This window comes from Meriones unguiculatus, chromosome 6 (genome assembly GCF_030254825.1).
Source record: "Meriones unguiculatus strain TT.TT164.6M chromosome 6, Bangor_MerUng_6.1, whole genome shotgun sequence".
In the NCBI taxonomy this organism is placed as follows: Eukaryota; Metazoa; Chordata; class Mammalia; order Rodentia; family Muridae; genus Meriones; species Meriones unguiculatus.
Window position 1 is genome coordinate 65,420,746 of NC_083354.1, and position 72,089 is coordinate 65,492,834.

The 72,089-nt window shown below is 39.9% G+C and overlaps 1 pseudogene; it reads left to right on the top strand.

The window, feature by feature from the left end:
* Positions 1 to 16,345: 16,345 nt before the first annotated feature.
* On the top strand, positions 16,346 to 48,170 carry LOC110555523 (zinc finger protein ZFP2-like; annotated as a pseudogene).
* Positions 48,171 to 72,089: the final 23,919 nt, after the last annotated feature.

Genomic DNA, 72,089 nt, shown 5'->3' on the forward strand with positions numbered 1-72,089 from the left:
TGAGGAAATCCAAAAAATCATTAGATCTTACTTCAAAAGCCAAAATTGGAAAATAAAAAGAGATGATTTTCTCAATAGATATAACCTATCAAAGCTAAGATCAAGATCAAGGAAACAATTGAAACAGTCCTATAGCTGCTAAGAAAATAGAAAGAGTCATCAAAATTCTCCCAACCAAAACAGCCCAAATCCAGATCGTTTTAGCACAGAATTCTACCAATTGTTCAAACAAGAGCTAATACTGATACTCTTCAAACTACTTCACATTGTCAAATTCATTCTAAGAAGCCACAGTCACACTGATACTGACATCACACAAAGACTCAACAAAAAGAATTTCAGACCAATTTCACACATGAACATCAATGCAAAGATACTCAATAAAATATCACAAACTGAATCTAAGAACATATCATATACATCATCCAACATGAGCAAGTAGGCTTCACCCAAGGGATACAGGGATGGTTCAATATACAAAAAAAAAAAATCATCAATGTAATCTACCATATAAACAAATTCAAAGAAAGAAACCACAAGATCATCTCATTGACTGCAGAAAATGCCTTTGACAAAATCCAAAATCCCTTCATGATGAAAGTCTTAGAGAGTTCAGGGATACAAGGTCCGTATTTAAACATAATAAAGGCTATATACAGCAAGCTGATATCAAACATCAAACTAAATGAAGAAAAACGTAAAGCTATTCCACTAAAATCAGGAACAAGAGCAGGATGTCCACTCACTTCGTACTTATTCAATATAGTACTTGAAGTTCTAGCTAAAACAGTAACACAACTAAGGAAGATCACAGTCTTAAAAATCAGCAAGGAAGAGGTCAAAATATCACTATTCACAGTTGGTATGAGAGTATATGTGAGTAACCCCAAAAATTCCACAGGAGAACTCCTACAGCTGATACACAGCTTCAGCAAAGTAGCTGGATACAGAATTAATTAAAAAAAAGAAATCACTAGCCCTCCTGTACACAAGCAACAAAGGGGCTGAGAAAGAAATTCGGGAATCTACAGCATTCACATTAGCCACAATACTATAGAGTATCTTTGTGTGACCATAACCAAACAAGTGAAAGACCTATATGAAAAGAACTTCATGTGTCTGAAGAAAGAAACTGAAGAAAATAATCAGAAAATGGAATTTTCCCCCATGCTCTTGGATCCATAGGATTAACATAGTAAAAATGGTCATTTAACCAAATGCAATCTATAGATTCAATGCAATCACCATCAAATTACCAACACAATTCTTTACAGACCTTGAAAGAACAATTCTAAATTTCATATGGAAGAACAAAAAATCCAGAACAGCTTAAACAATCCTATACAATAAGAGAATTTCTGCAGTTATCTCCATCCCTGACTTCAAGCTATACTACAGAACCATAGTAATAAAAACTGTGCTGTTCTGGCAAAGGGACATACTGGTTGATCAATGGAATTGAATCAAAGACCTGGAAATAAACCCACATGCCTTCGTCAATTGATGTTTTACAAAACCATACATATAGCATATTCAGCAAATGCTGCTGAATATGTTCATGTAGAAAAATTCAAGTGGATCCATATTTACTTCCCTGCAAAAAAAAAAAAAAAGCAAATCCGAATCCAAGTCGATCAAAGACCTCAGTATAAGAGCAAATACTCTAAATCTGTTAGAAAGGAAAGTGGGAAAGAACCTTGAACTCATTGGCACAGGAGACAACTTCCTGAACAGAACACCAACTGCTCAGGCTCCAAGATCAACAATTAATAAATAGGACCTCTTAAAATTGAAAATTTCTATAAGGAATGACATTGTCAATAGAACTAAATGTCAGTCTAAACATTAGGAAAAGATCTCACCAGTCCCACATACGACAAAGTACTAATAACCAAAATATACAATGAACTCATGAAATCAAACACCAATAAGCAAAATGATCCAAATACAAATGGGGCACAGAACTAAACAAAGAATTTTTAACAGAAGAATCTTGAATGGCTGAGAGGGGAACAGGAACTGTCTCTGACACGAACGCAATGGCTAGCTCTTTGACTGCCAACCTTTGATGGAGGAGCAGCCTTGCCAGGCCACAGAGGAGAAAAATGGAACCAGTTCTGATGAGACCGGTTAAGCTAGGGTCAGATGGAAGGGGAGGAGGACCTCCCTTATCTGTGGACTTGGAGAGGGGCATAGGAGGAGATGAGGAAGGGAGGGTGGGGTTGGGAGGGGAGGAGGGAGGGGGCTACAGCTGGGATACAAAGTGAATAAACTGTAATTAAAAAAAACAAAAATTTAAATAAAAAAAGAAATGCTCCTCTTCCCTAGTGATCAGGGAAATGCAAATCAAAACAACTCTGAGATTCTATCTTACTCCTGTCAGAATGGCTAAGATAAAAAACTCAAATTGCAGCACATGCTGGCAAGGATGAGGACAAAGAAGAACACACCTTCATTGCTGGTGTGAGTGAAAACTTTTCAACCACTTTAGAAATCAATCTGATGCTTTCTCAGACCATACTTCAAGACGCAGCTATATGACTACTGGGTATATACCCCAAAGAGACTCGAATATACAAGAACATCTACTCAACTATGTTCATAGCAGCTTTATTTGTAATAGCCAGAATCTGGAAATAACCTAGATGTCCCTCAAGTGAAGAGTGGATAAAGAAATTGTGGCACATTTACACAATGGAGTGCTACTCAGCTCTTAAAAAGAAAGCAATCATGAAATTTGCAGGCAAATGGATGGAACTAGAGAAGATTATCCTGAGTGAGGTAACCAAGACCCAGAAAGACACATGGTATGTACTCACTTATATGTGGATTTTAGCTATATCATACAGGATAAGCCTACTATGACCCAAAGGAGATAAGCAACATAGAGGATCCAAGGGACTATGCCTAAATCTCACTTGGGTGGGTAGTCAGCATAGACAGGATCAGCGTTTGAAGAGAGGGAAAAAGGCAGAAGATGGGATGTAGAGAGTTAAGAGAGTGGAAATCAGATGGGGAGAGAGGGGCTGAGAAGACAGAAGACTGTTAGTGAAAAGGGTGGGGTATCTCTGTGACAAGCTGCATATCTAACTCAGGGTAAGCTCTTAGAAGGATATGAGTGAAATTCAAGCAGAGACTCCTAATAGCAGAGGCCATAGAGACTGAAGAGGACACCCTCTTACTAGAGTAGTCTCCTAGTACAGGGAGGGGAACACCAATGCTCTCCCAAAAACTTCAACCCCAAATTTATCCTGCCTTAAAGATGTGCAGGGAAAAGTATAGAGCAGTTAGAGCAGAGATTGAAGGAATATCCAACCAATGCCTGACCTAACCAAATACCCATACTATGGGAGAGTGGCAACCTCTGTCACTATAAATTATACTCTGCTGAGCTTCCAGAAAGGAGCCTGTTGGGGATGTCCTCTGAGAGAATCTACCTAATAGTTTCTCAAAATAGATATTGAAACTCACACTCAAACATTTGGCGATGTGTAAGGAGTATTGTGGAAAAGGGTTGGGGGAAATTACCTGGAGGTGAGAGGAACTCCACAAGAAGACCAATAGAGCCAATCAACCAGGCCCCAGAATTGCTTGCTGAGATTGACGCATCAACCAAGGTCTATGCAAAAACAGCATCTAGGCCCCATACGAAGATATAGCAGATGGGAAGTTTAGGAATCATGTGAGTCCTCTAGTAAGGTAAGTGAGGTCTGGATTGGACATTGACTCACTTTCCAGCTTTTTGATCATTTTCCTCAGGTGGGATGTCCTTGCCAGACTACAGGTGAAGAGGACATGCTATTTCCTAATGCAACCTGATGATCTGGGGTGTATGGGAAAGGGTGCTTCCCTTTGCTGAGAAACAGGCAAGAGTAGAATGTTGAGGGAGAGAAGGAAGGAGGGTAAGACTGGGAGGGGAGGAAGGATGGGGCTACAATCATGATGTAAAGTGAATAAAAAATAAACTTAAAAACAGAAGGAATATAGGAACAATAGGAAAAATGGTAGATTATTGAATCTACTTTTATAGATGTTTGGATATTGACACAAAAATTAAGGTTATAATTGGTTACATTGGTATAAATCATTTGTATATTGATACAAATTTAAGGTTATGTTATAGTTACAGCATACTATGTATCAACCAGTTTTAAAAATGTTGTGCTGAGATGCATAGCCAAACTTTGGGCAGAGTGCAGGGAATCTTATGAAAGAAGGGGGAAATAGAAAGACCTGGAAGGAACAGGAACTCCACAAGGAGAGCTACAGAACCAAAAAATCTGGGCACAGGGTCTTTTCTGAAACTGATACTCCAAGGACCATGCATGGAGATAACCTAGAACCCCTACACAGAAGTAGCCCAAGGCACCTCAGTATCCAAGAGTGTTCCCCAATAATAGGACCAGGGACCACCTCTGACATGAACTCACGAGCTGGCTCTTTAATCAACTCCACCTGAGGGGGGAGCAGCCTTACCAGTTCACAGAGGAAGACAAAGAAGCCAGTCCTGATGAGACCTGATAGACTATGGTCAGATGGAAGAGGAGGAGGACCTCCCCTATTATTGGACTGGTGGAGGGGCATAGGAGAAAAAGAGGGAGGGTGGGGTTGGGAGGGGGTGGCGGAGGGAACTACAGCTGGGATACAAAGTAAATAAACTGTAATTAATTAAAAAAATTAAAAATTAAAAAAAATGTTGTGTCTATGTAATCCTTTAAAACGCAATGTGAAGTTCTAGTCCTTTTGAAAGCTACTATCATAAACTGTTTAGGATAACTAATAAATGCAAACTAATTATGAATCAAATCATAATTTGATTTGTAACAAATCATAATTTGTTACATACTAGTTTACTTAAACACATATATTTTCTAAGTTAATCGGTCAGTTCATAGCTAGAAACAAGTAATTCAAATGTACTAGAGTTGAAATGATGGTCTTCAGAAACTTGAGAGACCTATAGAATATGGCACTTAAAGATATTTTATTAATTTGAAAAATTTTGGCAATGAGACATATCAGCTACTGGCAGCACCCCTTTTGACTTTAAAGAAGATGATGGGTATTTAAAAAATTCTCCTTTAGGAGATGGCTCCATATATGGCAAGCTAGCCACTGGGTAAGGGATGCTCCTGCTTCTACTGAAAACAGAATACTGGACAAAGTGAATGCAGGAATATAGATGGCCAAGATTTGCAAAGACAGGTAGGAAAGTCCTTCTAATACCTGATTCACAGAAAAGTCCATCAGATATTCTGAGTCAAAAGGTGAAAGATGATGCTCTATGTTTTAGAGATATCCTGGTTGACTATCCATGCAGCTAGAAGTTTGTCATTTCTATAGCTTTGGAAGCTCCTTGCTTTGCACTACCTGTTTATTCAGATAGTATTGATCCTTCTCATGTTTCTGGGGTGGAATGCCAAATAGTTATAGTCTTACAGTTAAGATTAAGTTCTTTAAGAAATAAGATATTTTATGTCTAGAAAGATGTTTTTATTGATTAGTATTGCCAATGTTGATACAAAGTCAGTTTAGAACAGAACTTTGGACTCACCAAGATAAAATAGAGAGTACAATACTTTCTTTAAAGTTGCTAATTACATATGGGCTAAACATGTGAATGTAATTTATATTTGATAGTATATAGTTTATTGATATTAGAGGAAGAAGTCTTTCATTTAGCCAAAAAGGAGAAATGTTGCAGGATATCTGATCCCATTGTGAACCATAAAACATGATTTTTTGTTCAGTGTGTGTTGTAGGAAGTTATTAATATTTACTATTGTTTTATCTTCTTGAAATGCTGCTGTTAATCCTCAGCAGCTGTATAACCAGATCACCACACAGAGACTGGGTTTTTAGTTAACCTATAACACGATGCTGGCCAATATTTACTCCCTCCTAAACCTCCAAGCCCTCAGTTTCCTAACATTTAGATTTCCCACATTATACTTGCTTTTTGTGAAACCTCAGGTCTAGCTCATGGTCCACGTCCTCCAAGATCGCTCATCCAGCTCTGCTCTCCTCCTCCTCGCTCTTCTCTCACCCCTTCTCCTCCCACTCCTCTCCTGCCTTCTGGCTCCTCCCCTTTTTCCTGTCCTCTGGCTCCTCCCTGTTCAACATTGTGTCTAATTGCTTTATTTTCTCCTGTTTACACAAGAGTAGAGACAGGATGCTTAGAATGAGTATCACAATGCAATATCTGGATTGAAACCAGAGAGTTGGGGCTGGGGTGGGGGAGAAATCAATATTTGAATGAACAAGAGTAAGGTGTATACATTTAAAAAAACACACACACAAAAAAAACATTATACCAACTAGTGTGGTTGAACCTTATTACACACCTTCAATCCAAGAAATTTCTGTTTATAGTAAACAGATGACTATGGTGTGGTTCAACCAGCCCCAGCACACTCCTTTAGTTTAAGAGCTTCCTGTACACAGGATTTAATAAAGTTAACCTTAAGTGAAGCGGTGGAGTCAGAAACGGAAAGGGTTAGGCTAACTTTGTAACCTATATGTCTTCTAAAGCCTATAGTTTTGAGTTTTAGGTTCAGGTTAAGCTAAAGCCTCTTAGTACATTTCCAGAGAATGGAAAAATGTGACCCTACATATGAGGACAGATATAAAAAAAGGCAAGCAAGCAATGACCTTCAGTCAGCAAAAGAAGGACCAGACCCTTGTCTTTGAGGTAGCGTTTCTTAGCAACCAACCTAGACTTCTTCTGAGTAGCTTTTGACCTCCAGCCAAAAGTCTGTAGCCCCTAATCTTCAAGGATGAGCTAACCACCCCCACCTTCAATTGCAGCTGCATCCACACTTGGCAGGACTGGCCAAGCTTGAGCACCTAAGACTAACCAATTATCTTACTTTATAGCTTCATCATCCAATCCTAAATTGCCAAGACTGCAACTTCAAATCTCCCACAATTTTTCTTTTAAAAACATAAAGGCCTTTGTCTCCCGGTGCCACTCTTTGCTGACTGGCAGGGGTGACCTGCAATGGTTAATAAACCTCTTGCTTTTGCAACAAGTCTTGGTCTGGGGGAGTTTCTGGGAAGGGCGCGATTTTGAACTCCTGAGCTGTAAGACCCCAGGTCTTACAAAACAAGCTGACAGAGATTAAATAGTAGGACAGACTTTGAATTGAGGGGTATTTAAGACAGTGTGGAGAATAAGAAAATTATTAACTCAAACTCTGGCTTTACAGGCAAGTCTACTTAGAAACACTGATTGGCCAGGTCCTCTTAAGTGACATGAACATCTCTTTAGGGTTAGAATGTGATGAAGGTACAAAGCATATTGGTTCCTGGTTCAGGCTTCTGATATAGGGCCAAAACTTTTCCAGGCTTACAGAGATTCGCAGTTCAGCAGCACTTGTGTCTCTCCTCCAATAGTCTTCCTGTCTGTCTTTCCTCCAGCCCAGGGAGGAACCACCACTTGAGCTTTATCTGCTCAGCTCTCTGTTCCTCCCTTTTGTAGGCAGTGATTCTGAACTCAGCAAGTCACAGCAGGCCTAGACACTTCCCCTTCTTCTTTGAATCAAGGTGGATAACTTATGTACCCAACTTGCAGTGGAGTTATCCCAGAGAGAGTTTAGGAAACAAGATTTTTGGTGTTTGGCTTCATTTTGGCTTCAGGTAAACTGCAGCTACTTTTTAACTGGTAGGTATGAGACAAGCCTGACAGAAGAGCAAGAAAGTGATGAGAAACACTGAAGAGCACTATTGTTAGCCTGCACATCTTCCTCAGTGAGAAAGGGAAAAAAGAAACAAACAGGGGCAGTAGTTAAGGTTCCCTAGATGAATAAAACTCATAGAATGACTCTCTCCATGTATGGAGAAAGCTGATTTATTCGACTGTCTCACAGGCTGTGGTCCAAGCAGTCCAAACAATGGCTGACTAACAATAAAAAGTTGAACTAGCTAGTAGTTGTTCAGTCCAGGTGGCTGGATGTCTCAGATGATCTCAGTATATAACAGAATTCCAAACAAGTAGGCTTTAACAACAGAAAGAAAAAAATAGAATTTATTGGCCAGAGGTAGTGCAAGCAGAAAAACAAAAAGGAATACCATCAATGCCCTTTATATCTGTAGGATACAACCAGAAGCTGTAGAATAGACTAAAGGTGAATCTTATCACCTCAAAACATTCAGATTAAATAAGGGTTTTTCCATTTCAAAAGAAAAATTCCCCACGTTACTGAACTCTTTGTGTTTTAGTTAAATCCCGATAGAGTCAAAATAACTACCAAGAACAGCCATCACACCAGCCAAGACACAAGACCTGAGAAAGATATTTTCCTGGGACATGTAAGAAGAACATGAGAGTCCTTTTGAAAGCAATGGTTTTCTGCAACAAAGCAAGCACTGGGATTTCACTTAGGAAATATGGATAAATTAAAATGTGGATTCACCTATTTGGAGCCATGCTACATTAAATCCTATTCTGAATGTGATAACAACGTAAAATCAGAGATATAAGGGCATTCTTGGGTCAAAGTCATGCAGAAGTATGTGTAAAATTTTTTAAATGATGGATGAAATGCCTCTGGAATTTTTATCTTGTGCCACAATTTCATAGCTGAAAATGCAGTAAATGGTGCTGAAGAGTTTACGTTAGCCTGGGCATAACTCCATTTTGAAACAGAGAGCTGTCTTGACTAGGAGCTGAACTCACGTACCAGGAAATATCACAGGATGTGCACTTGGCAGACAACAAAGTTAACTCTCCTAGCAACAGCCTCCAGGAAATATCATAGACTAAATACTTCATAGAAAATAGAGACAATCTCCCTGACAATAATCAATGAGAACTGGTTGGGAATCGGCTGGGAAAATTCTCCCCAATGTTTTAGATATAGTTTAGAAGAATAGCAATTTTAATCATATGCCTCAGGCAAGTGTGATCATGTGCCTCAGAGAAGGTCATCTTGCTCCTCTAACTTTTACCTAATTCTGTAACGTCAAGGCATGTGCCCTCCCCCTCGCTTGCTGTCATGGAAACCCCCTGCTCACAAACTTTCCCTTTAAAAACTCTGCTCACTCAGGGCTCGAGGTCCCACTTCCTACTGCTGCATCAGTGAGACTTGGATCCCTCTTTTGATCACTCTTGTAATAAAGCTCTCTTGGTATTGCATCGAGTCGTCTCCTGGTGGTCTCTGAGGGTCCCATGATCCTGGCATTACAACGCCATGAAAGTAGATTGCTTAGGAGGCAGTGTCATCTGGTAATCATGATGATAATCTGTCAGGGGGATGTTTCAATGCTACAGTTCTCACTTACACAAAGGACAGAGAGCACAAATTCAGAAAACTTCAAGGAAAATACATCTATCATCCTTGTGTACACTATCCCCAAGGAAAAACCATCTATAATTCGAAATATAGTCTACATTTTGAAATCATTTTGATACATGATATTTATACATAGCCATTGGCTGTTTTAGAAATCATTCTGTGGAGCTGGGCATGGTGGCACACATACATCCGTGATCCCAGCACTCAGGGAGGAAGAAACAGGCAGATCTATGTGAAACTTTTGGCCAGTAATATTTACAAAATAAGTCAAGGACAGCCAAGGCTACACAAGGAAATTGTGTCTCAAAAACAAACAAACGAAGAGAACTCACTCTGTGGAACAAGCTGTCCTCAATCTCAGAGAGATTAGCCTGCCATTGACTTCCAGGTTTAGGACAACAGGGATGTACCTCTGAGCCAAGTTAAGATATGTTTTTAAAATGACCTATCCCTGAATCAAGGAATGAAAGGATAAAATAAGATGTACAAAGGAACCATTTTTCTTTTAATTAACAGTAATACGTCTTTAAATTCTATAATTATTTACACCTGCAAATCCTTGACAAGTATGATCACACACTGCCTGATATAAATAAGCAATGGACAACATAGATGATGGGGATCCCATTGTGTACATTGTGGCAGAAAAATACCTATCACCAAGTGGAAATGCATTAAAAGATGAACAGCAGCCACAGAAAGAATATCAGAATGAACTAATAAACATCTGTGAGTGGATTTGCTATACACAGAGTACCTAATCCAATGTTTCAAAATACAGAACACAACCACAGTCTGTGATCTCCTCCATTACATTTAAGCGAACATGGTAAAATAATTTACTTATTACAGGTTATGATAAAAACATTTTTAAAAGTTTCTTTTCTTGAAAATGAATACATTTATTATGTCCTAAGTCATTGAATCTTTTCCATAGAGTTGCTCTCTTCTATGAATTCTTTTCTACTTCTTGACATCAAGATGATATATAATAGATTTAAGATATTTATAGTACTAGAGACATTGCTGTACAGTTAAGCAAAGTTCATTCCCAGGACCTAGGTCAGATTTTTTTTACAACTTCCTGAAATTCCTGGTATAAGACTATCAAAGGGTCTGTTTTTAATGGAAAAAAGAATGGACAGGTACATAAACACACAAAGACACACTGATACCACATAATGGAAATTAAAACAAATTCTTTTTTTTATTAATTACACTTTATTCATTTTGTATCCCCCCCATAAGCCCCTCCCTCCTCACCTCCCGGTCCCACCCTCCCTCTCCTTTCTGCATGCATGCCACTCCCCAAGTCCACTGATCCTTTCTGATCTTAGTCTATCAGTTCACATCAAAAGTGGCTGCATTGTCCTCTACTGTGGCCTGGTAAGGCTGCTCCCCCCTCAGGGGGAGGTGATCAAAGAGCAGGTCAAACAGATTATGTCAGAGGCAGTCCCTCTTCCCATTACTATGTAACCCACTTGGACACTGAACTGCCATGGGCTACATCTGTGCAGGGGTTCTAGGTTATCTCCATGAATAGTCCTTGGTTGGAGTATGAGTCTCTGGGAAGTTCCCTGTGTTCAAATTTTCTTGTTCTTTTGCTCTCCTTTTGGAGTTCCTGTCCTCTCCAGCTCTTGCTATTTCCCACTTCTTACATAAAATTCCATTCACTCTGCCTGACAGTTGGCCATCAGGCTCAGCATCTGCTTTGATAGTCCGCACGGCAGAGGCTTTCAGAGGCCCTCTGTGACAGGTTCCTAGGTTGTTTCCTGTTTTCTTCTTCTGGCTTTCAGAGGCCCTCTGAAGTAGGTTCCTAGGTTGTTTCCTGTTTTCTTCTTCTTCTGATGTCCATCCTCTTTGCCTTTCAGGATGGGGATTGAGCATTTTAGTTAGAGTCCTCTCTTTTGCTTAGTTAGTTTAGATGTACCGATTTTAGTGGGTTTATCATATGTTGTATGTTTACATGAGTGATTATATACCGTGTGTGTCCTTTTGCTTCTGGGACAACTGAATCAGGATGATCCTTTCCAGGTCCCACCATTTACCTGCAAATTTCATGATTTCCTTATTTTTCATTGCTGAGTAATACTCCATTGTATAGATATACCACAATTTCTGCATCCATTCTTCAGTTGAGGGTCATCTGGGCTGTTTCCAGCTTCTGGCTATTACAAATAAAGCTGCTACAAACATGGTTGAGCAAATGTCCTTATTGTGTACTTGAGCCTCTTATTTGGATATATGCCTAAGAGTGGTATGGCTGGATTTTGAGGAAGTGCTATTCCTAGTTGTCGTAGAAAGTGCCAGATTGATTCCCAGAATGGTTGTACAAGTTTGCATTCCCACCAGCAGTGGAGAAGTGTTCCCCATTGTTTTGATGACAGTGTCCTTTGCTTTACAGAGGCTTTTCAGTTTCATGAGGTCCCATTTATTGATTGTTGCTCTTAGAGCCTGTGCTGTTGGTGCTCTTTTCAGGAAGTTTTCTCCTGTACCAATGAGTTCTAGGATATTCCCCACTTTTTTTTTCTCGCCGATTTAATGTGTATGGTTTTATGTTGAGATCTTTGATCCACTTGGACTTCAGTTTTGTGCAGGGTGATAAGTATGGATCTATTTTCACTTTTCTACATGTACACATCCAGTTAGACCAGCAGCATTTGTTGAAGATGCTATCTTTTTTCCATTGAATGGTTTTGGCATCTTTGTCAAAGATCAGGTGTCCATAAGTGTGTGGGTTTATTTCTGGGTCTTCTATTTTATTCCATTGATCCACTATTCTGTTTCTATGCCAGTACCATGCAGGTTTAGTATTGTTGCTCTATAGTACAGCTTGAGATCAGGGATGGAGATACGTCCAGAAGATCTTTTATTGTAGAGGATTGTTTTAGCAATTCTGGGTTTCTTGTTGTTCCATATGAAGTTGAGAATTTTTCTTTCCAGGTCTATAAAGAATTGTGTTGGCAATTCGATGGGAATTGCATTGAATCTGTAGATTGCTTTTGGTAAGATGGCCATTTTTACTATGTTAATCCTGCCAAGCCATGAGCATGGAAGATCTTTCCATCTTCTCATATCTTCTTCTAATTCTTTCTTCAGAGACTTGAAATTTTTTTCCATACAAGTCTTTGACTTCCTTGGTTAGGGTTAGTCCGAGGTACCTTATGTCATTTGTGGCTATTGTGAAGGGTGTTGTTTCTCTAATTTCTTTCTCAGCCCTTTTGTCTTTTGTATACAGGAGGGCTACTGATGTTTTTGAGTTAATTTTGTATCCAGCCACTTTGCTGAAGGTGTTTATCAGCTGTAGGAGTTCCCTGGTAGAGTTTTTGGGGTCACTCATGTATACTATCATATCATCTGCAAATAGTGATAATTTGACTTCTTCCTTTCCAATCTGTATCCCCTTGATCTCCTTCAGCTGTCTTATTGTTCTAGCAAGGACTTTTAGCACTATGTTGAAGAGATATGGAAAGAGTGGGCAGCCTTGTCTTGTCCCTGATTTCAGTGGGATTGCTTTAAGTTTCTCTCCGTTCAGTTTGATGTTGGCTATAGGCCTGCTGTATATCGCCTTTACTATGTTTAGATATGGGCCTTGTATCCCTGATCTCTCCAAGACTTTAAACATGAATGGATGTTGGATTTTATCAAATGCTTTTTCAGCATCTAGGGAGATTATCATGTGGTTTTTTTTTCTTTCAGTTTGTTAATATGGTGGATCACATTGATGGATTTCCTTATATTGAACCACCCCTGCATAACTGGGATGAAGCCTACTTGGTCATAGTGGATAATATCTTTGATGTGTTCTTGGATTCGGTTTGCAAGTATTTTGTTAAGTATTTTTGCATCAATCTTCGTAAGAGAGATTGCCTGAAATTCTCTTTCTTTGTTGAGTCTTTGTGAGGTTTAGGTACCAAGGTGACTGTGGCTTCATAGAATGAGTTTGGTAATGTTCCTTCTGTTTCTATTTTGTGGAATAGTTTGAAGAGAATTGGTGTTAGCTCTTCTTTGAAGGTCTGGTAGAATTCTGCACTGAAGTCATCTGGCCCTGGGCTTTTTTGGATGGGAGATTTTTGATGACCGCTTCTATTTGTTTAGATATAGGACTATTTAAGTGATTTACCTGGTGTGATTCAGCTTTGTTAAGTCGAATCGATCAAGAAAATTGTCCATTTCATTCAGATTTTCAAATTTTGTGGCATATAGACTTTTGAAGTAAGTCCTCATGATTGTTTGGATTTCCTCAGTGTCTATAGTTATGTCCCCCTTTTCATTTCTGATTTTGTTGATTTGGGTGGTGTCTCTCTGCCTTTAGTTAGCTTGGCTAAGGCTTTGTAGCTCTTGTTGATTTTCGCAAAGAACCAGCTCTTGGTTTCATTGATTCTTTGAATTGTTTTATTTGTTTCTAATTGATTGATTTCAGCCCTGAGTTTGATTATTTGCAGCCGTCTACTCCTTCTTGGTGTGTCTCCTTCTTCTTTTTCTAGGGTTTTTAAGTGAGCCATTAAGTTGCTTGAATGAGCTGTCTCGAATTTCTTCTTGAAGGCACTTAGTGCTATGAACTTTCCTCTTAGCACTGCTTTCATTGTGTCCCACAAGTTTGGGTATGTTGTGTCTTCATTTTTATTGATTTCTAGGAACACTTTAATTTCTTTCTTTATTTCTTCCCTGACCCAGCTGTCATTTAGTAACAAGTTGTTCAGTTTCATGTGTGTGTAGGCTTTTTGCTATTTCTGTTATTGTTGAGGTCCACCTTTATTCCATGGTGATCAGACAAGATACAAGGGATTATTTCAATCTTCTTATATCTGTTGAGGCTTGCTTTGTGATCAACTATATGGTCTATTTTGGAGAAGGTTCCATGAGATGCTGAGAAGAAGGTAAATTCTTTTGTGTTTGGGTGTAAAGTTCTGTAAATGTCTGTTAGGTCCATTTGATTCATGACCTCTGTTAGAGACATTGTTTCTTTGTTTAATTTCTGTCTTGTTGACCTGTGCTTTGTTGAGAGTGGGGTGTTGAAATCTCCCACTATTAATGTGTGGGGATCTATATGTGGTTTAAATTTTATCAATGTTTCTTTTACAAATGTGGGTGCTCTTGTATTTGGGGCATAGATGTTCAGGATTGTGATGTCTTCCTGGTGGAATTTTTCTTTGATGAGTATGAAGTGTCCTTCCCCATCTCTTTTTATTAATTTTGGTTGAAAGTCTATTTTATCAGATATTAGAATGGCTACTCCTGCTTGCTTCTTGGGTCCATTTGCTTGGAAAGTCGTCTTCCAGCCCTTTACCTTTCAGGTAATGTCTATCTTTGTGCCTTAGGTGTGCTTTTTGTATGCAACAGATTGCTGGGTTTTGTTTATGCATCCATTCTGTTAATCTGTGCCTTTTTATTGGAGAGTTGAGTCCATTGATGTTGAGAGAGATTAATGACCAGTAGCTGTTAGATCCCTTGATTTTGATGTTGGCTGTGGTCATAAGGTTGTGTGCTTGGTTGCTTTTTGTTTTACTCTAGTAAGGTTAATTATTTCTTGTGTTTTCTTGAAAGAAGCTATTTTTTGGGGGGTTGTATTTTTCCTTCCAGTGTCTTCTGTAATGCTGGATTTGTGTGTAGGTATTGTTGAAATTTGTTTTTGTCATTGAATATCTTATTTTCTCAGTCTATGAGGACTGATAGCTTTGCAGGGTATAATAGCCTGAGCTGACATCTGTGTTCTCTTAGGGTCTGCATGATATCCGTCCAGGCCCTTCTGGCTTTCATTGTCTCTGTTGAAAAGTCTCCTGTGAGTCTAATGGGTTTGCCATTATATGTTACTTGGCCTTTTTCCCTTGCAGCTTTTAGTATTTTTTCTTTGTTCTGTATACTTACTGTTTTGATTATTATGTGGTGGGAGGATTTTCTTTTCTGGTCAAATTTGTTCGGTGTTCTGTAGGCCTCATGTATTCTAATTGGCCTCTCCTTTAGCTTGGGGAAATTTTCTTCAATGATTTTGTTGAAAATATTTTCTGGGCCTTGGAGAACGGAGTCTTCTTTTTCCTCTATACCTATTATTCTTAGGTTTTGTCTTTTCATAAATTCTTGCATTTCTTGGACGGTCTGTGTCAGGAATTTTTCAGATTTAACATTTTCTTTGACAGATACATTGATTTCTTCCATTGTATCTTCTACACCTGAGATTCTTTCTTCCATCTCTTGTAGTCTGTTGGTTATGCTTACCTCTGTAGTTCCTGTTTTCTTCCCTAGATTCTTCCTTTCCATTATTTCTTCCGTTTGTGTTTTCTTTAATTTTTCCAATTCTATCTTCAGGTCTTGGGTTGTTTTGTTTACTTCCTTCACCTGTCTGATTGTACTTTCCTGTTTTTCTTTTATTTCCTTCAACTCTGTTTCTTTTATTTCATTCAGTGTTTTAAGCATTTCCTTTCTAAGGGCCATAAACTGTTTGGCTGCAGCTTCCTCTATTTCTTTACGGATGGCAATATTCTGTTTGAGTTTATCTTCCTCTATGTCTTTACGTATCTTATTTGTTTCCTCTGTTATCATCTTCATGAGCATACTTGTTAGGTCATCTTCTTGGATTTCAGTTATGGTGGGGTGTCCAGGGCTACTTGCCCCTGGGTAACTGGATTCTGGAGATGCCATATTGCTCTGTCTTTTGTTGCTTGAGCTTTTACGCTGGCCTCTACCCATTGTGCTATCTTAGGTGTTTGGAGTCATTTTCTGGTGGTTCCTGGGGATCCTTTGGTGGAGAGAATCCCCTTGGCAGAAAGCTGGTTTTTCCTGAAGGAAGTCTTCTCAGCTTTTTGGGTATAGTCCCTGGATGGCTGGTGTTTCTTCAGGAGTTGCTGCTGCTCACCTCAGAGATAGAGACCTGAGTGGTAACTGTGGTCTTTGTTATTCTTGAGGGTTTGCCTCTCACCTAGGGAAGTCCTGAAGACAGCTGCCCTGTTCCTGGGTTTCTTGCTGTAAATTTAATGAGCAGCTGCTGTGATCCAGTTGAACATCTGGCATGTAGCAACTGTTTGTGCCAGTGTCTGGAGCACACCTGAGTGATGGCGGCTCGGCCCCACCGGTCTGCGAGTCCTTTTCCAAGGAAGGACTGGGTAATTTAAGTCAGTACAGTTTCCTTCCTTCCCTGTGGATTCTCTGGAGACAGGGACTCCCAGTCTCTCTCTCTCTCTCTTTTTTTTTTTTTTGCCCTGGGGCCTACTGCTCCGTCTCTGCCAGCTAGCTGGTTCGAAGAAACTGCTTGTGTCTGCCTTTCCAGCCTTTGGGAGCCTGGGCGTCTGCGTAAACTGGGTAATTTTCCGGACACCTTTTCGGGGTGGGGGTGTCGGCTGAGTGCTCTGAGATCAGACCAGCCATTTCCCTCCCTGTGGGTTTGCACCCGACAGTGAAACTGAGTCTCTGGTGCCCTGGTGCCCTGGGGCACACAGTTCTAACTGGGGCAGCGAATCAGGCCTGCAGGCAGGGCTCTGTGCAGGTGCCTGGGTCCCCAGCTCTGGCTCCGGGCTGGCTCCTGGGGTGCCCGAGGAACCTGAGTCTTTCCCAGGGGATGTCTGGGTAACCTAAGGTCAGTCCCAATCGTTTCCTGTACCTTTGGGTTATCTCTCGGCTGAAAATTCCAGTCTCTGATAGTGTGGTACGCACGGTTCAGTCTGGGACCATGACCAGAGACACTAACTTGTGGCTCTGGGCTGGTGGCCAAGTGCCTGGTAGAACCAGGATCTCTTCCGTGGTTTAGCTGGGTGAGTTAAAACCTGATTGAATCCCCCACCGTGGGATATCCTCTCACCTGGGAACACAATCGTCTGTGTTTTACAGCCTCGAGTTCTGATTGCTGGTCACTGTGCTGATCCCACTGTGTTGCTGGTCAGAATAAGAGTCCTCCCCGTGCCGCCATCTTGCTCCGCCCTTCGTCACTTTTATATTTAAGATTTTTTTATTTATATGTATCGGTCTGTGTGCATGTGTTTGTGCATGTAGTGTTTGTGTGTGTGTGTGTGTGTGTGTGTGTGCAGCTGGAATTACAGGCAGTTGTGAGCCATGGGAAAGAGATGTTGGAAACCAAACTTAGGCCTTCTGGAAAAGCAGCAGTGCCCCAGCCCCTTGCCTTAAACTCACTTGACCATGGAAAGCCATCTGCACTCATCTAGCACTCAGAACTATGTATTCTTGGTTTGTAGATCCTAGGATTCTGTGAGCCAGACTGAAAACTGCAAATACTGCTGATACAGAAGATAGATTGACGGCAGGGCTAGTGAGTGACTGACAGAAAGAAACTACTGGTGACATACATATGATGTTTCCATGAAGTCTGGCTTGTTAAATATTAACCTAAGATCTCAGCTGACCACATAAACTTCAGAAAGTTCAAACTACACTCAGACAACTTTAGGCCAGCTAAAACAAATTTGCCACACTTTAGAAAGGAAACAGTGTTAGGTACAATCGTTATATATATATATTACAGAATGCTCACATTTCTTCAATGGTCTCTATTTTCTCATAATACAGTTGCTAAACCAGAACCTAAAATGGCAGTTGCTTTCCTGCCAAGGATAGAGTATCCAGTGTTCTCTCAGCCCTGTCCTAATCCCCTTGCTGTCTTAATCCTTGCTAAATATTAAACAAAGACCTTTCCTGACCACAAAAGCCTTAGAAAGTTCAGGTGCTAGTCAATTTGAGGAATGCTAAGGACATGAAGTGGGTTCTTCTCAAGAGTGCAGGACCAGCCACAATTCTAGCTGTTCTCAAAGAGTTACTTGAATAGCCCCAAATATGTGTTTAATAAAAGAAAACCTTCTGTTGAAACTTCTGAAAAAAATAATAAATTTATACACATTAAGTTATCTGGGAAGCCAGGGGTGGTGAAACTTACCTTTATTTCCAATACTTAGGGGACAGAGGTAAACATATCTCTGTGTTAGGGTCTATAGAGCAAGTTCTAGGACAGATAGAGCTACACAGAAAAATCTTGTCTCAAAAAATAATTATCTGGGGAACTTTAGTGAAGAACACTCACTTCTGGCTTGTCAGGACACAGAAACAGAGGGACCCCAGGAATGCTAGGTAGTTAGGATTGTTGAAATCTATAAACTCTAGGTTCAGCAAAGGACTTGCCTCATTTTATGAGGTCCCATTTAATGATTGCTGATCTTAGAGCCTGGGCTGTTGGTGTTCCATTCAGGAAGTTGTCTCCTGTGCCAGTGAGTTCAAGGCTGAATCCTAATTTCTCTTCTAATAGATTTTGTGTGTCTGGTTTTATGTTGAGGTCTTTGATCCACATGGACTTGGGTTTTGTGCAGGGTGATAAATATGGGTCTATTTGCATTTTCTACATGTAGACATCTAGTTAGATCAGTACCATTTGCTGAAGATGTTGTCTTTTTTTTTTCTATTGTATGGTTTTGGCTCCTTTGTAAAAAATCAAGTTTCCATAGGTGTGTGGGTTTGTTTCTGGATTCCGTTTCTTTGATCCACCAGTCTGTTTCTATGTCAGTACCATGGAGGAACTAGAAAGTGGCTGGTGGCCCTTTGAGAGCAGCTTGTACAGACCAGGCATCCCTGGGCTTGCTGCCTGCTGATCCAGGCATGAGGCAGGGCTTCAAAGGCAGATCCACTTTATCCATTTTAGCTACCTCAAATTAGCTGTCTTTTGTTTTCTGAAAACCATTGAAAAGAGTTAAAACTAAGGTAAAAGGGTAACCAAATGGTCAGCAGGTAAAGTCTGGCGTTTTTCTCAGAATATGAAACACAGACCAACGTTCAAGCAATTAAACAAAACAGACAGAAACTGACAAAACTGGGTTTCAAAGACAGAGTGCTGAGAGTTAGGACTCTCAGAAAAGCATCCAGTCCAACCTTAAAGGGGCGGATCGTAATCTGTCCTCTTATACCAGGTGGAGAAATGGAGTACCCTCCACTTCCAGTAAAAGGAACTTTTATTCTCCTGCTTCAGTTGTTGTCTTGCAGAATTATTGCCTTCTTCTGCTGACCTAGGCCTGGTTCTGGAAGCTTCTAGCCTTCATATAATCTAACCTAGGCCTAGAATGTTTTCAGCCTCTCTGACTTACTGCTTAATAAGCTCACTCTTACTTGTTTTTACTGAGCTCCACGGTACCTGGTTCAACTCAGCTGCTCTGACTCACACTCTTCTCCCAAGTAACTGATTCAGTCTGGCCTCTGAATTACTCTGGTTGGCCTCAAACTAACTCCAGCAATCTGTTCTAATCTCATTCTCTAGTTCATTCTGTCTTCTCCTATGTCTAGTTTGTTCTCTCATTCAACCTCTCCTGCAAAACTCTCCTGGTAAAATTGCCTTTTCTTTCTCCCTTTGCTCCTTAAGTAGCTTTCCTTTCCTCTCTCTTCTTCTGAGAGTTGGGTGCATCCTCTTCTGTTAAGTTTTTCTCTGATTCATCACTGTTTTTGTCACTCAATTAGACATCACTTTCAAACATGGCTGTTTCCTTCTACAAACTAACTTTACCTTCATTGTTTGGGATTAAAAGCATGCACCACCACTTCTGGATCTAACTTTTTCTTTACCTGAAACTTGCTCTACACGAGGCTAGCCTTTAACTCAGATCTGCTTGCCTCTGTCTCCTGGATTAAAGGCTGGCTGTTTATATTTCAGCCAGATCACACAGACATGGAAGGATGTGATCTCCCACCAGAGCAGCCGTGTTCTGAATTAAGATTTCTCTATAGCATCCAGCTTTCTTCTGAGTCACCAAGTGTCTAGACTGTACCCAAAACAAGACAGAAACAAGGAGGTTAAAAATAACTTACATCCTTATGGATAAGCCAGCCTTTTGGTGGCATTCACTCATTAAACTGAGGGGTAGTCCAGGTTAGTGGGCAATCTCAGTGGAACCTCCAAACCTCCCAAGAATGGTCAAACCACTCAGACACCAAAGTCAGAGATGGTTGTTTCATTGGAAGATCATACCGCAAGACTAGTCACGATTAGAGACACAGAGTGAACTCAGGAACCAAACTGTGACATCGACCTATCCTTAGGGCAGTCTTTTTATAGGAAAACCAAGTGCAGAGACAAGGGAAGGGCAATAATACATTATAATACATTTTGGCTAACAGACAATGTGTTATCAGCTAGCCTTTAAGCTGATTGGTCCCAGTGAGGTGGTGGTTAACTCTGACTCAAGTTATATTACTAACTAAATAGGCAGTTCTAGCTGACCCTGAAAGTGTGCCTGGAAGTTGGGGCCTACTGTGCTTCTGGTTAGAAAATTTCCAGGAAAAACAAGGCCACATAGTTTCTCATTGAACATAAACATGGTTTATGGTAAACCTGACCTTGTACAGAGATTCTTTTACATCAGCAATGAGCTCAGATCATGTGGCTGGTGGACCTGGAATTAAAATGTCTGTAGTTATGGCAAAAGGGTCAGTCCTCAACAATAATCTCCCAAACCATTCCCCATAGTATAAACATTTAAATAGTAATTAAGCAATTAGGACCTAATGAACTCCATAATGGTTACATTTGTGAGTAGACTGTGATGATACAGGTTCTCCTGAGTGACAATTACATGTTCCTACAGGGTATAGTGGCTCACACCTAGAATTCCAGCATAAAGGAGGCTAAAGTTCATGGCTAGCCTGGACTACTTATTAAGTTCAAGGCTTGCCTGTGAGCCAGGTATGGTGGCACTCATCTTTAATCCCAGAACTTGAGAGGCAGAGACAGAGGCACGTGGATCTCTGTGAGTTAAAGGCTAGCCTGCTCTACATAATGAGTTCTAGGCAAGCCAGAGCTACATGGTGAGATCCTATCTCATAAAAAAGGAAACAAACAGAAAGGCTAGCCTGGGCCACATAATGAGACCCTGTCTCAAAAAAAAAAAAAATCCAGAAATATAAATAAATAACTATTGCCAAATACCCTGCAACCAAAATGTATTCTAAAGTAAACAAGCCAGCTGGTGGCAGTGCATGCCTGATCCCAGGACTCAGGAAGCAGAGGCAGGGGAATTTCTGTGAGTTCAAGGTCAGCCTGGTCTACAGAACAAGTTCCCAGGGCAGTGCAAATTCTTGCAAAGCCAGAGTTGTTCTACAGAGAAACTCTGTCTTGAAAACAATTACAAGAACAAGAACAAAAAAAAAGTAAACGTTATCATATATATACTAAAGATCAAAGTGCACACATATGGTGGCACGAACACCTACAGTCTAGTCACCAAGGAACTGGCAGATGACCCTTCTTCTCGTGATACTGGTCAGGGCAGTGAGCTCCAGCTCCCAGCCAGCCACTGGATCACAAAAGAAAGCCAATCATATGACATGGAATTCAGCCATGCTGAGCTGTCTGTTGTTAGGTGTGAAGATGGTTGGTTAGTAAGTGTCAGGTTACTGAAATTCAGAAATCTGAATTGTTAATTGATGGACGAAGTCCCAGTTCCTTGTGGGCGAAGGTATTCCCGAGGCAGGGGATTCTGAGCAGTGTAAGAGATAAGCACTTGGGGGCTGCAGAGATGGCTCAGCCAGTTGCTCTTCCAGAAGTCCTGAGTTCGATTCCCAACACCTGCACAGCAGCTCACAAGCATCCACACTGGTATCTGATGCTCTTTTCTCTTCTGGGACGTGACAGAGCACTCAAAGGAATTATTATTGTTATTATTACTATTATTATTAATAATTTTTGTGTTTTTGAGACAGGGTTTCTCTTGTAGCCTTGGCTGTCTTGGAATCAAACTGTAGAGCAGGCTGGCCTCGAACTCACAGAGATCAGCCTGCCTCCGCCTCCCCGAGTGCTGGGATGAAGATGCGCACCACCATGCCGGACATGTATTTGATTTTTCATTGTTGTTAAAAGATTTACTTTTTACTTATGTGTTTACAACAGGAGAGGGAATGGTGCCCATGGCGACCAGATCCCTGAAGGCTGGAACTACAGGAGTTCTTCAGCTTCCTGGCATAGGTGCCAGGAGCTAACCTTGGGTACATGTCTTAAGCACTGGGCCATCTCCCTGGCCCTCGCCTTCTGTGTTTCTAGGCTTAAGTGCTCCAGGTAGTGTGCTGAGTGTCCCCTAATATTCGTATGTACATGTTTATGTGTATGTATGTATATGTGTGTATATATGAATATATGAATGTATATATGTATATATGTGTATGTATGCATGTATATATGCATATATCTGTGTATATACATATGTATATATGCATATATGTGTTTATTCATGTATATGTGTGTATATATGTATATTTGTGTATTATGCCTATATGTAAATGTTTGAATGTATGTATATATGTATGTGTGCATACATATGTATACATGTATATATGTATGTATCTATGTGTATGTATGTATATATGTATTTATGTATGTCTGTATGTATGATTATATGTATGCATATATGTATTATGTATATGTGTGTATATGTTTTTATGTATATATGTATTAAGTATTAATGTATGTTTGCATGTATATATGATATATGTACATATGTGTATATGTGTATGTTTGTATATGTGAATGTGTATGTGTATGTATATGTATATATTTTTCTTCTTTAAGTAAAGGAGTAGGACTCCCACCCAGTTCCCCAAGCAGGCCCCAGCGCTGACACTGACTTGTTGCAGACTCTGGCTCCCTTTCATTCATTGCCCCCAATGCTCCCTGCGTTCAGCGCCTGCGCACACTGGCCTGTGGTGCCCCGCCGGCAGGTGCCTTGAGCACTTTCGGTATCCGTTGGCCAATTCCCTTGGCCTCTATTGTTCATCCTCTCCCGCAGGAGCCTGTTGAGTCAACTTACCAGAGTCGACAAATCGCCCGCTCTGGTCTCCTGACCTCACTGACCCGGCTAAGGAGCCTCAGGGCCAAGCGTCTTGTCCGGTTGCCTCCATTCCTCGTATTTACTGCGCGGGCGGTGGGCCAGGGGCACTGCTGCACTAGTCTCAGGCGGAGGGTCCCTGGATCTCCATATTTCGCGGTGATTCTGCTTCCGGATGTTTGCACCCCACCTACTCCAGCACGCACACCCCAGTCATACTCCCAACACACACATACAACCCCACTCACCCCACACCCCCAGCACACACATTCCCACCCCCCAACTCACTACCATACACCCACCCCCAAGCACACACATGGAGATCAAACCGCCTTGAGCACTTCCCATCTGCCCTTCCTACCGGGTGAGAGAATGAGCAGCTTGGCCCCTGACACCAGTACAGTGCCATTTGTACCCCGCTGTGAGCATCTGCCATGACCCCTAAAATGAGTTTAGATGGGGCCCATCTTCCCCAAGGCATCTGCTCACAATGGATTGGTTGCCTAGAGCACCCTGCAATCACTCCTCCTTCAAGAGAAAAGCCATCTTTCTGGAGTCACCTTAAGATTCCTTTGCTCTAGCCTATCCCTGAACGTTCCTTATCTATGCCCCTGCTCATGGCATAGAGTTCTTGAGTGCCCATATGACTCCTGCTCACTTTACCAGCTGACCTGGGAAAGGTTGGCTTCTTTGGTGCCTCAGTTATCCTGGGCTGCAGTAATAACATTCTTAGTCTGTTTGGTTTTGTTAGGTCCCTGTGAGTTCAAGTTGCTGATGGTAATTCCTGACTTGGAGTAGCTGTTCAAATAATATGAGAATAAATAAGAATCATTCCTGGTGCTACAGCAGGGATACAAAGTGAATAAATAAATACATAAATAAAATTAAATTTAAAAAATAGCCATTCCTAATGCTTTTGTGCATTAGAGACAGTCTATGCATATCTGTCCTCCTCTCCTCTTTTCTCGGACTTGAGGACTCACATTCATTTTTGTTTATGGCCCCATTCAAATACTTAACACTGTGGTGAACCTCATAGGCGCTTAACAAATCTTAGCTTAGAATCTCTAATTATAAAGCCATCTGTTGTTGTGCTGTGGCTTAGGAGTCCCCCTCCTACCTACCTACTGCCTAATTTAGGAATATGACTTGGTTTGTACCCTCTTTTATCTTCACTTGCTTGTGGCCTTGGGATTTGGGGGCTCTAGAAGGTACTGGTTTGTGGAGTTTGCCCTAATACAACGAATCACTGGCTGCTTCCTGCCACAGAATATCTGGGGCCTCCACCAGTGTGTCTGCGGTTCACATTTGGGGGATCCTTTTGAAAACTGCAGACTCCTTTGTCATAATAGTGTTTTGATCTAGGTATCTACTGTTAACTCAAAATAATTTCTCTACAGGAAGTGTAGAATGGTGAAGCTGATATTTCGAATGGAGGTTGTCTGAACATTGGTAGGGTGAACTTGTTGGAGCAACTGGTACTGCTGGGTTGGGTAATGAGAGCAATGAGAAACCAGATGAATCACAGAGAACTACTTTACTGGGCTAGCAAGGTTGCTCCACCATTAAAGGCTGGGCTTCCAACCAAGAAGACAAGAGAACTGAGTCACTAGGATCAGTTTGGGGCTAGTTTTTTTCCGCCATGCTTTTATATGCTATGTCATTTAATCCTTCTGTCTCTTGGAGACCTACTTTACATGTGGAATGAGGAATGAGTGGCCCAGCATCTTGTTATGTGTGTGTCAAAGCCAAGATTCAAACTCAGGCATCCTTGTCTCCAGACCCCGTTTTAACTGGACACTGAAATGACCACACGTGAAGGCTGGGGATGTGGTTGAGTTGGTGAAGCAGTTGCCTGGTGTGCATAATAGGTTGGCTCACCAGCACCACGGGAAGAGGAAAAGTGAAAACTGAAGAGAGTGGGAGCCCAGTGAGTCACCCTGTTCCTTCAGTCCTTTTCATCCCTCAGTGCTGGGCAGGGGCAGTTGAAGCCTGGTTTTTGCTTGTTTTGTTTTGTTTAAGGCAGGGTCTTACTGTGTAGTCCTGGTCAGGCTGGAACTCAGAGATCCTTCTGCCTCCTGAGGGCTTTCTCCTCTTTAGCCTTCTTAAGATTTTCAAACATCGCTTAAATATCATGTGCAGTTCAGGGATTAAAATTGCCAGCATTTGAATAAAGGTTTATTTTACTTGATATAAAAGTGAGGCTTAAAATAGTTGAATGACTATAGGAAGCCATACCTCAATGTGTTCAGTTATAGAACCTGACTGATAAAGCAGCTATGGAAGTAATCCTGCTGTTCACCTCTTTTATTATTTGAAGCCAGCCTGGGCTACATAGTAAGATTCTATTTCAAATGAAAAGACAGTAATCACAGCATTTAGCAGGCAGGGCCAGGGGGATCCCTGTTCTATGTAGTGAGTTCCAGGCCGCCAAGGATACAAAGTGAGAAGGGACATTTCATCCCAAACACATCATCTGTCACTCTAACATGGCAGAGACTTGTTCCTGCCCAGGGCAGTTCCATTTTCATAACTGGGAAAAGAAGATCATTTCATGCTGTTATATAATAATCATGTTCAAAATCAAATTTGATACCCAGAACATGTCTTTTATAGGTATTTTTAAACATACCAATTATAATCAACTGTCTTTCTGAAATTTTATTTTCGTGGCTCTTTTGAAATCTAGTACAGAGACTTCCCTCTGCCTCCAAGTGCTAGGTTCACAGCTATTTGCTACCATCCATATCCCTGCTGCCTTTTGAAATAGTCCAGGCACCTTGTTCTCTAGTGAGCAAAGAGGGGGAAAGAGACTGTGTGTGTGTGTGTGTGTGTGTGTGTGCGCACATATGCATGGGAGTATATGCTTGGGATATGCATGCATGGTAACATGTCACAGCATGTCCAGAGGTTGAAGGACAGCCTCGGGTGTCAGTCCTCACCTTCCACTGTGTTTGCAACAGACCCTTCTGCTGTGTGCCTTTGCGTGACCTGGGCTGGATAGTCTTACTGCTGCAGGCTCTCCTGTCTCCATCTGCTGTTTCCCTGAAGTGTCAGTGGGACCATGGAGGCATCTGTTTCTGTCCCTACTTTTCCTGAGGGTTTTGGGGTGTAGCTCAGGCTGTCTGGCTTATACAGCAATCTCTTTGATGGGCGAATACATCTGAAGGTCTGCATCAGTTTTGACTCTGTTCAACGGTGTCCTTTCCACTTTATCTCCTTCAACTGAATATAAGTATTCCTCCTATTGTTGCACATGTATTATGACAGTTATCTAGCCTTCTATCTAACATCAGTCATCTGTCTATCTATCATCTATATCCTATATCTATTACCTACACACACATATGGTTGTGACAATCTGTTATTTCTTCCAAACACATGTGGTTTAAAATATATTTAAAAATTGTTCAAAAACAATGTTTTAAAGTCAAAAGTTTGAAGGAAATGAAATGCATGTGTCACACTGTCAGTTATGGCATGAGCCTTGGAATGCTGACATCACAGTGGTTTCTCACCCTGACTACTACAGAATGTTTACACTTCAGTGGTTTGTCTACAAACTGCTGTACTGCTGTAGCCAGTTTTGATTAGCACCAAAAAAGAAAAGGATTATTTTGTGTCCAGTGAAAGTTTCTCTATTCCAGCCTCCACTGTAAAGGTATTTTAAAATGACTATTATGATTCTTATTATAGACTAATGATTCTAGGAAGTGTTCTGTCTTGATTTCTCTAGAACATATGAACTAATCCTTAACAGTTGCTTCTTAAAAAGCTACTCCTGTTAGCAATAGTCAATACCATTCCCCCAAAGAAACAAAGTCATGTCAGAGAGGTATGCTCTGAGTTATTATACAAGAGAATGATATCTATGTATCTTCAAAACTGTCTGCCAAGTTATAAGAAATTATTTTCTGTTTCACCTAGTTATTTTACCCACTATGACAACAAATCTTTGTTGAAACTGTTCAGATTTCAGCCCAAAATCCAACAGCTTTCTGGTTTCAAACACATATTTCTCAAAATTGTGTTTTGAGAAATTTAAAATTTAAAATTTAAAATCAATTTAAAATTGATTCAGCTAAGTAGGAACAGCTTTCCAGACATACTCATTTAATTTGAATTTCATCATGAAACTGAATTGGCAATATTTTATAAAATACCTTGACATTATTGCTTGATGTGTTTGATGACAAACATTGGCTGATGTCTCTCTTTGACTCTTTGATTCACAGAGATCTTTAATCCTTCCCAAGTAAAAACTATGGTTTCTCAGTTCATATTCCTTGAATGATGTAACATGATTTAGGCATAGTAATAATCACTTAATAAAATATATACTTCAAATATTCAAATGGTATAAGCAGAGACAGTAAAGAAACTAGCAAAATAGCAACCACTCCATTATTACAGGGAATAATTTTATTATGGAGCAGAGAGGGAAAATGTTCAAAGGTACCTGAAAGAGTTCAGAGCAGAGAGAAAAAGAAGCAGACTTGATATGATCAAGACTGTCTCGAAGAAAATGGAGACTATTAGGAGAAAAGTAGAGATAGCTTAGACAGAGAAAAACTGTGCTTTCATAAATGCACAGGCTGGACCTCAGTCCACATACACATATGTATCAGATGTGCATCTTGGTCAACATGTGGGTCCCCTAACAATTGGACTGAGAGCTGTCTCTGATTCTGTTGCTTGCCCTTAGTTCCCTTTCCCCTAGCTGTGCTGTCTTGTCTTGCCTTTTCTTAGTGAGAGAGAATGTTCTTAGTCCCTGCCTGATGTGATGTGTCAGGGTGGGTTGGTACACATATGGAGCCTCTCCAAAGAGAAAGAGAGAATGGGGGAGGAGAGAATGGTGGTGGGAATGTGGGGAGAGAAGGGAAGGGCCTGTGATGAAGATGTAAAATTAATAAATCAGTTAATTAGTGGGGAAAAAAACAGAGTATTTCAAGAAAATTTAAGAAATTAAGATAGCGCAGAAAGAGATGAAAAGACACAAGAATCTAGATGGGTGTTTTGAGATGTATAAGAAGTACATTCCCCTTCATGGAATGGGTGGCCACCATGGGTGTTAATATTCTGATAGGAGCCACAGTTCAATAGAGAACCATATTTCCCTTTTTGTTAGAGCATGAACTATTCATGCTGGACAAGAACTATTTCACAGATTCTTGATGAATGCTGTTTTTTTCATGTTTGTTTGTTTCTTGCTTGTTTCTAATCACCAGAATTCCTTTGATATTGCATGTTGAGCAGGTCCAGGACTGGCATTTTTTCATATATGCACCTCCTGGGACCTAACTAGTTTAAAATATTAGGAAAGCCTGATTACTTTCTTCACAACTGTTTATGTCCTTTGAAAAAGTAATGGGTTTAGTTATCACACGCCACTTATAGATTTCCTTCTGATGTGTTTTTTCCATACTCAAATGTATCATATTTTTAAAATAATAATAAGTCAGCAGAATATCTTTACTAAGAGTTTTGCAGTCTGGTAGAGTTTTTCTATCTTAATTAGAACTGTATAATTACATGTATTAATAAAATTACACACTTGGCAAAAGGCAAAAATTATTACTATCCACCAAATACAATAATTTTAAAGACAGGCATTCTAATTTTGAATGATTTGTTCATGATTATTATATGTCCAATGTATACTGCATATTTTATTGTGAAATTTACAGAGTAGCTCCCATGTTTCAGTCACAATTCTTTTTCTCTAAGATTAAAATACAAAATTGACTATATATGAATAAGTATGTGCAATCCTTTTCACTCTTCAAAACTTTCTGACTTCTCTGTGCATGAAGCTTTCTGACTATATCTCAGTAAAACACATTCATCTTTAAAGTATGCTGTGATTTTTACATGTGTTAGACTCTAAGGTTAACAGTCTTAATGATTTTGCATGCTGCCTTTCTTCACATGGACCTTTAACAGGTTAAAAGAATTAGGAATTGATAATCTTTGGAGATGAATATAAATTTCACTGTTTTTTTTACATTACTGTTTTTTAGTATTTTTTATTATCATTTATTGCAATTTATTCAAATTTTATCATGGCCATGGCCCCCCTTCCTCACCTCCTCCCAATCCCACCCTCCTTTCCTCTTCTCCCCCTATGCCCCTCCCCTAGTCCATGATAGGGAAGGTCCTCCTCCCCTTCTGTTTCGACCTAGCCTATCACGATGTTTTATACAAGTATTACTCCTATTGTTGCACACATATTATTACAGTTATCCTTCTATCTAACATCCATCAAGTATATCATATATCTATTACACACACACATATGGTCATGAAAATGTTATTTCTTCCAAACACATGTGATTCAAATTTTATTCAAAATCAATGTTTTAAAGTCAACAGTTTGAAAGAAATGAAAAGCATGTGTTACTTTGTCAGTTATGGCATGAGCTGTAGAATGTTGACATCACAATGGTTTTTCCCCCTGACTACTACAGAATGTGTACACTTCAGTAGTTTGTCTACAAATTGCTGTAGCCATTTTTGCTTAGTGCCAGGAGATAAAAGGTTAATTCTTGCCCAATGTAAGTTTCTCCAATTCCAGGCTCCACTGTAAAGATATTTTTAAATGATTATTATGATTCTCATGATAAACTAATGGTTTCAGGAAGTGTTGTATCTTGATTCATCCAGATCATGTCTATATCATCCACTTATGGTACTCATCCTGACTACAAGGATTTCTTTTGAATTTGTGTCAGATTTCAACCCCAAAATCTCATAACCTCTCTGGTTTTCAGCAGACTTTTATTGTTTCTGACATATGTTCTGTTCTTTTGAATCTAAATCTCAGTATTTTGATATAGATTCAGATTAGACAACAATTGTTTTCCAGACATGCTCATTTATTTTCAATTTTATTATAATGAAACTGAATTGGTATTATTTTTTAATATACCTTTACATTATTACATATCTTTGATTTATGTATGTAACTACACAGTTTGCAGAAAGTACAGTTTACTATGATCAACAAAATTCAGTCTTTTAAAGACATTGGCATTCTGTTTTTACTTGATCTGTCCATGAATGTCATATGTCCAAGGATTCTTTGTAGGTTCACCTGAATTCAGATACCAACACCCAACTCAGGAGGCTCACATAACCACTGGCTTCTCTAGAGCCAGGATATCTGACATAATACTGTGTGAATATGGAAATGTTTCATTTGTTGGTCTTTTAATAAGTATATCCTTTGTCAAAATTGGTACAAGCCATATGATCATAGGGATATGGAAAGGATAATATATCTCTCTCCCAGAACAAGGAAAAGATATATAGTAGTCCTTACTTTGAGTGCAAGTTTACATTTAATCTATTAATAATTATTCATAACTAAATTATTAACTAAACTGTTAAAGAATATTCACTATCTCCCCAATAGCACTGATGATCTTGTAGGTCTCCATCATTGCATCTTTGTAGAGATATTTTGGGAATGGTCCAGTAAAGCCCACTTTTCCTGAGTGGGCTCATGTGCACATCATCATAGTCTATTGCAATTTAAATTATCCTATACATGTGTACAACAGAAAACATGATAGTGACAATACTATAAATTTGTATTTATTCATGTATTCATTCAATATTACTAACAAATGAATTATTAACTTGTATCACATTCAGAAAGTCTAGTCAAAGCATGAGACTAGTAATAAATTAAACTTGCTGGGAGCCAAGGCTATTTACTGAAGCCAAAGTCAAATAGTGAGCCAAAGCTATTTAGTGGAGACAAAGCTATTTACTGAAGCCAAAGCCAAATAGTGAGCAAAGGTAATTTAGTGCAGACCTAAAGCTATTTAGTGAAAGAGTTACCTAGGACCCTAAACCATGGGTGATAGATTTGTGAGGACATCCGTCTGTTAGTTTAAGAGCATCTGTGAGATATCATAAGAAAACATCCTTATGGTATGTTGCAGGTGCAATATTCAACCCATGAAAGCACTCTTCCTATCTCCTGCAGCCGTAATTTAGCCTTTCCCCTTTTCCTGACTTCTCCCTATATAAGTTGGGTAAAAATTTCTAATAAACGAGGCTTTGATCGACAAACAGACTTAGCCTTCATTTCTTGTGTTTCTTGCCCCCTCCTCATTCCTTCTACCCCTTTCTTAAGGAACTCGTTGAAGTCCCACAGGTTGGGACATAAACCAATATATTTAGTTTTCCAAACTCACTGGGAAGATAGCCAAAGAAATCACACTACAGGGGGCTGGAGTGATGGCTCAGTGGTTAAGAGCACTGGTTGCTCTTCCAAAGGACCCAGGTTCAATTCCCAGCATCCACATGGCAATTCACAACTGTCTATGCCTCCCAATTCTAAGGGATCTGACACCTTCACACTAATGCACATAAAATTAAATAAATTATAAAAAAAAGACATCACACTACAGAAAATCCCTATGATTACTAGCCCTGTAGAAATTGTTTTGTTTACCCTGGTTCACTTTACAAATGTAGTGTGACTCCAATTATAGGAACATTTATGAATGTAACCACTGTGGTAAAGCTGAGTTCTTCTCATTGTTTTTAAATATGTGAAAAACCACTTATAGAAAAATGATGCTATAAGTGAGCCATGACATAAAGTTTCTTACCATCAGAGGTATCTTCAAAGGTTTGAAACACCCACAATCAAGGGGGAAAGTGTGAATGTAAACAAAGTGATAAAAGGTTTAGATTTAACTTCATTTTACAATTAGACCAAATTGCAAACTTAATTCACACAGACAAAAATATACATCACTGTAATGTATATGATAAAGCTTACCCATATACCAATTATCTTTGCAGGAATGAAAGAACACATATTTGTGAGAAACCCTATGAATTTAACCAGTATGGTAAAGCCTTCACACATCACACTGATTTTCTCTCCAGTGTGATTTTCTAAGAAACCGTACAAATGTAATCAGCGTGGTAAATGCTTTTCACAACACAGTAAACTCCACATACATAGAAGAACATATATTGGAGAGAAAACCTATGAACATTCTCAGTGTGGGAAAGCCTTTTCACAACATGGAAATCTCCAAATGCATAGAAGAACACACAATAGAGAGAAACCATACAAATGTAATCAATGTGATAAATTCTTTGCACACTGCAGTGATCTCCAAAAACATGAAAGATTTCATACTGGAGAGAAACCCTGTGAATGTAATCAATGTGAGGAAGACTTTGCACATTGCAGTGATCTCCAGAGGCATGAAAAAATTCACACTCCAAAGAAATCCTAAGAAGGTAGTCAATGTAGTAAAGCCTTTGCACATTGCAGTGATCTCTGAAGGCATGAAAGAATTCATACTGGAGAGAAATCCTATGAATGTAATCAATGTGGTAAAACCTTTGCATGTCATAGTTATCTTCAAAAGCATGAAAGAGTTCATACTGGAGAGAAACCCTATGAATGTAATCAGTGTGGGAAAGCCTTTTCACGACGCAGTGGTCTTCACCATCATAAAAAAAAAAACACATACTGAAGAGAAACACTATGAATGTGATCAGTGTGGTAAAGCCTTTGCACTTTGCTGTAAACTCCAGAGGTGTGAAAGAATTCATAGTGGAGAGAAACCATACAAATGTACTCAATGTGGTAAAGCCTTTTCACAACCCAGTAGTCTCCAAACGCATAAAAGAACACATACTGGAGAGAAACCCTATGAATGTAATCAATGTGGCAAAACTTTTGCACGTTGTAGTGGTCTCCAGAGACATGAAAGAATTCATACTTCAGAGAAACCCTATGAATGTAATTAGTGTGGTAAAGCAATTGCACATTACTTTGATCTCCAAAGGCATGAAAGAATTGATACTGGAGAGAAACCCTACGAATGTACTCAATGTGATAAAGCCTTTTTGCAAGTCGGTAGTCTCCAAAAGCATAAAAGAACACATGCTGGAGAGAAACCCTATGAGTACAATCAACGTGGTAAAGCCCTTGCACATTGCTTTGATCTCAGGCATGAAAGAATTCATACTGGAGTGAAACCCTATGAATATAATCAGTAAAGCCTTTGCAAGTCACGTTTTTTTCAAAGCCTGAAAGAAATAATACTGGAGAGAAAATCTTATGAATGTATTTAATATGATGAAACCTTTGTACAATTCTATAGGCTTCATTATCATGAATGAATCATACCAGAGAGAAACCCTATGAATGTATTTTATATGGTAAATGAAAGCTTTTTGTTTTCAAGTATAGAGATACAGTGAAGTGGTATAATCAGAAATCAACTGTATATCTCACTATAGATATAGTGATAGGAATATGTAAATATGATTTGATGTTCCATGATTCTGTATATTCCTCCTAATTATCCATTTGTATGTCATCATTTCCGATACTGCATTCTATAGGAAATATACAAAGGTTCTAGATAATGTGTGTGGTGTGATTATGGGGTTTTAGGCAATGACAGATATGTACAGAGTGGGAGACAACTTTGTGGCATCTCCTTTGGCCATCTTTATATGATGATTGAGGTCAGGCTGCCAGCTTTGGACACCAAAAAACCTTTCCCTGATGCTCAAATAAGATTAGTTGAGATATTACATCAATAAAATACTGTCTTCTTTTCACATTGTAAACATATTGGCAGGTAATAATTGAGGAAATCAGGGTGATTTGACTGATACATCTTATTTGCAAATGAAAATGAGCATCCAATGCTCCTAGGGGCTGAACCATCTATTTAGCCCCATAAACATGTCATGAATAGCAGTAAGGTGTGAAAGGTTGATCCTCAATTTATCTTTAACTCAGCCCTAATGACCCAGAAAAAATTGAAGATAGAATAAGATAGTGACTTAGGCTTGGTGCTTAAAGAAATTTCTGAGCCAAAATCTTCACAACAATATGGAAGAATCCAAAAATGATCAGGACAGAGACTGACAATACAAGGGCTTAAAAAGTATCTGACCACTTGACCAAAGCCACAAGACTGAGTTTAACTCACACATAGTAATTAGGCAGCAATGAGAGCCCAGAAGGACACATGTATACCCCTGCTTGAGATTCTGCCTACCATAAAGAGAGAAAAAGAACTTGAAGGCATGAAGACCAACTTTTCTGAAACAGATTGTATTCTACTTCCCTGATGCCTGCAAAACATTCAGTTAGAAGCCCAGAGTGGTGAAGACTCCAGATGCTGTGGAGGTTGTTGTCAGGGGAACCTGAGGGTCAAACAGCTGTCACTATAAGGCTGGAGAAATCAGGCATTTACAAAGACCTGTGGAGCATTAAGGAACTATTAGGGATGGAGTTTTGGATGTTAAAGAAAGGAGTAAAGCCCCAGAGAGCAATTAATTCTTGGGCTGTACCTGAGGACAAGCTGTGTATTCCTACTGTAGTCTCTGTATCTACTCAGCTGTGGTGGGTCATCTCTCCAGTTCTTCCACTCTTTCCTTGTCTTTGCAGATACATGTGGCTATCAATGAGATTACCCAGGAAGCTCCAACTTGGTGGTCTCAAATTAGACTTTACATCTTCTCAGTCCCTACTCTTCATCCCTGTAACCTCTCTGCCTGGTAGGAATAAGGATATTCTGAGGAAACATATCTAAATCTCCCTTGGGTGAACATCTAGTAAATCCGTGGACTCCATGAAATACTAATTTCCTCTGGAATCTCATTGTTGGAAAAGACTGATTGCCCTAGAGGAGAAATTTTCTGCTCAATAACATTTTCTCATTATCTGAATACCTTGTAGGAAAGAAATGAGTTCAGAATGGGGTGGAATTTACAAATGGATAAATTGCATTAAATAGCTTAATGAGACTACTTAGTTGTGTGTATCTTTTGCTTTCTATGTAAACCTATTAAGACCTAAAGGATGAATTACTCACCATATGTTGGACTTCACACCTGGGACAAGCTTCTGAGGTGCCTTTTTGACCAAAGGGGTCTGGCTTCCAGGTTCTCCCAGCATCCCTTTGTCCCTACCTTCTAAAGGTCATGATTGGCATACCTCATCTCTACCCTGAGATCTTCAGTCCAGTAGAAGGGCTTCCCCTTTCCCAGAGGCTCTTCCCTATATAACCCAGATACTGTGTTTTCTCTATAGGCTTTTCTTCTCTCCCTCTTGCTTTCTTTCTGTCCTTCCCCCATCTTCTCTTTCTACTTTCCATCTCTCCTCTGCACAAACACTTTCACTTCCCTCACTTTTAGGTCTTCTCTTGCATTGCAGGTTTCCTGCCCCATTTTTTGGTACTTATGAACCCTTGGAGAGCTTCTCCTAATAAGGTGCATTTGAATATTTTAACATGTCTTGAATTAGCAAATTTCACCTGTAAGAAGAAAGATATAACCTTTTATCTTCATCACTGGTCAAAATTAGTCACACTAAATAAATATGTTAATAAATTTTTAATTTCCGTTAATATGATTTTAACCATTGTATTCCCTTTTTTTTTCATTTTAAAGAATATTACCACTATGAATCTCAGGCTGACCTGGAACATAATATACATACTAGATCTGCTTCCCTTGCCTCCAGAGTTCCTGCAGTATAGTAGGGCATGGTCTATCTAGATAATTCAGTTCTTTCAATGGGCTTATTGAGGGTGAGTGGCTGTGTGCAAATGTAGCCAGAACACAGGCTCTGGTCCTAACTCCAGTAAAGGGGGAAAAAGCTCTTATCAAATGCAGCCCTCTGGCTTAAAGCCTTCTCTTTCATTTATTAAAAATACTGTTTTCCTTTATCGTTGAGTTCTTAACACCTCACCGAAGTACTAGATCAGACTTCTGTCCTTATTCTACATATTGTGAGAACCCACCTCACTACATAAATAGATTCTCAATATAGTTAAGTGTAACTGCTCATTTCACTTATCCCAACATTCTAATAAATCATTAAGTGAGTTTGAAACCACCTAAGCAGGGCATGATAACAGGCATATAATCATGGTGCTTAGAAAGAGGAGGCAGGAACTTCAAGATGTCAAAGTAAACCAAGGAAATATCCAGGGTCAATAATGGGAGGCCCACAGAACAAAGGGAGACTGATTGGCTAAGACCGATGTCCATAGTCCTCCCTACAATTCCACAGCATCAGGGCCATACCAGCACCATATGTTATCTAAGGAATTTATCACCCTATGCTTTCTAATGTTCCCTGTCCAAGACAGCTTTGATCACTTCAGGGTCAGATTCCTGTTGGTCAGTGAAGACTAGAATTCTCTTGCAAGTGAGGGAATTAGCCTCAGGCAGGGATGAGAGCTCCTTAATTATATATCCTATCAAAAGGGTTCAGCACAGAAATCTTATACACACGGCCAATAGAAATGGACTCAGTTGGTTTTGTTTATATATATAGGCCTATACTTATTCACTCATTGTTTTTTTGTTTTTTTTTATTTCTAAAATATTTTATAATCTTTTTTTCCCTTTTTTTTAAATTTTTCATCAATTACACTTTATTCATTCTGCATCCCTCCATAAGCCCCTCCCTCCTCCCCTCCCAATCCCACCCTCCCTCCTCCCTCTGCTTGCATGCCACTCCCCAAGTCCACTAATAGGGGAGGTTCTCCTCTCCTTTCTGATCTTAGTCTGTCAGTTCACATCAAAAGTGGCTGTATTGTCCTCTACTATGGCCTGGTAAGGCTGCTTCCCCCCAGAGGGAGGTGATCAAAGAGCAGGCCAATCAGATTATGTCAGAGGCAGTCCCTCTTCACATTACTATGTAACCCAATTGGACTCTGAACTGCCCTGGGCTACATCTGTGCAGGGGTTCTGGGTTATCTCCATGAATAGTCCTTGGTTGGAGTATGAGTCTCTTGGAAGTTCCCTGTGTTCGAATTTTCTTGTTCTGTTGCTCTCCTTGTGGAGACCCTGTCCTCTCCAGCTCTTACTATTTCCCAGTTCTTACCTAAAATTCCGTTCACTTGCCCAACAGTTGCCCATCCGGCTCAGCATCTGCTTTGATAGTCTGAAGGGCAGAGGCTTTCAGAGGCCCTCTGTGGTAGGTTCCTAGGTTGTTTCCTGTTTTCTTCTTCTTCTGATGTCCATCCTCTTTGCCTTTCCGGATGGGGATTGGACATTTTAGTTAGGGTCCTCTCTCTTGCTTAGTTTCTTTAGATGCACAGGTTTTAGTGGGTTTGTCCTATGTTGTATGTCTATATGAGTGAGTATATACCATGTGTGTCTTTTTGCTTCTGGGACAACTCACTCAGGATGATCCTTTCCAGATCCCACCATTTACCTGCAAATTTCATGATTTCCTTATTTTTCATTGCTGAGTAATATTCCATTGTGGAGATATACCACAATTTCTGCATCCATTCTTCAGTTGAGGGGCATCTGGGTTGTTTCCAGCTTCTGGCTATTACAAATAAAGTTGCTACAAACATGGTTGAGCAAATGTCCTTTTTGTGTACTTGAGCCTCTTTTGGATATATGCCCAGGAGTGGTATGGCTGGATCTTGAGGAAGCGCTATTCCTAGTTGTCTGAGAAAGCGCCAGATTGATTTCCAGAGTGGTTGTACAAGTTTACATTCCCACCAGCAGTGGAGAAGGGTTCCCCTTTCTCCACAACCTCTCCAGCATGTGTTGTCACTTGAGTTTTTGATCTTGGCCATTCTCATGGGTGTAAGGTGAAATCTCAGGGTTGTTTTGATTTGCATTTCCCTAATGGCTAGTGAGGTTGAGCATTTCTTTAAGTTCTTCTCTGCCATTCAGTATTCCTCTACAGAGAATTCTCTGTTTAGCTCTGTTCCCCATTTTTTAAGTGGATTACTTGGTTTGCTGCTTTTCAGCTTCTTTAGTTCTTTATATATACTGGATATGAGTCCTCTGTCAGATAAAGGGTTGGTGAAGATTCTTTTCCAATCTGTAGGTGGTCGCTTTGTTTTGATGACGGTGTCCTTTGCTTTACAGAAGCTTTTCAGTTTCATGAGGTCCCATTTATTGGTTGTTGCTCTTAGAGCCTGTGCTGTTGGTGTTCTGTTCAGGAAGTTTTCCCCTGTACCAATGAGTTCTAGGGTATTTCCCACTTTTTTTTCAAGCCGATTCAATGTGTCTGGTTTTATGTTGAGGTCTTTGATCCACTTGGACTTCAGTTTTGTGCAGGGTGACAAGTATGGATCTATTTTCATTTTTCTACATGTAGACATCCAGTTAGACCAGCACCATTTGTTGAAGATGCTATCTTTTTTCCATTGTATGGTTTTGGCGTCTTTGTCAAAGATCAGGTGTCCATAAGTGTGTGGGTTTATTTCTGGGTCCTCTGTTCGGTTCCATTGATCCACCATTCTGTTTCTATGCCAGTACCATGCAGTTTTTAAAACTGTTGCTCTATAGTACAACTTAAGATCAGGGAGGGAGATACCTCCGGAAGATCTTTTATTGTAGAGGTTTGTTTTAGCAATTCTGGGTTTCTTGTTATTCCATATGAAGTTGAGAATTTTTCTTTCCAGGTCTGTAAAGAATTGTGTTGGTAATTTGATGGGCATTGCATTGAATCTGTAGATTGCTTTTGGTAAGATGGCCATTTTTACTATGTTAATCCTACCAAGCCATGAGCATGGGAGATCTTTCCATCTTCTCATATCTTCTTCTAATACTTTCTTCAGAGATTTCAAATTTTTTTCATACAAGTCTTTGACTTCCTTGGTTAGGGTTACTCCGAGGTACCTTATGTCATTTGTGCCTATTGTGAAGGGTGTTGTTTCCTTAATTTCTTTCTCAGCCCTTTTGTCTTTTGTATACAGGAGGGCTACTGATGTTTTTGAGTTAATTTTTTATCCGGCCACTTTGCTGAAGGTGTTTATCAGCTGTAGGAGTTCCCTGGTAGAGTTTTTGGGGTCACTCACGTATACTATCATATCATCTGCAAATAGTGATAATTTGACTTCTTCCTTTCCAATTTGTATCCCCTTGATCTCCTTCAACTGTCTTATTGCTCTAGCAAGGACTTTTAGCACTATGTTGAAGAGATATGGAGAGAGTGGGCAGCCTTGTCTTGTCCCTGATTTCAGTGGGATTGCTTTAAGTTTCTCTCCGTTCAGTTTGATGTTGGCTATAGGCTTGCTGTATATCGTCATTACTATGTTTAGATACGTGCCTTGTATCCCTGATCTCTCCAATACTGAACATGAATGGATGTTGGATTTTGTCAAATGCTTTTTCAGTATCTAGGGAGATTATCATGTGGTTTTTTTCTTTCAGTTTGTTAATATGGTGGATCACATTGATGGATTTCCGTATATTGAACCACCCCTGCATACCTGGGATGAAGCCTACTTGGTCATAGTGGATAATATCTTTGATGTGTTCTTGGATTCGGTTTGCAAGTATTTTATTAAGTATTTTTGCATCAATGTTCATAAGGGAGATTGGCCTGAAATTCTCTTTCTTTGTTGAGTCTTTGTGAGGTTTAGGTACCAAGCTGACTGTGGCTTCATAGAATGAATTTGGTAATATTCCTTCTGTTTCTATTTTGTGGAATAGTTTGAAGAGAATTGGCGTTAGCTCTTCTTTGAAGGTCTAGTAGAATTCTGCGCTGAAGCCATCTGGTCCTGGGCTTTTTTTGGATGGGAGACTTTTGATGACCGCTTCTATTTCTTTGGGGGATATAGGTCTATTTAGTTGATTTACCTGGTCCGGGTTCAGCTTTGGTAAGTCAAATCGATCAAGAAAATTGTCCATTTCATTTAGATTTTCAAATTTTGTGGCATATAGACTTTGGAAGGAAGTCCTAATGATTGTTTGGATTTCCTCAGTGTCTGTAGTTATATCCCCCTTTTCATTTCTGATTTTGTTGATTTGGGTGGTGTCTCTCTGCCTTTTAGTTAGCCTGGCTAAGGGTTTGTCAATCTTGTTGATTTTCTCAAAGAACCAGCTCTTGGTTTCATTGATTCTTTGAATTGTTTTATTTGTTTCCAATTGATTGATTTCAGCCCTGAGTTTGATTATTTCCAGCCGTCTACTCCTTCTTGGTGTGTCTGCGTCTTCTTTTTCTAGGGTTTTTAAGTGAGCCATTAGGGTGCTTGAATGAGCTGTCTCGAATTTCTTCTTGAAGGCACTTAGTGCTATGAACTTTCCTCTTAGCGCTGATTTCATTGTGTCCCACAAGTTCGGGTATGTTGTGTCTTCATTTTTATTGATTTCTAGAAAGACTTTAATTTCTTTCTTTATTTCTTCCCTAATCCAGCTGTCATTTAGTAACAAGTTGTTCAGTTTCCATGTGTGTGTAGGCTTTTTGTTATTTCTGTTATTGTTGAGGTCCAGCTTTATTCCATGGTGATCAGACAAGATACATGGGATTATTTCAATCTTCTTGTATCTGTTGAGGCTTGCTTTGTGACCCACTATGTGGTCTATTTTGGAGAAGGTTCCATGAGGTGCTGAGAAGAAGGTAAATTCTTTTGTGTTTGGGTGTAAAGTTCTGTAAATGTCTGTTAGGTCCATTTGATTCATGACCTCTGTCAGAGACATTGTTTCTTTGTTTAATTTCTGTTTTGTTGACCTGTCCTTTGTTGAGAGTGGGGTGTTGAAGTCTCCCACTATTAATGTGTGTGGATCTATATGTGCTTTAAATTTTATCAATGTTTCTTTCACAAATGTGGGTGCCCTTGTATTTGGGGCATAGATGTTCAGGATTGTGATGTCTTCCTGGTGGAATTTTCCCTTGATGAGTATGAAGTGTCCTTCCCCATCTCTTTTTATTAATTTTGGTTGAAAGTCTATTTTATCAGATATTAGAATGGCTACTCCTGCTTGCTTCATGGGTCCGTTTGCTTGGAAAGTCGTCTTCCAACCCTTTATCCTCAGGTAATGTCTATCTTTGTGTCTTAGGTGTGTTTCTTGTATGCAACAGATTGCTGGGTTTTGTTTACGTATCCATTCTGTTAATCTGTGCCTTTTTATTGGAGAGTTGAGTCCATTGATGTTGAGAGAGATTAATGACCAGAGGCTGTTAGATCTCTTGATTTTGATGTTGGCTGTGGTCATCAGGTTGTGTGCTTGGTTGCTTTTTGTTTTACTGAAGTGAGGTTATTTATTTCCTGTGTTTTCTTGAATGTAGCTAGCTTTCTTGGGTTGTATTTTCCCTTCCAGTGTCTTCTGTAATGCTGGATTTGTTTGTAGGTATTGTTGAAATTTGTTTTTGTCATTGAATATCTTGTTTTCTCCATCTATGAGGACTGAGAGTTTTGCTGGGTATAGTAGCCTGGGCTGACATCTGTGTTCTCTTAGGGTCTGCATGATATCCGTCCAGGCCCTTCTGGCTTTCATAGTCTCTGTTGAAAAGTCAGGTGTGATTCTAATGGGTTTGCCATTATATGTTACTTGGCCTTTTTCCCTTGCAGCTTTTAGTATTTTTTCTTTGTTCTGTATACTTACTGTTTTGATTATTATGTGGTGGGAGGATTTTCTTTTCTGGTCAAGTTTGTTCGGTGTTCTGTAGGCCTCATGTATTCTAATTGGCCTCTCCTTTAGCTTGGGGAAATTTTCTTCAATGATTTTGTTGAAAATATTTTCTGGGCCTTGGAGAACAGAGTCTTCTTTTTCCTCTATACCTATTATTCTTAGGTTTTGTCTTTTCATATTGTCTTGCATTTCTTGGAGGTCTCTGTCAGGAATTTTTCGGATTTAACATTTTCTTTGACAGATACATCGATTTCTTCCATTGTATCTTCTACACCTGAGATTCTTTCTTCCATCTCTTGTAGTCTGTTGATTATGCTTACCTCTGTAGTTCCTGTTTTCTTCCCTAGATTCTTCCTTTCCATTATTTCTTCCATTTGTGTTTTCTTTAATTTTTCCAATTCTATCTTCAGGTCTTGGGTTGTTTTGTTTACTTCCTTCACCTGTCTGATTGTACTTTCCTGTTTTTCTTTTAGTTCCTTCAACTCTGTTTCTATCATTTCATTCAGTGTTTTAAGCATTTCCTTTCTAAAGACCATAAACTGTTTGGCTGCAGCTTCCTCTATTTCTTTACGGATGGCAATATTCTGTTTGAGTTTGTCTTCCTCTATGTCTTTACGAATCTTATTTGTTTCCTCTGTTATCATCTTCATGAGCATACTTGTTAGGTCATCTTCTTGGATTTCAGTTATGGTGGGGTGTCCAGGGCTACTTGCCCCTGGGTAACTGGGTTCTGGAGATGCCATATTGCTCTGTCTTTTGTTGCTTGAGCTTTTACGCTGGCGTCTACCCATTGTGTTATCTTAGGTGTTTGGGGTTATTTTCTGGTGGTTCCTGGGGATCCTGTGGTGGAGAGAATCCCCTTTGCAGAAAGCTGGTTTTTCCTGAAGGATGTCTTTTCAGCTTTTTGGGTATAGTCCCTGGATGGCTGGTGTTTTTTCAGGAGTTGCTCACCTCAGGGATATAGACCTGAGTGGTAACTGTGGTCTTTGTTAGTCGAGAGGGTTCTCCTCTCACCCAGGGAAGTCCTGAGGGCAGCTGCCCTGTTTCTGGGTTTCTTGTTGCAAATTTAATGATCAGCTGCTGTGACCCAGTTGGACATCAGGCGCGCCTCAACTGTTTGTGCTTGTGTCTGGAGCACAGCTGAGTGCTGGCGCCTTGGCCCCACTAGACTGCTAGACTTTTTCTAGGGAAGGATTGGGTGATTTAGATCAGTACAGTTTCCTTCCTTCCCCGTGGATTCTCTGGAGACATGGACTCCTAGTGTCTTTTTTTGCCCTGCTCAGTGTCCGCCAGCTGGCTGGCCGCAGAAATTGCCTGTGCCTGGAGCACAGCTGTGTGATGGCGGCTGGCTCAGTCTCTGCCAGCTGTCTGGTGCGCAGAAACTGCCTGTGTCTGCCTTTTCGGCTTTTGGGAGCCTGAGTGGCTCCCTAAGCTGGGTAATTTTCCGGGGACCTTTTCAGGTTGGGGGTGAGGTGAGTGCTCTGAGATCAGACCCGCCGTTTCTATCTCCGGCAGCGAATCAGGCGCGCAGGCAGGCAGGGCTCTGTGCTGGAACCTGGGTCCCCGGCTCTGGCTCCGGGCTGGCTCCTGGGGTGCCGTGGAACCCGCACGAGTCTTTTCCAGGGGATGTCTGGGTGACCTAAGGCCGGTCCCAATCGTTTCCTGTACCCTGGGGTTATCTCTCGACTGAAAATTCCAGTCTCTGATAGTGTGGTGCCCAAGGTTCAGTCTGGGACCGTGACCAGAGACACTGGCTTGTGGCTCTGGGCTGGGGCTGGGGCTGGCGGCCGGCAGCCAAGCATCTGGCGGAATCTGGATCTCTTCCGCGGTTTAGCCGGGTGGGTTAAAAGCTGATTGAATCCCCCACCGTGGGGTATCCTCTCACCTGGGAAACACAATGACTGTGTTTTATGGCCGAGAGTTCTGATTGCTGGTCACTGTGCTGATCCTGCTGTGCTGTTTGTTGCTCAGAATGAGAGTCCTCCCGGCTCCGCCATCTTGCCCCCTCACTCATTGTTTTTTAAGACATTGGAAGAAGAGAATTTGGAAAGACATGGAGAAAGGGACAAATGATGTAATATGTTTTAAAATCTGTAAAAATAAGTTTTGAATAAAAGAGCAAAGGAGTTAACAGCACTGGGTGTTGACACAGAAGACAGGCTCCATTTCAGAAATCACCTACTAGCTAATCACACGGTGTAACTGCTTTCCCAAGGGATCTGGTGCCTTCTTTGGCCTTTGTTTGCACACAGACACATGACCACTAAATATCCATATAAATGAAAGATAGAGATTTAAGAAGTGTCATTCTCAGGGATGGAGTGCTGGCTCAGTGGTTAGGAGCAGTGACTGCTCTTCCAGAGGAACTAGTTCAATTCCCAGCAACCACAGGCAGATCACAGCTGCTTATAACTCCAGGGTCCTACACCTTCACACAGAATACAAGCAGGCAAAACATCGATGCACATAAATTAAAAATGAATTCATTTTTTTTTTCAAAAAATAGAATTCTCTATTCTTGATCTTGCTGTCTTGGGTAGGAGAAATGAACTCCTCCTTGCCCTTTCTTGAGCCAACATGCACAGAAGCAAAAGCAGCCTTATTTGTACTAGCTGTTCATCTAAGAACTGCAAACACAGTGCTGAATGGTGACATTTCTTTGATGTTTTCTGTATTTGTGATCTCTGCCCTTGATATGTGAGAGAATTGTGGCATTGATGAATCTTGTAAATGTATCTTTTAGATCATACATGATGATCTAGAAGATACATTTTCACTGTAAATCTCCACCTGCCTCAGGAGCTAGACTTGCAGTCTTCAATTCCTATTGAAATTCATCAAAGTGTGTGTGGTGTGTGTGTGTTGGGGGTGGAGAGATCCAAGGTGGAGGTAATAAATGTGTACTGTATTAGAGGGCCAGAGGATCTGAAACTGAGAAACCGGTGAGTGGACAGACAGCTGGATCCAAGCATCGACATTGGGCTTCCCAGATAAGATGGGACATCCTGTGAGTTGAGGCCAATTGGACCCAGGCCCCCCATGGCCATCTCCTGAGTCTGAGAGTCTCAAACTGTGGAGCCACTGCACTTTCTGCACATCCCAGCCAGTGAGGAATCCCAGGAACCCCCACTGCAGCAGCCAAACATCGGATCCCTCCTGCTACCCATAAGGGAGCTTCAGTATTCCTGGGACAGTTGGGGTCGAATGGACCCAGGACTCCAGTGCCCATGCTTTCTGCACTCTCACCTTCTCTGTGGACACCAAGATCAGTGCCATGTACTCTTTCCTTCTTCCAGAAACCAAACCCATGCCTCGCCTCTCAAATGCAAAGATTCCCAACTGAATCCACAGACATCAGCTCAGCCTGCTCCTGGGTACCCCCTTGATCAAGGGCACCACTAAAAAAAAAAAAATTACAATCATCTGAGAGAACCATGCACTGTTGCTGAACTTGACCCGTCTAAACCCCAGATTCCTGAAGAAATGAACACCCAGGACTTCCCAAAAGATAACGCTGAATCCCATCCCTCACAGACATACCCATTCATTTTACTGTGAGTTACACAGACTGGGATCACTTAGATACCCCTAACACATACATCATCCTAGGTGCTCAACACGACCCAGGCCCATGGAGTACTCTCTCTGTGTGTGTTTTTCTCTCTAACACATGCACTCACACACACACACAAACACAACTCCTTGAAATCCACCAATGCAGCACCCTCAACTGGCCACCTCACTCAGGCAAAAGACAGAAGATTGTGAGGTGACAGCTTCCTCTTCAGTGGCCAAATTGTCCCTTCCAACCCATTCTCTTTGAGATTGGTACTTTGGCACTCTGGAGGGTATCAGGGCCTAGAATCTACCAAGTGCAAAACCCTTCCCTGTTTTTGTCTTCCCTGCGTTGCCCTTTTCAATAGGAAGGACATTCTATTCTACACCACTGTCCCAAAAGGGTCACTGCCCATTCACAAACCAATTGCAGGATGACGCACACCATAGGGCGTGAGACACTGCAGCTGCTCCTGGCCCCAATTCTAAAGTCTGACCAGGCTGGTAGGACAGACATCCCCGAGCTGCTGGCATCAGATAGATGACAGAGCCTGTGCTGCCATCCAGAGTGATCATCGAGGGCAGTTTCTGACAGCACTGTGAGTTTTCTCCCCAACACCAATATACTTGATCAGCACAAAATGGCTTTCTCCTAGAGTTTGGAATCTGCTCAGACCTGCCAAAGGCAAACACCTCTTTGTTTAATGAGTATTCTCATAAACACAGAAAATATGCTGAAGAACAAACAGGGAGGAATGTGGAAGGAAAGAGTGCTCTGCTTGATACCAACCACACCTCTACTCTCATCCCCACCCCACCCCTGCATGCAGCATCCCAGCCAGTCTTCCCTTGAGCCAAACTCCCCACATCCCTGGTTCTTTAATGGTTGGATTGTGTTGGTTCTTCCTACCCATTCTGCCCCACAGCACCCATCCTGGTGTCCCACCTGTGGGTTATCTCTGGGTTCCTGCAGTTTGATAGTGGTGGTTTGGAAGAGAACCCAGGTGGCTTGGGCCTGGCACAGAGCTGAGGCAACAGAGAGAGGAAAGAAGAGACAATAACATAACTAGTTTGTAGGAACACAGGATCTGAGGAGAATCCAGAACAAGCCAGCCCCAACCAAGCATTTAGTATGTATGGAAAGACCTTGATAGGTTATCTATCTATCTATCTATCTATCTATCTATCTATCTATCTATCTATTTTTACTTCTTGTAGAGTATTTTCAAACACATTCTGTAAAGATTTGAAAGGAAAACTCATCTTGACTCAGAGCCTCAACTTCTCCATCTGGAAAATGGGAGGATAAGCCCTTATACTAGTACTGTGTGATGCTAGGGAGCCAGTTAGATTAGGGTGTGGTGCTGTGTGTTTTCTGGGAGCAGTGAAAAAAGGGAATAATGGTGATTAGCAGAACAGACCACATATACATGTCTATCAAAGTTGGTAGCACCACTGGCCCTGCTGATCCCAGTCCTCAGTGGATAGTAGCTATATCTGAGGGACTTAGCAATCTTGCAGAAAGCTGGTGTAAATTAGGGCTGAAAGAATGAAGAGAAAAGATGGTCTGTTGTAGGACATGTAGTCATGCAGGGATCTTCTGAAAGGACCAGGGACATAGGATCTATTTGCTAGCCATCCTGATGTCCCATATAGAGACCTGGACGTGGGACAGAAGTTTGCCACATTCATTTGAAAGCAAGAGATCATGAAGAGACTAGAAGGTCATTTGGCACAAAGGAAACTACACCGCTTCCTCCCAATCCTGAGGGGACTTTATACAGATGAACACAGCAGAGTAGAAAGAGTCCCTGTCATAGCTATCATCAACTCTATAGAAAGTACCAAAAGGCTCCAAGCTTTTGAGTGGAAGCAACACAGTTTTGCTTTAGCCTGAGGATATGGATCCATTGTCTTTTGTGTCTGCTTTGATAGGCACTGGTAGATCAGAAACATGTTTCAATTTCCTCTTGTAGACTATAATGTCATTGTTTATGGGTGGTAACCCAATGTGCCCCAATTGGCTCAGGTGTCCATATCTAAAGCCTACATAGTCTGCTTGGTGAGAGAGCAAGAGTTGGACCCAGAAGCACATATTTTTATTTATTTATAATTTTTATTTTTATATCCATTACACTTTATTCACTTTGTATCCCAGCTATAGCTGGAACTACAGGCTTTCCTCAGCTGCCTGACATGGGTGCTGGGAGCTAACCTCAGGTACATGTCTTAAGCACTGAGCCATCTCCCTGGCCTTACCTTCCGCGTTTCTAGGCTTAAGTGCTGCAGGTAGCGTGCTGAGTGTCCCCAGATATTCATATGTGTGTGTGTGTATATATATATATATATATATATATATATATATATATATGTGTGTGTGTGTGTGTGTGTGTGTGTGCATACATATGTATATATGTGTAAATATGTATGTATATGTGTATGTATGTGTATATGTATATATGTTGTAGGTATGTATATATGCATGTATGTATATGTGTATATATGTGTATATGTATAAGTATATATATGTGTATACATGTATATGTGTATATATGTATGTATAAACATATGTATATATGTATATATGTATGTATATGTGTGTGTATGTCTATATGTGTATGTGTATATTTTTCCTCCTTAACGAAAGGAGTAGGACTCCCACCCAGTTCCCTAAGCAGGCCCAGCGCTGACTTGCTGCAGCCTCTCTAGAGCCACTTATTTCACTGCCCCCAATGCATGCTGCACCTGTGCCCACCAGCCCGGCAGCCGCGCAGGCGCCCTGGGCACTTCTGCAATCCATCCGCCAATCCCTCTCGACTTCCACTGTCACTCCGCACCTGCCGGAGCCTGTTGACATCAGCTGACCAGAGTCTGCGAATCGCCTGCTCAGGCCTCCCGACCTTCCGACCCTGGTAAGGGGCCACAAGGCAGGGTTTTTGCTCCGGTTGTCTCCGTTCCTCATGTTTTCTGCAGGGGCAGTGGGCCTCAGGGGCTGCTCCACTGGTCGCAGGCGGAGGGGCCCAGATCTTTGCTCTTCGCCTTGAGCCTGCGTCCCGGTGTACCCATCCTACCTACACCGCACCCACAACCCCACAACACATGGAGGTCAAGCCGACCTGAGCACTTTTGAGCTGCCCTCCATCCCCAGTGACAGAAAGAACAGTTTGGCTCCTGACACTCCCACAGTGCCACTGTGCCATTTGTACACCGCTGTGAGCGACTACCACGACCCCTAAAATGCCTTCTCTGCAACCCTTTTCAAGAGCGGAGAGTCCTTGATGTAGGACCCCCTGAGTGCCCATCTGACTCCTGGTCACATTGTCAGGTGATCTGGGGAAGATTACATTCTTCTGTGCCTCAGTTTCACCAGGCTGCAGTAAGAACATTTTTAATCTGCTTGGTTTTGTTAGGTCCCTGTGAGTTCAAGTTGCTAACAGTAATTCCTGACCCAGAGTAGCTGTTCAAATAATACGAGAATAAATAAAAGCCTTACCTGGGACTGCAATGTGGATACAAAGTGAATAAATTGTAATAAATAAATATATAAATTAAATTAAATTAAACTAAAACCTTAATAGTAATAATAATAGCCATTCCTAACTCCTAACTCCTAACTCGTAAGTCAAGAGAGTTTCTCCACAGGAAGTGTAGGATGGAATTTCGAATGAAGCCTGTCTGAATATTGGTAGGGTGACCTTGTTGGAGCAGCTAGTATTGCTGGGTTGGGTAATGAGAGCAATTAGAAACCAGATGAATCACAGACAACTAATTTGCTGGGCTAGCAAAATTGCTCTGCCATTAAAGGCTAGGCTTATAAACCAGAAGACCAGAGAACTGAGTCACTGGGATCGGTTGGGGGCTGGTTTTGGTCCTCCATGCTTTTATGTGCTATCTCATTTAATCCTCCACTCTTGGAGATCTACTTTACAGGTGGAATGAGTTATGACTTGCCCAGCATCTTGTTATGTGTGTGTCAAAGCCAAGATTCAAACTCAGGCATCCTTGTCTCCAGAGCCCCTTTTACCCAGACACTGAAATGACCACACGTGAAGGCTGGGGATGTGGTTGAGTTGGTGGAGCAGTTGCCTGGTGTGCACAATAGGTGTCTGTTGTTATGTGGCCCTTTTCATTTCTGATTTTGCATAGTTGGATAGTTTATCTCTGTCTTTTAGTTAGTATGGATAAGGGTTTGTTTATTTTGTTGTTTTTCACAAAGAACCAGCTCTTGGCCTCATTAATTCTTTGAATTGTTTTATTTGTTCCTAATTAATTGATTTTAGCTCTGAGTTTATTTCCATTCATCTACTCTTCTTGGAGGTGTCTGTTTCATTATTTTTTTTCCCTAGGGCTTTCAAGTGTTTCAATAAGTTGCTTGTATGAGATGTCTCAAACTTCTTTCTGAAGGCACTTAGTGATATGAACTTTTCTCTTAGCATTGCTTTCATTGTGTCACATAAGTTTGGGTAAGTTGTGCCTTCATTTTCATTAATTTTTAGGAAGTCTCTAATTTCTTTTCTTCGTTTCTTCCCTGATCCAGCAATTATTGAATAGAGAGTTGTTTAGTTTCTATGTGTATGTAGGCTTTTTTAAAATGTCTGTTGTTGAGATCCAGCTTTAGTCCATAATTGTCAGATATTTCTATTTTCTTGTATTTGTTGAGGCTTGCTTAGTGCCCAGCCATATGGTCAGTTTTTGAGACAGATCCATGAAGTGCTGTAAAGAAGGTATACCTTTGAGTTTGGGTGAAACGTTCTGTAGACATCTATTAGGTCCATTTGATTTAGGATCTCAGTAAATGCCATTATTTCCCTATTTATCGTCTATCTAGATGATCTGTCCCTTGGTGAGAATGGAGTGTTGAAGTGTTCCACTGTTAAGGTATTGGGATCTATGTGTGATTTCAGCTTTAATAATGTTTCATTTACAAATTCAGGTGCTCTTGTACTTGTAGCATAGATATTCGGGATTTTTATGTCCTACACTTCCTGTGGAGAAACTCTCTTGACTTACGAGTTAGGAGTTAGGAATGGCTATTATTATTACTATTCAGGTTTTAGTTTAATTTAATTTATATATTTATTTATTACAATTTATTCACTTTGTATCCACATTGCAGTCCCAGGTAAGGCTTTTATTTTTTCTCGTATAAAAATCTGGTGGATTTTTCCTTTGATGAGAATGAAGTGCTCCTGCTTATCTTGTTTGACTGGCTGAAAGTCCATTTTATTAGATATTAGGATAGCTACCCCATTTTGTTTTCTGGGTCCATTTGCTTGAAAAACATTTTTACAGCCCTTTACTATGAAATAGTGTTTATATTTGTTGCAGAGGTATTGTCTTGGATGCAGCAGAATGTTGGATCCTGTTTCTGCAACCATTCTGTTAATCTGTGTCTTTTTACTGGAGAGTTGAGTCCATTGATGTTGATAGATAATATCGACAAGTGAATGTTAGTTCCTTTTATTGTGGAGGGTATTGTGTTATTATGTTTCAGTGCTTGCTTTCTTTTAATTCCTTGTTGTGAAGTTGTGTGTATCTTGTGTTTTCTTGGGTGTAGTTGATGTTGTTGGATTGGAGTTTTCCTTCTAGTATTTTCTGTAGTACTGGGTTGATGTGTAGATATAATGAACTACTTATAGTTTTGTCTACAACTTTATAATTATTCCCTGTCTAAACTTTAGGGTTCTCACCATTTGTTTAGCAACATTAAATAAGTTCAATGGTGAAAAAAAAAGTTATGACACTAGAACATATATCTTACCTCTAACCTCATCATTGAGAGGAGGAGGAGTTACAATTATGGGCCCTGCATCAATTTTTTAGGGGCACATCATTTAAATGTGACAGTTGTTGTCATCAGTGTCTTCCATCTCTTCAATGTCAGATATATTTTTCATGGATACTGAACTTCATTGACAGTGGCATAGTTCTTTATGTTGCAGAATGTTTGAGGGATTTTTGAATCAATCCATTCTTTTTAATGATCTTTTCAAAAACAGTAATTTCAGTATCCAAGATATCTTACATTTCCTTGGGGACCAGTGCAAGCAAAGGGGAGAATTTCAGCAGGAAATATTCTGGGATTCTAACATGGGCTAAATTAGGAATATATCTGTCATGCATACACATACGAACATGTGTGTATAAAATATGCATGAATGCTTTTGTATATATGCATAAAAGTGTGAGGGTGCATGTTTACGTATGTATGCATGTATGTATGCTTATATTTAAATTTTTAATGAAAGTGTTTTCAAAGTAGGTTACCCATACACTAATATAAGGGTGGGCCACAATCCTGTTGGGATGCTATTTACAATCTTGTGAAATCAGGAAATGATGTCATCCTTCCATTCATCTGATTACTATTTAGTGCTTACCCTTACCTGTAGGACTTTCCTCCTGAGGAGGAACAGATGAAATCTTTAATTCTTCCACTTTATCTGCATCAGGAATGCAGAGACCTGCCCTACTAGAGATCTTCAGGTATAGATGTAGTTTTTAACCAGAAAGTGTTTTTCATTTATAATGAACTACTTAAAGTATTGGCCACAACTTTATAATTATTTGCCTGAGCCTGCCAGCAGAGTCGAATGGCTCTTGAGTCAGGAGTGAAGATTGAAATAAAAATCAATAAGCCAACACACAATACATGAGATCTTTCCAAGAGGGCTCTAGTTGTAAAACTAGTCACACTTGCTTTATTCCAAGAAACACCCTTTTACATCCGAGGAAAAGCACCTGAATAAATTCACAGGGAAGTTAAACTTCATTACCTAGACCCCCTGTCTGTGTGATCCTTATATAAACAAAAGGTTTGAACTTAACAAAACATCCCACCTGCTGTCTCAAACAAAAGGAGATAAACTTGGCAGCTTATCACTGACTCCAGTGAAGGGTGAAACCATGTCTTTCCGCTGAGATCAAAACAACAAAACAGCATGGCAGACCAATGGTTCCCCACAAGTATTCCTTCTATATACTTAAGGATTTTCACTCTCTGTATAGATGCATTAAACAAGTTCAATGGTGAAAAAAAATGTTACAATAATAGAACATCTACACTTACCTCTAACCTCATCTTTGAGAAGAAGAGCAGTTGCAATTAGGGGCAATCCATCATTTTCTGAGTGGCATATCATACAACTGAGACAGCTGTCATCCTGTTTTTCTCTTTCCTTTATGTCATTCAATGTCAGAGAGATTCTTCATAGAACCTGAAGCCTTCTTTCCTTGTGGGCAATACAGTGAGGTCTCATAACAAACTAAAATCCTGTCCTCTCAGAATATTTTTAGTGCATCTTAATCAGAAAATTTATCAGATCCATGTATGAGAATAATGTGACAAAAACAGAGGGTCTCTGTTATTTTTCATAGTTGTAAATTAAATTTGATATAAGAGTCTTAGAGGCTAAAACGTGTAGTACAAAATTCTGAAAAAGATTCAGCTGTTACAAGATGAAGTGGGGATATTTATGTTGGAAATTTAAAAGTTGTTTTTAAGATCAGTGCATTTCTATAAAAGAGGATCATTTCTAGATATTTTCCCATTGTAATGGCTGCTATATTCTGTCAATCTGCATAACTTTAGTTCCACTTGACTTACTCATGGCTAAGCCTGTTGGGGAAGGATGTTCATAGAAAGGCACAACCAAGCAGGGAATGTGGGTACCTCTGAATGTGGGTACCATCCTACTGAATGTTCCCCTTAGGTGACTGAAAAGGAACAGACTGGCAAAGTCAACTGAACAGCAGCAGTCATGAGTCTCTGATTGCTTGAGGGCAGATGCAATATTAACATCTTCATCTTCGGGTTTGTTATATTGAGAGGTGTTTGAAATAAGGCTTATTGGGCAAGAACTGGATTATTATGGATCTGAAATGCCAGTTCTTTGGGATCCTATCTTTTCCTCCTGTCCTTTCAGAAAATATTTTCTGAGTAATGCTTTCCTATAGTGTACTCCTTACTGGTCCAAGAGCAACTGGTCATTTAATAATACTGAGAATGAATATAACCATTTGCTATCTATACTCTATAAGCATGGTATTTTATTATAACATATGAAAGATGCATACCATACAGTCTGTACACCATAATTTCTTTAAACCAACCATAATTACCAACAAGAGGCCAAGGATATATTTAATCACACTAACCAGTCCTCAAAACAACCATATCTGTTAAAAGCAACCCATATTGGCTTTGTTTAGTTGAGGAAATCACCTTGGCATCAAGTAGAAGTTCACAAATTCCTTAGTGATGAACCAGTCTTGATTACTGAACCCTTCACCCATGTTTTCTCGTCTTTTCACAACAATTGCTCTCAGTGGGTTAGCTTAATGATAGAATATTTTAAATCACAATTGACCAAGGACTGAATCATTAAATTCAAATACCAATTTAAATTCTAATTACTTAAAATGCACCAATGATTCTTCTTCCTCAGAAGAACATAAATCAAATGTATATTTATTTAGAAACAAAGCAGACTATCAGGATAATCCTCTATCCCTTTCTCTTTGTAAAGACTTGTTTACCCTAAGCATAAAATATATGTCTCATTACCTTTTTGGCAAGATCCTGTCCTAATTCTAAACCAGCCAGAATATAACTGGTGCTAGGCAAGCAGCTAAAGTATCAGCAATTTTCATATTTGCTTTCGAATTTTTCTCAATTTTGTATAATATCCTGAAAATTTGCCTAAGGAGAAGGGCATTCACATGTGGTAGTTTCTCTGAAAGACTGAACACAAAAAATTTATTTCAAAACAATAAATTTTACTCATTAATTTGTAAAAATGAAGAATGGAAATTGAGTAATTGTATCATATTAATGGTTTTATGAGAATAAAAGGAAAGTAGGAATGTACTTCAAACATTTTTTAAAAAGGCAAATTTAATTTCTGTATAAATGCTGAGATTATAAGCACGGATCACTGTGACTCACTACATGTCTTTTTATTTAAATTTATTTTTTAATTTTTATTATTTACAGTGTATTCACTTTGTCTCCCCCCTGTAGCTCCCACCCTTTTTCCCTCCCAATGCCACCTTTCCTCCCCCTTTTCTACCCATGGCCTACCTCAAGTGCACTGATCAGGGAAGTCCTCCTCCCCTTCCTTCTGACCCTAGTCTATCAGGTCCCATCAGGAGGACTGCATTGTCTTCATCTGTAGCCTAGTAAGGCTGTTCCCCCTCAGGGGGAGGTGATCCAAGAGCAGGCCAATCAGTTCATGTCAGAGACAGTCCCTGTTTCCATTACTATGTTTCACTTGGACACTGAATTGCCATGGGCTACATCTGTGCAGGGGTTCTAGGTTATCTCCATGAATGGTCCTTGGTTGGAGTATCAGTCTCAGAAAAGACCCTGTGCCTAGGTTTTTTTGGTTCTGTTGCTCTCCTTGTGGAGCTCCTGTCTCCTCCAGCTCTTTTATTTCCCCCTTCTTTCATAAGATTCCCTGCACTCCGCACAGTTTGGCTATGAGTCTCAGCATCTGCTCTGATACCCTGCAGGGTAGAACCTTTCAGAGGCTGTCTGTGGTAGGCTCCTGTCCTGTTCCCTGCTTTATCCTTCTTCTGATGTCCATCCTCTTTGCCTTTCTAAATGGGGATTGGGCATCTTAGCCAGAGTCATCCTCCTTGATCAGTTTTTTAGGTGTATATATTTTAGTATGTTTATCCTATATTATGTATCTAATATCCACTTATGAATGAGTATATACCCACTTTGTGCTTCTGGGATACCTCACTCATGATGATCCTTTCCAGTTTCTACCATTTACCTGCAAATTTCATGATTTCCTTGTTTTTAATTCCTGAGTAATATTCCATTGTGTAAATGTACCATGATTTCTGTATCCATTCCTCAACTGAGGGGCGTCTGGGTTGCTTCCAGCTTCTGGCTATACAAATAAAGCTGCTACAAACATGGTTGAGCAAATGTCCTTGTTGTATACTTGAGAGTCTTTTGGATATATGCCTAGGAGCAGTGTAGCTGGATCTTGAGGATGCACTATTCGTAATTGTCAGAGGAAGCGCCATGACATATCTCTTTTTAAAATGTCTTTCTTGTGTGTGAACAATTGACAATTTTGTTGTCAGTAAATAATTCTGTGATATATAAATAACCTGATGTGTCTAAGCAAACATTACTTTTGTTTTTGTTGATGTTTTCAAGAAATTAGCAAGGCATTACTTCCATATATCAGCAAATTTCTCCTCTTCTTTCACTTTGTCTAGGACACTAAGACACTTGTCATATAGTCTCCATGTCATCAGACTTCCTTCAATATTTTGGACAAACTCTTTATATACGTAGAAAAGAAATATTTTTGTGGAAGAATACAAATTACAGAAAATACTCAAACTACTTTAAAGTATAAATTAAGTTTAGTCAAAACTTTTGTCATAGGCTCAACCTGTCCCCTAGTTAGAACCTTGATTGACCTGCAGGTCCACTACGTTTGGTCCATCAAAACTAGAAACTTAAACATAAATTATTGGTAGTGCTGGGATTGCAGAGAGATATCTTCTCAGCTCAAAGGGCCTCTATTGGAAAACTGAGCCAACTAGCACACACTGAAGAAACCAATACCTCAGTTCAACTCCTATTTTTAAGTTGCATAAACAGACACATTATGGTAAATTCTTCAAGTCAAAGATTCTTTGCCTCTAACCTTGGTTCTGAATCAAGAGATCTAACTGCATGTGCCCATGTACTCATAAGCAAAGGCTGAATGAGCCTGGACTTAATCTCTTATACTTTATATGTTGAGAGGAAAAGGTTCTAGTGAAATCCTGTAAGTGGTGGAGGAAATGGATTGTGTTTCTTTGTATAATGACTATAAATAAATCAGAAAACTGGGAATATTACACTTTATGATCCATAGGAAAGCATAGTAGATTGAGTGTGTGATCTGATTGCTGAGGAGAGGAAAAAAAATCTCAAGTTAGAGCTCAACCCAGATAATACAGTAAAAACCCAGATTGTTAGGGAAAACCCAATGGAACCTCCATGCTTAGTAATTCAAAAATGGAGAAAATATTTCAAACCTCCTTGACAGTTTCCAGACACATGCCCTTTGTACAGGTCTCACTGATTTAACTTTCAGCAAATTCACCAAGCTATTCTTATTATTACACTTCAGTAATTACTAGAGTATAACAATATTTTTAGAGCTGACCCATGTACCAGGCATGGTCTGAAGTACTTGGGATAGACCAGTGAAGAAACTGTACATGTCACCATCTCCATATATCATAAATATATGAGATACACAAAACCCAGTTTGGCAATTTGCATTGTTCAACATATTTTTTAAGAATGGCTATCAGTGTTTGAAAACAGAAAACACTCCAGCTGGCTCAGATAGTCTGTGAGGGATTATTAGAATCTTTTCCTGATGTTACTGAACATATATGTTTCTTAGCACATGCTTATCCTCTGAGGATCACTGGACCAAATTATGCCAAAGAAAATTGCTGTTTAGTCACTGCATATACACAGCTGATGGCAAGCTCTATGTGGTGCTGACACAATATCAGGTTAAACTAATTACTGAGAATGTGACATGTGTATTACAAAGGAAAATTTAGAAAAATTGAGAGATTATTACTATATGTGTTCCTATATAATCAAATCAGTTGTGTACCTCATAAAGGCAAAACCCTTTATACATCTATGGATGACATGGTCTACTATGAACCCTTTGTGAACTGTTGCCACTTCTCATGTAGATTATAATGGGGGTCATGAAAATATTGTATACTAGAGTGATTAATTTCAGAAATAGGTTTGTAGTCTTTATAATATTAATAAATGGGATTGGAGAGATGAATCAGCAGTTAAGAGCACTGGCTGCTCTTCCAGAGTATGCTGATTTGCTGTTCCAGGAGATCTGACCCATTCACACATGTACATGACACCAATGTACATAAAAGGAAAAAATAAATTAAAAAAGCTTGTTAATATACTTAGCTTCAACATGAATTGTTGCTCTATTGTAATGTTTCTTCTTCAAGATAATTATATAATTTTGAATTTATCTTTGTTATTCCATAACTCATTTTTCATAAATCAATTTATTTTTTAGAACGCAAAGTTAAAATAAGTCTTTGGCAATAAGATTAGAGAGCAAGCCTATCCAAAATTATTACCTTCAGGAAGTGTTTCTTTTGTCACATAACAAACTAAAGAGTACAAAGATCATAACAGTGAAGGAAACAGAGATGGAGTAGTCATTTCATACAAAAGATAAAGTCAGTGCTTGAAGATGGGTACAGTTATGGTCAATAAGTGAATAGAGTTCTAGGTAAGCCCTCTATGTTTTGAATATAGACTAATTGTAAGAAAATACTTTTTTATCATTTAAACATCTATACATTCTAAATTTGGGCAGAAGGAAGGCTAGACATAGAGAAGGAAAGAAAGTGAGGAGGCAAAAGGCACACAGGTTGTTTTAAAAAATCTATAAAGTATCATATTATGGTCTTTTTTAGCAAAATTGCATATAAATCACATAAATTTATTTTTTTCAGTATACATAAAAATTAAAATTTGGGCTAACAATGCTCCATACAGTAGAAAAGACTAATAACCATCCCAGAACCAGGCATGAAAAATCACACTTGATGTTGTTCAAAGGAGTCTAAGAGAGTCTCCAAAGAATATATGCTATTGTTGCTACCCTTGGTTACTTCACAGAAGTTGAAGATAAGTCTCCTTTGCTGAAGACATCATGCACTTCAGACTTAGGAGCTGGAAGATCTAAGCGGGTCTGACATATAAATCTCCTCCCTGGGGACTAGCCTTAACAGTATTCAAAGGTGCTATGCAAGCTACAGAAGGGGCTGCGGACAAGAGACAATAATCCTTCACAACTGCACCACAGTAATGACAAGCTGGTATTGTATGATTTCTCAGTAGCAGAAAAACCATGCCTGGTCCTGGAAACCTTGTAGCTAAAGTCATGCCTCTTAGAGGAGAAGGTCATATCCTGATGGTATTCTCTGATAATGTAGCCCTTACCCATTCATCAAAGGAGATTCTCTTTGCAATGGATAGAGATTATTACAGAAAACCACGGCTGTTCAAAATACAGAGAACAAATGTTCGCATGGTTCCCAGCCATACACACATATACAAGGTAACTCCTAGACATGTGGGCTCGGAGAAGATTAAAAGAGTCAGAGAGATTATAAAGCAGAAGGTACAGAAATCTGCATTAAACCTGGGTCTCCTAGAATCAAAGGGCAGGCTTCACTCATGATTGTCCAACAATATGGTTCCTTCAACAATACCTGACCAAAACCATCATCACTAACTTGGAACATGGAAATTTCATGAAGCCAAACTCTAGACAAAGAACTATATGCACATACTCTTGAGTGTGAAAAAATTAGTCTTTCCCAAAGATAAACCCCTACTCGGTAATCCAATTTCAAATGGTTAGCTCAGCAATAACACATATACTACCAAACAGAAGTGGACTCATCAGGATGTTTGAACATATTTATGGATTTATATGTATCTGTATAAAAACAATTAAAGAAAATTGGCCAGGGATTTGAGAGGAAGTGGGAAGTTGTGGGGAAATAACTTTACAGCAAGGAAAAGGAAGGCATAAAATGATGTAATGGAATTTTATTTTAATAATATAAAATAAAATGAAATAAATCATTTTATGGAGCTGAAGGAATATCTCAATGATTAAGAATTCCTGATTCACTGCACTCAGGGTCAGCTGCTTTGGACCCAGAGAAGAGCATGTCTGGTTGCATGCGGGTTGATGCCCCAGGTCCCACCTCTGAGAAAAAGGTATCAGACAGGTCTGATGCTCTTTGGGTGGATGACACCTAAATGAACATCGGTACAAAGTCCCAATTTATTTCTAATATCAGAGATCAGACCTCTACTCTTGCCTGATGCGTCTAAAACAAAAAGGGGGAACTGTAGAGAGCTGCAGAATGCTATGCCTTAAAGATGGAGCTGGTTTCCGCCTTCCACCTTCCCGATGGTGAGTGCTCTCTGTCACGAACAATTCCACATTTGGCTAAGGCTGAGGATCTGGCTTGCTTCCATGTATGTGGACCTATCTGCATTGCCCATGTGGCATGCCTGGGTTGGCTATCCAGAGGCTATTTATGCTGTGGGCTGGCTTTCCCCAGGGTCGGAGGATTGTTCAAGGTTCCTGAATAAACTGCATTGAAAAAAAAAATACAGTGAAATCTGAAAAAAAAAAAAAAAAAGAATTCCTGCTTCACAGTCATGAGAACCTGCATTTGGATGCCAATATTGTATGTGTGTGTGTGTGTGTGTGTCTGTCTGTCTGTGTGTGTCTGTGTGTGTAAGATAGAGAGACAGAAACAGAGAGAAAAAGAGAGAAAGAGAGGAAGATCGTGAGGTCTTACTGGGATGTGTAAGATATATGTGAGAAGGTATATATGAAGGAGACACACACCTTATACTGAGGAAAAAACCTGTCTTAGAATAAACTAGAAAGTGAGAGAGAATGAAGAACTCTGCTAACAAAATACATGTGCTAGGGATGCATACTAGTGACACTCACATGCATGTGTGAAATGACTCTGCGGGCATTATTATTATTTTGAAGTAATGTGTGTCCCATGTGTCCTCATGTGTCCCATGGGGAGGATGAAAGACACTTAGTACATTACAGTTCATTATGGCTGGTTTATGCTGGAATCCATATTCCTTATGTTGTGAACATCAGAGGAACCTTATAGCTTAACAGATGTTTACCATGTACACAGTTCAGAGGAATCCTGATGCAAGGACTCTAGGACTTTAGGACTGATGCTACCACAAGAACACATTCATTGTTCAGGTTTATGTAGTCTCTACAATCTAGTTTTTCCTTTTAAAATTTGGCATGATGTCATGTTAGGTGAAATGATAAAAATGCCCTCAATGCTTAGACATTTTTTGGTTGATGAGGAACAGCGTGTCCTGAGGGGAAGAAAAGGAAGTGCTTGTCACTCCATCTACAGCACAGGGCACTTTTGAATCAGACCAGCAGTGATCACAGGTGCAATACAAAAGCTGGCATGGGTGAAGGGAACCTTGACCTGTCTTGTTCTGCTATCTTTTGTTTTATTCATACCACCTTAAAGTTAACCCTGAAACCTAGGCAACATTTATTTCTATAAGATCTTCTGCTGTAGTATAAAGTGATTAAATCTAACTTTTCTAAATACCTTGTTCCTGCTGAATAGCCCTATTTTAACTTCCTGTTCTGAAACAAATGCTTTGATGCCCTATAGTTTCTCAACTTGATGACAGAATTGAAAAGGTAGGAATGTTTAAGAAGCAGATTTTATCCTTAAAACAGAGAAGAACCATGTGCAAGCTACCACAACTGCTGTGGGCAGATTGCCATCCTCACAAATGGCAGTCAGATCTTTTCCAAAGAGTTTTCCTGGTGCCAGTGCTGAGCAATGGAGAGACTAGAGCGCAGCACGCTGGTTCAGAGGGGAGGAGGAGGAAGCGAGTGGGAGTAGAACAGAGACAGGCAGGAGAGGACTTGGAAGTAGGAGAAAAGATGAACCAGACCTAAAAAATGACTAAAAGCAAATATAATGGGTAAAATCTGAATGGAAAGAAACTGTGCAGGTTAGGAGGTTTAGGATGGAGTAATCATTGCTCAGCATTGTGCTCTAGGTTAATTAAATAAATCCTAGTCTCTGTGTGGTGATTTGGGTATACACAGCTGGTTTAGCAATAACCGCTGGTCAATTAAAAGATATATCAATAGTAAATATTAATCACCCACAACAAATGGCACCTAACTAATCTAAGTATCTACACCCTTTAAATCATACTTTAAGATAATTTGGTGGGGCGAATAAGCTCCCAGTAATACAACCCAAACTGAAAACTTAAAGACTCCCAGGTCAAATACTGTCTCTTTAAAAGAGACTCTTAAACAGGCCCTGGAGCAAAAGACAGCCTAGTGTGGACAGAACTGAGACTTAACATAACAAAACTGGCTGCCTCCACAGTCTAACAGGGGTACACAAGCATGGCTTCCTTATACTGCAGCTGGCTCAGCTCAGCTAGAGCAACAAAAGCAGCCATGGCTGGAAAGAAAGGAACTGGAGGCAGACAGACATATAGACAGAGCTGCATCTAAAATAAAAAAGGCCATGGCAGAGGGTGTTTTAATCCCTGTTGGCTTTGTTTTGGTTTTCATAGTGATGGATCTAGTTGCACTATGCTTAGTGATGATAGCTCTTCTCCAGGCCTTCTCCAAGAAAGTTCAAGGAGAAAATAGGAGAAAAGCCAAGGATTGGAATACTAAATTACTGACAATAGAAAGTGCACTCCTCCTAATAAACTTAGTTTAATAATGGCTAAAATTCAAAGCTCTCTGGCTGCAAGATACTTGTTTGCTCTTTCTGATAAGGGTCATAAGGGTTGGTCAATTCACTGTAACAACAGCTCAATTCCAAAATATAACCAACTGAGCTTTGCTTGTTACAAGCTAAATTGGCACTACTGACCCAAAACTTAATCTTTTCTTGTCTCCTTGCTTGATTTTCATTTAAAGGCTTTGAGTTACAATGAGACAGATTTGAGAAAAAAAATTTTGAACAAGTTGGTGAAGGCACATGCCTTTAATCCCAACACAAAGTAAAAAGAAACAGGCAGATCTCTGAATTCAGGATCAGCCTAATTTACATAATAAAAGCCAGGGTGGCAACTCCTTCTCTTTAGCTACTTGCAGAGATAGTCTAAGATTCAAAATGACAAAATTTTCCTTAAGGTTACCATGTAAATTCTTTTTTTCTTAATAATAGATGTATGTCCTTACTGATCTAAAGATTGGATTCACATCAGTTTTAGGTTTATGTGAAGAGAGATGATGTCACACTACTCTAAAAAGGCCAGCCAATCTCAGAAAGTGGGACTTCCACAGAAGAATTGGCACCAAAGGGCATTTTTGCTTAAGAGATGTGTTATGTTGTTCAATGTAAGGACTCAAAATTAGTCTGGGAGACAAACTGCATGCCTCCCATGTCAAAAAACTTTTAAATGCTGACTAAATTAAGGTGTCACACTGCTCTGGAAGCTGGCTTATCCTTTTGAACATGAGACATTTTCACGGGGGACAAATGTTGGTCAGGCCTGATGCAAAAAAGGCACAGGAGGCTTACAGGTGGCAAAGTACATGCCACCCTAGTTAAGTCCTAAAAACTCAAAAATTATAATTCATATGTTGAAAGGCAGAACTGTCCATCCCATATCAAAAAGGAGGTAATTCAGAGATAGCCAAAACAAATGTAAAAACCCAGGTCCAAGATGACTAGGATATGCTTAAATGCTAAAGATAAAAGGGAGTTTATATAAAAGTTTGCTATAAAGGCATAAATCATTCTGTATAAAAAAGGGGCAAGCCACAACAAATGTAAAAAAAGAATAGCCACAACAAATGTAAAAATCCAGGTATGTGATACCTAGGGTATGCTTAAATGCTAAAGGCAAAAGGAAGTTTATATAAAGTTTGGCTATAAAGGCATAACTGCCCATTCTATATAAAAAGTGGATAGGACAGAAATAGCTACAACATATATAAAAACCTAGGCTTAAACCTCTAAACAGGTACAAGATACCTAGGGTATGCTTAAATTCTAAATTAAAAAGGACTATTCATAGAGATAACCCAGAACCCCTGCACAGATGTAGCCCATGGCAGTTCAGAGTCCAATTGGGTTACATAGTAATGTGAAGAGGGACTGCCTCTGACATAATCTGAGTGGCCTGCTCTTTGATCACCTCCCTCTGGGGGGGGAGCAGCCTTACCAGGCCATAGTAGAGGACAATGCAGCCACTTTTGATGTGAACTGATAGACTAAGATCAGAAAGGAGAGGAGAACCTCCCCTATCAGTGGACTTGGGGAGTGGCATGCATGCAGAGGGAGAAGGGAGGGTGGGACTGGGAGGGGAGGAGAGAGGGGCTTATGGGGGATGCAGAATGAATAAAGTGTAATTGATGAAAAATTAAAAAAAGACATATAAAGCAAAATTAAGTAAACATTAAAAAAAGGATTTTATATAAAGCTTACTTAAAACATGCCTTTTCTATTGCTCAAGGCAACCAACTTGTCTCTCTAATGGGAAGCCTTCTCTTGAGAGATGGATAGCAGCTTGGCCTAATACAGCAGATGCCCAAGAGCCCCAAAAAGATATTTTGATCTGTACAACCTTGTTTTGATTTCAACATAATAATGATTGTACGTTAAATAATAATGGCAACTTATATTGCTGATCCCTTTACATGGGAACAACTCTGAAACTGACTGAGACATAAAAAAAAAATGTCTCTAGCCAGAACTTCAACAATAGATGGCCTTGGCTACCATACCATACCATACCATACCATACCATACCATACCATACCATACCACAATCCTTGGCTATAGCATCCTCAAATTTTATTATTACATTCTTTTAATTGGCCTAAATAAAATTGGTTTGCAGTTTAATTTCATCCTGAACATCTCATACATTTATAATTTTAGAATTGTGTAATGCTTGTGACAAATTATATGTTTGCAGAACAAAAGGACTAGATACTGGAGATGCTGGATCAAAACTGACAGAAATCATCTTTCCAGCATGCTGAGATGTTGACATATCTGTTCCAGCATCTTGCATGTTCCAGCATTCTGCTTGTTCCTGCCTCAACTGCTTCAGTTGCTGTTTCTCATCAAAGCTTGCTCCCAAATCAGCTTTGAAGAAAGCTACAAATCTCAATTGGTTCAGCATTTTAGACTGTTACAAACAGGACCTCTATTAAGCCTGAAATTTCTCAACATTCAAAGACTGAACTGTAAATGTTAATGCTTACTTAATTAACCATTTTTTCTCAATTTTCTTTGGGCCCCCTAATAGGATTTCCTCGTGTCCAAAATGTCAGCTAGAAGAAATCCATGAGTATGACATCCAATTTTCCTTGAAAGGGGGTTGGGTAGGTTTTTGGTTGTTTTCTATGGCTATGAATGTTTATTGTCATTGGGAGATAGTTATAAATTATTAATGGTCTTATTCAGAGAGAAAACAAATGTTAAACTAAGTGATTTCTCTCTTTTCCTTTTTCTTTTCTCTTTCTTTCTTAGATAAGGAGAAAAGGTATTGAAAAGAAAGAAAGGGGAATACAGGGATATCTTATAGGAATAATTAGACAAAAGGTAGATTTTTTTTAATCTACTCAACTTAGGGTTTTAAATAAAGCTAATTTTAACTCTGGTATAGGATTTTTTTATGTTGAAGCAAAAATGAATCTATTTTTGATACACTGGTATAAGCTTTAGTATATTGATAAAAATTCAAGGTTACTTCCAATTCTTTTAAACTGCTATTAAAACTGTTTAGGACATTAAGTAATACAAGTTAATTTCTAGTTAATCAATTCATAATTATGTCAGACACTAGTCTAATTTATCTCAAGAGTATACATCCCGGGTTTAACAGATAGATATGATTTTGTAGATAGATCAATTACATAAAGATAGGCAGTCTTCAAAAATTTCAGAGACCTACAGAATATGGCATTTAAAAATGTCTTTATTATTTTAAGATTCTTTGACAATGAGACAGGACATCTCCTGGCAGCACCTTGCCTACCTCAAAGAAGATGAGGAGCATTGCAGAATCTCCAAATGGAGGTGGCTTTTTCATGACAGACAGAATTCTGCCCAAAATGGCCAACCTTAAATGAAGGACAAGTCGACTGCCAAACTTGAACAAGACAGGGTAAGCAAGTCCTAAATAGTCCTGCTTCACTTTTATGTCTGTCAGATATCCTGAGCCAGAAGGCTGAAGATGATGCTCCAGCATTATAGAGAGTTATGGGTGACTGTTCAAACAGCAAACTGTGTCTGTCAATTTTTTTGGAAGCTGCTAACATGCACTTCTCTATTTACTACAGTAACTAAAGTTATTCCTTCTGAAGTCTCTGGTGGGGTTTAAGACCAAATTGTTATAGTTCCACCATTAAGCTTAAGTTGTTTATAATATAAGAAAATGCTTTCATATAGGTAATACCAATAAGGATAAAAGTTAACTTAGGTATAGAACTCTAAGCTTGTCAAGATAGAATAGATAATCAAATACTTTCTTCTAAGTTTCCAAATGCACATGGACTGGACATTTAAATTTACACATGTAAATTTTACCAATAGTTTTCATAATTTTAAAATTTTAATTGTATTGAATGAAAACCAGCCTGTTATTGGACTTAAAGGGGGTATGGTTGGTATAATGTTCCTGTGGAATGTATACAATTTATCCTTATTCATTCAAATGTTGATTTCTCTACCCCACTATCTTTGTTCAATCTGGACATTGCATTGTGATGCTTATTCTAAGCATCACCTGTCTCAAGTTTATGTAAACATGCCACCATTTGTCCTCTATGTTGTCTATTAAACAACCAGCCCCAATTCTATGCAATGGTGAGAATAGGGTAGGACATCCTGGCCAGAGAGGAATAGAAGTAAACAAGTGGGAAGAGAGTTGGAGGAGAGAATCCAGAGGAGAGGTCTTGGAACCACATAGAGAGATGGACTGGATCTAAGATATGACTAAAAGCAAGTATAATGGGTGAAATCTGAATAGTAGTAAATTATGTGGGCTTGGAGGTTTAGGATGGACTAACTATTGCCCAGCATTGTGCTCTATGTTAATTAAATAAATTCCAGTCTCTGTGTCGTGATTTGGGTATACAGCTGGTTTAGGACTAACCGCTGCATAATTAAAAGATGTATCAACAGTAAATATTAATATGCCACAACAATAAATGAATAAAATCTTTAATCCCAGCACTTGGAAGGCCTAGGCAGGCATATACCTGTGTGTTCAAGTCCAGCTTCATCTACAGAGCAATTCCAGGACAGCTAGGACTACATATTGAGACCCACTCTTCAAAAACCAAAAATAAGAGATTTTTTTTTTCAAAATAATTTCATTGCATTAACAGGCCAAAAGAGGCATCAGATACCCTAAACTTGGAGTTACAGGTGGCCATGAGCCATGAGATGTGGGTGCTTGGAAGTGAAGTCAGATCCTCTGCAAGAGCAGCTATCAGTCTTAGCTCTTGACCCACCAAGTCAGGTCCCCCCCCCACACACACTTTTGAGACATGGTGCCATGTATCCTAGGCTGGTCACAACTATCTATGTAGCTGAGGATGACTGTGAACTTCTGTCTTTCTGCCTTTGCCTCTGCTGTGCTGAGGACTACAGGTGTTTACTACCATATCTCTCTTACAAAAGTGCTAAAGATCAACCCAGGGCTTCAAGCTTGTTAGGTAGTCACTCTACCAACTGAGCTACAGCCTCAGCAGGAGGTCCATCTCATTCTGATGCTGTTCAACAGAAGCAAGCACACAAACTGGCTGTAGAATAACATGTTTTTTAAATTAGGGGAAATAAATGAGGAATGAGGATAGCAAGAGGAATTCATTAGATTTCTATCACATGATATTTTAATAATAGTTTAGATTTTCTTAATAGCTTTAGAATTTTAATGGGTACAATGTAGACAGAGAGAGTTTGTGTGAGCTCAGTAATACACTGCAGTACTCCCCACACTCTGGAATACGAGATAGGAACATGCAGAGTTGAGGCCATCCTCAGCTGCACTGTGAGTTGGAGGCCAGCTTGGGCTGTGTTGAGACCCTATCTCAAAATTAAATTAAACTTTTAATTTTTTAAAATATTTATTTATTTATTTATTATAGTTTATTTATTTTATATCCTTGCTGCAGATCCCTCCCTCATCTGCTACTACTCCCACCCACACTCTTTTCCCCATACGCTTTTCCCTAGCTCCATGATAGGGAAGGACTTCCTCCCATGATGAGACCTGATTAAAAAAACTTAAAGGCCCACGAGAATGTCAAATGTGACTCAATCAAATAGAACCCCTAAGTATAAAAATGGCTAAGATCTCAGAACTTAGATTTCTTGACATTCCCTATTCTGAATAACTTCCTTGTTTTTCTTCCTGTCTCCCTATCTACAGCTACTGTGCTGAATTTTATTTTATCTAGATGCATCTAGAACTCTTTCTGTGAATCAGGCTACCCTCCAACACTCAGCAATCTCCCCCAGAATGGAACCACTACCCCTGAAGAATCTATGATCTCACCTTTTCTTCTATGACACATTCCACTCTGCCCATCCTGCCCAAGGCCCATTCCCACATCTTAGAAAAATCTATTTTATAAGTCATGCCGGCTGTCACTGATGGTCCAAACATGGTCTTTGCCCTCACTTATTAAAAAAAAAATAGGTTCCAGCCATGGTGATGAATGGGAAGTGGAGACAGGAGGATCTGGAATTCAAAGTTACCCTCTTTTACATGGAAAAGTTGGAAGTCATCCTGGGCTACAGGAGATCCTGTCTCAAAAATCAAAATTAAAAATAAAAAAAAAGGACAGGGGAAGGAAGTGGAAGAAGTGTCAAAAGAATCAAGGGCCTATTCATTCACTCTTCAAGCTTTTACAAGCAGCTTTCAAGTGTGCGGCTGTTGACTAAAAGAGACCTCTGTCTGTCTGTCTGTCTGTCTGTCTGTCTGTCTGTCTCTCTCTCTCTCTCTCTCTCTCTCTCTCTCTCACACACACACACACACACCTGCCCTTCCACACCCTCAGCACTCCCCCCAAGAAAGGCAACAGTTCGAACAGATGGATGTTGTAATCGGTGTTTTGATGCCAGATTTGCCCAAGAGGGAGGGGAAAGACTTGACCTACTTCCCTGCTCACAGCTCAGACCCTGGCTCTGAAGATGCAATTTCTGGTCTCATCCCTTCTAGGATGCAAGCCAGAAGCCCCGCCCTTGACGGATCCCACCTATTCTTGCACTAAGACACTCCCCTTCTACTAGCTCCCCCTCCATCTCATTCAGCCCCTGGCCTCAAGTCCCACCTCCCAGGATGCCAACCTCAACATCATTCACATTGCCAAGACCCCATTGTTCAAACACCACAATAGCCCACCTTCCACCAGTATCACTGGCTGCTTAGATGTCAGTCTTTTTCACAGCACACCTCCTCCCATATCAACAGTTGCCAGGGCAGAAGTTTGAGAAGAAAATAATGGGCATCTCAGGACCTCTCATGACTGGGTAGAAATCCCCTAGCCAGGGGCTCGCCTCATGCGTCACGTATCAATTGTCCTATTCTCCTGTCAGCCTTCTCTAGGGAACATAATAGGATGGTGGATTGATTGAATCCTCTTGGCATGGGGCGGGGCAGCTGTTCCCTTCAGTGGGTGAAATGGGAGCTGAGGAGCTGTCAATGGCCTCTGGCCCCAGGAAGCCTAAAGAGAAGGCTTGGGCTGCAGTGGTTGCACAGACATGACCGCAGGCATTGGAGAAGTAGTAGAAGGACAGGGAAACTCCGGGCTGTGGTAGTGGTGCTCTCAATGCAGATATACCTGCCCCAGACAATCTCTTCTCTTGGAGGCCTCAAGTGCTGTGGGGCACTGAGGGGAAGCCCAGCTAGGAGAATGACCTGGGGTCACCTCGCCTCCATAACCCGCACTAGAAGCATGGGAAAGGCATTCCCAGTTCTGGACCCTGGAACTCAGGTCTCCTCCCACCTCTGGTTTCAATATCCCTCCAGGTCCCTCTCAGGGTTCTGGGACCCTTTGTCTCTTCCTCATGACTCTCCAAACAGGATCAGGATCCCTGTACATCTTCCCTAGGAACCCTCTGTAAGAACCTCTCCAGTGTTTCCCTTCCACCAATCTGTAGAGCTGCCCTCCACCATGTGTGTCCCCCTCCAATCTACCAGCAGAGTCCCAGAAACCCTCCCATCTGCACTTCCCTTGCCTTTCTGTCCTCCTTGTGTCTGTGTTTTGTGTCTGGCATGCACCCAACATCAGAACACTGTAATCTTTCCTTCTGACTCTCCAATAACCCATGCCTTGCCTCTTAAATGAGAAGATTCCCAACTGAATCCACAGACATCAGTTCAGCCTGCTTATTTGGCATTCCTCCTGGTCAAGGACACCACTATAAAAATCACTTCTTGTCTTCTGAGAAGACTATACACTGTTGCTGATTATAACCATCTAGATCAGAGCTTCCTGAAGAAATGAACACCCAGGACTTCCCAAAAGATAATGCTAAATAGCATCCCCCATAAACACATCCTGGTGTGTGGGTGTGAGAAGTGTTGATCATCATAAAATTGGTTACCTCTCTACACATTGCTAATGTCAACTACTGTCAAAGCAAGAAAGCTGCCCTTCTCCTCCAACACTTTCTGTGCTATGACTATACCAGCTTAAAATCTTGTCATAGAGCTCAATTCTTGCACAAGCCCTTCTTCATGTGCAAGCCCAATAAAAGCCAGAGAGACTGGAGGACACTCATTCATTGGCCTGTTTTTCTCTTTCACTGACCAGCCAAGGTTCAGCATGGAAGGATTTTTAAGACTATTTTTCCAGAGCTGTGCAGCAGAGATAGGATAAGGGTGTTCAAAGCAATTCTCCATAGTATGGCATGAGGCAAGTCTGGGCTATAGGAGACATTGCTCTATACAGAAATATATAATCAACAGCACTTGAAAAAATGGAAAAATATTCCCAATGACACAGAAGCAAGGAGGATAACAACACATAAGAGACTGGTGCAGTGATGCATTTAAAGTAATAATCAACAGCACTTGAAAAAATGGAAAAATATTCCCAATGACACAGAAGCATTGAGGATAACAACACATAAGAGACTGGTGCAGTGATGCATTTAAAGTAAATCAAATTTAATAGAAATCAATTGACTTTTTAAAACAGTAAATGTAATTGAAAATGAGACAATAGCTATAGTGACTTGGAAAAGGTGATTTCCTGGCAGAGAATGGCATTGATAAGATACTCTGTGTCCTTCCCTCAAGTGTGATGTTGCTTGTTTAGATATGTAAACTGACACACACAGCTACAGTGAATGGCTTGTGCCTCAACCCTCAGAAATGACATAAATGTGTAAGTGGATTAGAAATATCCACAAAGGACAGCCGCCTAGTTGCATATTCGGTATTTATTGGATCAAGCTATCCTCCCCATATTGTACAACCACCAATCTGGTTTGTCTTCATTTACCTAACACTAATTCATACGTGCTGTGAAATAACAAAATTATGATCAGATCCTTTTTTGCAATGGTGTCAATCAGCTGCTGTTTGCCTATCCTATTTCTTCCTGTGTTTTGCAAAATAAGTGAATTATCCTATTCTTGTCTGATGTCTGAAGCCGAGCCCCAAATGAACATTTTTATCTACTACTGCAATGGAGGGTTGACTATATGACTCCAATGGGTAATTTTAAAACCCAGTGGTACCACAGACTGAAATTTTTATTTGCCTTAATCAAGATGACAATCATTACCCTGAGGAGCAACAGATTTGGATCAAAGTCACATGAGTCAACATAGAAGATCTTGATTCAGAAACATTTTTCTAGAAGACTTGAAATGCACTTGTTCTAGACTTAACATCCTTCCCAGGGAAAAATTACTCCATACATCTAAGAGTTTAATAAAGAAAAACCTCTTGAAAGATAGAATACATTCAACTCTGTACAGCTCAAAGAGGAACTGAATAGAACAGATTTTTCATTCCATTAATTCTGTCACCCTTAAGTCTCTTTTAGGTTCAGGTTCCAGGTTATGCTTTGAGTAATTCCAATAAGGATAGAAGAATGAAAGTCTAGCCCCAAAAGTGCACAGAAATTTACAGAGTAAATCTGTTTGATAAACCAGAATGTATAATCTCAAAGACAGATTTAAAGGATTTATGATTGCCAAAATTCTCACACATACAAAGGAGAGAAAACACTAATGCAGAAAACGTCATGGAAAAGCTAACTATGAGCACTGTGTTTGCAGTTCTTAGACTAAAGCTATACTGAGCTAATCTAACTTCAGAATACAGGGGCTTTTGCCTCTGAGTAGGCTGGCTCACAAGAACAGCACAACTGCTTATATTCAGGAAGGAAAGGAGTTGATTTCAACTAGCCCTAGCTCAGTCTCTTGCAGGGCTATGACATCACCACAGAAAATTCCATTTTATTAAGCTTTATTTTATATAGAGAGGTTTCACATGTTTCTTTGCATAGTTTCTTTGACCTACAGAGGCTAGAAGAGGGCATCAGATCCCTTGGAAATGAAGTTACAGATGGTCAGCTACTTACTAGCTGGTTTCAGGAATTAAACCTGTGTCCTTTGTAAAAACACCCAATGATCTTACATGCTATGCCAGCTTTCTAGCCACTTTTAATTTAAAATTTATTTTTCTACATGTTAGTTAAAATATAGTATATCAATTTCCCCTTTCCATGTCCTTTCTCCATCCATTCCCTAATTCTTCCATTACAAATTTTTCTTTTAAGTATGTGAGCAAGTATGTGCAAATGTGTTAAATAAACCTGTTAAGTCCATTTTTATTGGTTCTGTGTATATGGTTTCAGGGCTGAATACTTTCAATTGGATATGTAATTAGGGAGCTCATTCCTGGATGAGGCTAATTTTCCGACTTGCAGGAAAGTTCCATTTATTAATGACCTATAGGAGTCTGACCCTGAAGTGACCTAAGCTGCATTGGACAAGAAAAATTATAAAATAATTTTATATTTTATAATGGAATAACAAGAAACCCAGAATTGCTAAAAACAATCCTCTACAATAAAAGATCTTCTGGAGGTATCTCCATCCCTGATCTTAAGTTGTACTATAGAGCAACAGTTTTAAAAACTGCATGGTACTGGCATAGAAACAGGATGGTGGATCAGTGGAACAGAACAGAGGACCCAAAAATAAACACACACACTTATGGACACCTGATCTTTGACAAAGATGCCAAAACCATTCAATGGAAAAAAGATAGCATCTTCAACAAATGGTGCTGGTCCAACTGGATGTCTACATGTAGAAAAATGAAAATAGATCCATACTTATCACCCTGCACAAAACTGAAGTCCAAGTGGATCAAAGACCTCAACATAAATCCAGACACATTAAATCGGCT